This window comes from Megascapheus bottae, chromosome 5, assembly GCF_031878675.1.
Source record: "Megascapheus bottae isolate mThoBot1 chromosome 5, mThoBot2.hap1, whole genome shotgun sequence".
NCBI lineage: Eukaryota > Metazoa > Chordata > Mammalia > Rodentia > Geomyidae > Megascapheus > Megascapheus bottae.
In genome coordinates this window covers 84,060,389-84,129,421 of record NC_143513.1, presented here as the reverse complement: position 1 = coordinate 84,129,421, position 69,033 = coordinate 84,060,389, and the positions used below count along the sequence as shown (strand labels likewise).

At 56.8% G+C, this 69,033-nt stretch overlaps 1 protein-coding gene and 1 long non-coding RNA gene across 5 annotated transcripts; one reads left to right on the top strand and one right to left on the bottom strand.

Annotated features, from left to right (window-relative positions):
* Positions 1 to 10,003: 10,003 nt before the first annotated feature.
* Insig1 (insulin induced gene 1) lies at positions 10,004 to 16,582 on the bottom strand. Of its 2 annotated transcripts, XM_090333596.1 has the most exons (6): positions 16,481 to 16,582; positions 15,878 to 16,267; positions 13,458 to 13,582; positions 12,389 to 12,555; positions 11,777 to 11,876; positions 10,004 to 11,504 (listed from the first exon to the last, which is right to left on the bottom strand). In XM_090333596.1, exons 2-6 carry the CDS (start codon positions 16,239 to 16,241, stop codon positions 11,475 to 11,477), a joined length of 786 nt encoding a protein of 261 aa, XP_090189722.1. In that variant the 5' UTR covers positions 16,242 to 16,267; positions 16,481 to 16,582; the 3' UTR covers positions 10,004 to 11,474. The 2 variants fall into 2 exon arrangements, with proteins under 2 accessions (XP_090189722.1, XP_090189723.1); XM_090333597.1 differs by lacking the exon at positions 16,481 to 16,582 and having other exon boundaries at positions 15,910 to 15,966.
* Positions 16,583 to 17,626: 1,044 nt separating this feature from the next.
* Positions 17,627 to 33,063, top strand: LOC150063835 (uncharacterized). 3 transcript variants are annotated; one of them, XR_016535463.1, is made up of 3 exons: positions 17,627 to 17,934; positions 19,784 to 20,011; positions 32,806 to 33,063. It is a non-coding gene; the product is annotated as an uncharacterized LOC150063835 (long non-coding RNA). The 3 variants fall into 3 exon arrangements; XR_016535461.1 differs by having other exon boundaries at positions 19,780 to 20,011; XR_016535462.1 differs by lacking the exon at positions 32,806 to 33,063 and adding an exon at positions 20,334 to 20,577 and having other exon boundaries at positions 19,780 to 20,011.
* The last annotated feature ends 35,970 nt before the right edge of the window (positions 33,064 to 69,033 follow it).

Here is a 69,033-nt window from a genome sequence, read left to right as displayed (position 1 = left end):
GGAGCAGGTGGGACACAGAGGGCTTCCAGGGCCCTGCCTTGCTGGTCTGTGTGGCCTCTGTCCCGCCCTCCTGACTCTGCAGCTCCTCTCCAGCCAGCACTGACTTCCTGGAGCAGGAGGAGCCCGAATGCTTGCCATTCACTTCATCCAGATTTGTGACATGAACGTTTGGAAAGGGCTCTGCGTGGCTGCGGGGGGCGGGCAGCCGCGGAGGGAGGGCGGCCACGGAGGGCGGGCAGCCGTGGACAGGACAGGCCTTTGAAGTGGAGAGCCGCACTCCTGGGCACTTTGCAGGCAGCCAATGGATTTTCCTTCACAGAAAATGAAGCTGTTTTGGAGTGGGGCTGGAGCGGGGTTAGATGGACAGATGCCAAGGGCGCTGGCCTGCCACGTGGCCTTGGACATCTGAAGTGAAGTTCCCTCACTGGGGAACTCAGCCTGTGCCTGGGCAGAAGGAGTGGGGGGTGCAAGGCCCAGGCCTGCCCAGGGGCTCTTGACTGCACGGGCACCGTGGCTCCAAGCGTGGCTGGGTAGCCACCATTTCACCTGGTCCACCCACCCGGGCCAAGTCCACCAGCCCAGAAGACTTCTGTCCACAAGTGCCCAGCTCTGCATGCTCCCTCGTGTCCCAAACTACCATGCCCAGGGTCCTAAAAGAGCACAGGCTGGGACACCTGGCTTCCATCCCGGGTGGGCTCGTGGCACGGGTGCCTGAGAGGACCTGTCCCCAAAGCCCCAGCTTCGTCCAGGCGGGCTGCCCGGCCTCCTGGAACTCCCATGCCTGGAGAAGCGCCCAGGCCTCTCCTTCCCTTGTGTTTCTCTCTTGCTCCTGCAGCGCCTGCACAGCGTCCTGGATGCCGATTTCCAGTGTTAGGAACCCTAATGATGTGTTTGGCGCCTGTCCTAACCACCAGCTGGCTTACTGACGGCACAGTGGTGAGGTCTCGCAGTGTGCACGTGTGTGCACGTGTGTGTGCGTGTGTGTGTGCGTGCGTGCGTGTGTGTGGTACATTGTGTGTGCGCGTGCGTGCGTGTGTGTGTGCGCATGTGCACCAGTCGGCACAGTGGTGAGGTCTCGCAGTGTGTGCGTGTGTGCGTGCGCGTGTGTGTGTGCGTGTGTGTGGTGTGCGTGTGTGTGGTGTGTGTGGTGTGGTGTGTGTGCGCGTGTGTTGTGCGTGGTGTGTGCGCGTGTGCATGCGTGTGTGCGCGCACGCGTGTGTGTGTGCGTGCGTGTGTGTGTGTGCGTGTGGGTGTGTGTGCGTGTGTGTGCGTGTGCGTGCGTGTGCGTGGGTGTGTGTGCGTGCGTGTGTGCGTGGGTGTGTGTGCGTGTGCGTGGGTGTGTGTGCGTGTGTGTGTGCGTGCGTGTGTGTGTGCGTGTGTGCGTGCGTGGGTGTGTGTGCGTGGTGTGTGTGCGTGTGTGCGTGCGCACCAGTCCAGGGCTCAGTGCCTGAGCACTGCCCTGGCTTTTTTCTTTACCTTTTTGCTCAGGGGTGGTGCTCTACCCCTTGAGCCACGGCTCCACCTCTGACTTTTGGAGATCGGTCTCACAGACGCCCCTGCCTGGGCTGAGTGAACCACCACCCTCAGCTCTCCACGTCCTGAGCTGCTGGCATTGCAGGCGTGAGCCACCAGCGCCAGGCTCCCGTGCAGTGTTTCAAGCCACGTCCTGGTGGACAGATGGACAGATGGACTGACGCGGTGCCCGACTTTGGACGTGGGCTGCGGTGGCGCCTGCAGCCTCCCTCTCTCCCACAGCCTGTTTCCTGTCCGTGCGGGAAGGAGGTGGCCTGGCGAGACGTGTGTCCGCAGCGGCTGCTCTGCAGCAGTGGCGAATGTCACCACTTGGCAGAGTTGGCACCCGAGTGCAGAGACCGCAGGGTTCTTCTCTCGCCGCCCACGACACGACCTTGCCCGCCATCTGCCCGCCGCCGGCGGCTGTGCCTGTGCTCGCTCGGAGTGGGCCATGCTGGAGCTCGGTGACCTTGAGAGAGGGACGCTCGCAGGAACGTGTTTGACATCTTCCTGCCAGGCCCCCCGGGGGGAGGGAGGCCCTGCCCACGCCAGGACGGCCAGGCCCGACGTCAGGAGAAGCCCGCCTGTCCTGTGTGTCCTTCCCCACCGCAAGTGAGTCCGGGGTGTGGAGTGGGAGGGACCAGGGCGCCTGCCCGCGGCCTCTCTGCACCCACCCGGCCTCCCCTTCCTCCCCTTCTTCCTGTCAGAAGGTAACAATTCTGGCAGAAACATTCCCAGCATGGCGCTTTTCTTTGTGTCTCTCAGGGCGTGTCCCAGCCATCCAGGTGGCCTTTGGAAGCAGGGAGGCGTCGTTGTCCTCTCTCTGGGGTCCGAGTCCCCTCTGGGCACAGTGACACACCCCAGATACCACCAGAAAATCTGCTTAGCCTGGCCCGGCCGGTGCTTCCCAAATGATTTTTGTGGCATCTCTAGATGCTGCTGCCACAGCTGCAAGGCGAGAGGTTCTGGCTGGACGGCACCCAGCGACACCCTCCCCTGGCAGAAAAGAGCAGGGCTGCACCTCATCCCAGCATCTCCTGCTCCTCTTTCCTCTCTTTGAAATTGCCTTTTGTGGCTAGGATGTGGACACTTGTTTATACTAGTGTGTAAACGACTAACCAGCCGAGGCTGCTTACACTGGGTATGAGCAGGAGGCGTCGTGCCCACCAGTCACACCCCAGAGTTTGTCTTTGAGTGTTTGCTGGCAGTCACTGGCGTGGACTCCAGTCACAGAATTTCAAACAGCAGGAACTGGGTAGAAGAAGTTGCCTATCTACTGAAGCTCTAACTGGTATTCACTAAACACTAGCATGAGGTGAAGCCAGGCCTGGCACAGACCGACAAGGCCGGGACCCAGGCAGGAAGGTGGCGAGGGTGCCTTTGGCATTAACACAGATGACTCGAGGCTGGGCAAGCATGAGGAGGAGGGAGAGAGAAAATTCCAGATGTTGGGCCTGATGTGGGTCCTCTGGATTCTGCTGGCCAGAAAGGGACGGTCGCCATCCCCTGGGGTCACACCACTGGAGGGCGATGTTGGCGGGGGGGGGGGGGACTTTCTGATTGCCTAAAAACTCAAATGCAAATGTAGAGGCACCGTGGAGGAGGAAGGGGAAGGAGGGGGAAGGAGAGGGGAGGGGGAAGGAAGGGGAGGAGTGAGGAGGAAGAGGAGGAGGAGCAGCCCCTGGTATACAGCTGGAGCACTGAGGGATCTCTGTGGTCTCCCTCCCCTCCCCTCTGCTCCCTCCTCTCCCCTCCCCTCCCCTCCACCTCTCTGAAGCAGGCTAGTGCTGCAGGGCTGGAAGTCCTGAGTGCCCATGTCCTTCCTAGGTCAGGTTCGGTGTTGTGACCCAGAAGGGCCAGGAGAGGGTCGGGGCCCCGCCTCCGTGTGCCTGGGGTCTCCCCACCCCAGCCACGCTGCGCCCCTTGTCTCGGCGGGGAGCCGGGGGAGCACGTGGAGTGTGCTCTGGAGACAGCTGAGGTTGTGGGCTGGGCTTTGGAGCTGGGGCCGTGAGAAGGCCACTGCTCTTGCCCTGTCACTCACGTCCCAGCTCCACGTCTGGGTGTCTGGTGGTAAGCTGGCCACAGGCATCCCATGGACTTTCCCGCCTGGGCTGGCTTTGAACCCTGCTCCCCAGATCTCCGCCTCCTTGGTAGCTAGGATGGCAGGCCCCGTCTTTTACTTGAAGGAGCCAGAGGCCACCCTGCGTGGTGGAGGCTCACCCCGGGCCGGCTGGACAGAGCAGCTCCTGAGGCCTCGGTGCTGGTCCTGGCAGGGATTCCGTGTGGGCACACGTCAGGGGGCTGGGAGGCTGGGGGAGGGGTGCACGCTGCGTTCTTTGTGGGGGGGGGCAGGGGAAAGTAGAAATTTACCCAGGAGCTGGCACCACGCGGAACTGCACTGCTTAGCAGAGGAGACAGGAAACCCAGTCTTCTGATGGGCACGCAGGAGCCACAGCACACGGGACCAGCCTGAGACTGGGGAGGGACGGGGAGAGGCCCCGGCTTCCCCGGGCCTCTACTGCAAACACAGAATTCAGAAGGCCAGGGGACATGCCCCCCACCAGCTGGCGTGAGCTCTGAGCTGGGACCTGCCCTCCTCCCTTCCTTACCTCCGGGGTGTGATACAGAAGACAGGCTGATTAGAAACCGAGCGAGCGCCACTCAGAGAAGTAGAGCTTGCCTCTTGACTTCAACGGGACTTGGAGAGTTTCCACTCCAAACTCTGTGCCCAGCAATCCTTTTATTAGACAGAGTTTTGCGTTTTGGTTTACCCAATGCTTATAGTTTCCTAAAAGTCACTTGAAATCGGGTTCTGGAAACATCAGGTTGAGCTGGTTCTGACAGTGGCAGGTTTTCTGTATCAGACGGAGCCATCTGTTCAGACAGGGGAGCAGGTTATCTGACCAGAGCAGGGGGTGCTCTGCACGGGGCCCAGTGATTCTGGTTCACAACTCACAGCAGTCTGTCCAATCTAGAGGGGACCAGAGAACAAAAACCGAGACGAGGGTCCCCCAAAGGCAGGCAGTCTGATGCATGGGGGTAGGCGTGGTTACCAATAACAACTAAGACATGGCCATAAATGTGAAATTAGTGAAGGAAAAGAGACACAGCTCCCAACAGCAGAAAAAAGAAGAGTTTGCACAAGAGAAGAAAGTGATTGTGTACAGAGTCCATCTTTACAGAAGGGGGCCGGGGTGGTTAGCCCCTGCCTGGCCTGCTCCCCCGCCTCCCTCCCCAGAACCACAAAGAAGCTTGCACCGTGATACCAGAAACCAGATGAGGACCTAATACTCCGAGAAGGATGGGGAGAATGGGGGAGGCGGGAGAATTATGGGAGAATCATCACAGTAAAGGGAATTATGGGAGAATCGTCTCAGTGCCACAGCAGGGTCAGTAAGCACAGCAGTTGAAGCACGGTGTGCACGAATACAAGGAAGATTCTAGAAGCAATAGATGAAAGATTTACGTGTAAGCGGCTGTTTCTGGAGCGATCCACATGGAGTGCCTGGAGAAGGGGTGGAGCGTTCCCTTAGAACCGCGTGGAACCATGTGACTTTAAATCGACAAGTCCTTTAGATAAAATCACACAAACGCAGGACCACCGCAGTCTGCGACCATCCTCTACAAGCTGGGCCAGAAGCCAAACCTTGGCGCAGTGGGTTGGGTTCCACATCCAGCACCGAGGGCTGGGAGGGGGACAGGTTAGCTTGGGCCCGTGTACCGGGCACCATCACCCACCCCGGCTGTGCTGGGGTGTGTGCTGCTGTCCCTGCACCCTGCCTGCCAGACGTGGTCATCACAACGGTCTCCAGAGACTGCCAGGACACCCAGGGACAAGGGGTTTGCAGTGCGCGTCCCTCGGCTGGCAAGCCCCTGAGGGAGGCACCAGCAGCCTAATGCCAGCCAGGCCCAGACCGCAGGGCAGGGGCCACGCCAGCAGAGCTAGCAGGGAGGGTGTGGTGGAGGGGCCGGCCCAGGGACCACAGACCCGCCTCGGCAGGCACGCTCTCTGCCCCCCCCCCCCCCCCCCGTCCTGGTGATGCCTTGCAATACCCCACAGAGCAGGACTGCACCGGGTGTTTCCACAGCTGCTTGGCTCAGCTCTGGCCCTGTCTCACTTTTCCTAGGCTACAGAGGGCCGCAGAGCAGCGGCCTGCGGGACCAGCGACAGATCAAGACAGGAAGAACTGTTGTCACCCACACAGGCTTGGCACAGGCGCCCAGGTTCACGCAGAACGACGCCCACCCTCTCTGTGGCCCACTGATCCTTTCCGTCACACAGCCCCCTGCATCACCGGCTCCTCCTGGCAGAGCTGGCAGCACATAGCACCGGCTGTAATTTACCTGGGTCTCAAGGGTACACCTTCCTGCACCCCACCCGGGGCCAGCACAGGAAGGGGAAGTGGGGAGCTGACAGGACACCCCTACTGCACAGGATTGAGGGGAGAGCCTGCTCTGCAGCATGTCTGGCCCTGGGAGGCAGCCATGCCCACCCACCCAGCGCCTGGTGTTTACGTGGAGACCAGCTCCCTCCCGGCACCCCTTTTCTGTGGGGACCACATCATCTCACGGGGCTCCAGGCCTTGATTGCTGCGGCAGAGGTCCGCTTTGCCAAGAGTCCTGGGTAGAGGGAAGCTCCCGGAGGGAGGCCCTCAGGGGGAGCCCAGGGAGGCTGGGCTGGCTTTCTGCCAGGCATCCGGCAGCTCCTGCTCTGCACTGGAGAAGTGGTGGTTTACCTTCTGGCACGTATGTGGCACCTGGAGGCCGCTGCCCTCTAGTGCACTGACTGACCTCGAGCACACGGCAAACCTGGTGCCCGCACTTGAAAGAGTGGATCGCCTGCAGTGTGGATTTAACATCAAAAGTCCTTCCCATGGCACAGGGGTGACCAGAGGTGGGAGGGGAGCTTAGATGGGCAAGGAGGGTGCAGGCGGCCACCAGGGGGCGTCCGCGGCCTGTCCTGAAAATCATAGCCGTTGTGGGACAGGGGATGTGCAGGCCCCAGCTCCTCTGCTTGCTGGGGTTCAGTGGAGGGTGGGGGTGTGCAGGCCCCAGCTCCTCTGCTTATGGGGTTCACTGGGGGTGGGTGGGTGTTCAGTCCTCAGCTCCTCTGCTTACTGGGGTTCACTGGAGGGTGGGGGTGTGCAGGCCTTCCCCTTGAAATAATATAAAAGAACAAATTTTCCTGAAAAAACAAAATAAAAGGTCCGCTCCTGGGCCTGGAAGGTGGCCTAGTGGTAGAGTGCTTACCCACCATCCAGGAAACCTGGGCTCCATTTCCCCATACACATACATAGAAAGAGCCAGAAGTGGCGCTGTGGCTCAAGAGGTAGAGCGCTAGTCTCAGGAAAGTTCAGGGGCAGTGCTCAGGCCCCGAATTCAAGACCCAGGACTGGCAAAAAAGAAGACAGGCCCAGACCCCGGCCATCACACTGTGGCCTCAGAGCACAGGCTCTGCTCCAGCCTGTGGGGCCCACTCTGGAGGTCTAGCCATGTGTGTCTGCAGCACAGAGGAGCATAGGACAGGGGTGGGGGGCGCGTGGAGGCAGGGGCAGGTCCCGCCCCCAGGGGGGGTGGCTAATGTCCCTGGGACAGCGCTGGGCATTGTCACCAGGGTGGAGCCCCTGGAGCCAGCAGCAGAGGGCACAGGGCTGCCAGCCTCCTCTGGAGCACTCCAGCTGGAGTCAGGGGGCCCACGAAGCCTGCCAGGTTCTGCCTCCGGGGTTCCCAGAGCCCTGGGGGCAGCTGCAGAAATTGACAGCTGTCTTGTAGGATGGGTGCTGCACCCTGCCCAGCGGGGCATTGTGATCAGAGCCATCCTGTCTACACCTTTTCCTCGTTGGTGAAGGAGATCTACGCTGGCTCCCCTGCCCCTGCATCCTGTGATCTGAGCGGGGACAACCCGTCCTCTCTCCTCAGCCCTGGTTCCCTACACACACACACACCTGCCGCCGAGGGCCAGGAGCTGCAGCGTGCAGAAGCTCGGGGCTCAGGCAGGGAAGTGCACCTAGGTCTCTGTTAGCAGGACTCTTTCTGTCTTGCTTTGCCAGGAGCCTGTGCAGGGCTGTGTAATCTCCGGTGGCAGAGCAGGGGTGCTCAGGGACCCCCCCACCTCAGTGCGGGGACCCCTCCCAGCCACTGGTTTTGCTGCCACTCTCAGGGGACACCTTCTAGGAGTCCATGGGTGTGGCATGTGTGGCAGGGATGCCTCCCCCACAGCAAGTGTGTGACATGACCCTGCCAGACGGCCTGGGACCTGGGACTGGGTCACACTCTGGGCCAGCAAGTACCAGGGCTGTGTTCTTCCTACTTGAAGGCGGGGCTTCTTGCCTCTCATGCAGGGGCAACCTGCCATCCCAAAGCCCAGAAACTGCACCCTCCCCCACCCAGGAAAGTGCTGCCTCTGGTCCTGAGGGGGGATGGAGATCAAGGCCAGGGCAGAGGAGGTGGTGTGGACATGCCTGGGGGGGGGGTCTATACATGTGTGTGCAAGTGTGCAGGCATGCATGCATGCGCAGATATGTGCAGGTATGTGCACATGTGTACACGTGGGGGTGTGCTGGTACATGTGGATGTGTGTGCGCATGTGCGTGTGCGCATGTGCAGATGTGGGTGGGTATGCAAGTGTGTGCACATGTGTGGGTGTGTGTATCCGAGCACCCCTGTGCACCCCCAGTTTCTCCAGCTTGAGGCACCCATTGCCTTTTGAGAGCAGAATAGGCACATGTGAAGGATGCAGCTCAGGCAGGAGCACTCTCTGCTCTGATCCCAGGGCCCAGTGGGGGACGGACAGGGTTTGCCTACACGGCCCAACCTGGCCTCCACCCTGAGTCTTCCCGCTCTGCCTCCTGACTATCAGGGACTATAGGCATGCGTCACCATCCCCCCATCACGTTCTGGTGACCATGATCAACCGAGCCTGGAGTTAGCATACATGGCCCTGTCTCAGTACCTTCCTTCTCTCCAGAAAAAGCGGGGGGAAGAAGGGAAACTAGCTACCAGCGCGCATCTTTTGCTGGGGGTCCCAGCAGGGGTTTGGATAAATGTTAAGAGATTCCAGTGAGTCTTAAGATGTGGACAGAAAAGCCAGTGCAGTTGGGTCCCCGGACTTGGAAGAGGTCAGGCTCGGGCACTTTCTTGTTTTCTGTGGGGCAGCCCTCCTCAGAGGGGAGCGCAGGACCGCCAGCTGCTTTCTCACAGGCCTCTGGTCTGGCTGGATTTTAGTCATTCAGACTGTCCAGTGCTAAGGTTTCACCTGCTACACGGCTACTTTGTTACACAATGATTCTGAAACTAAGGAAGGAAATCTTTGCTCCAGTTGCCTATTAAACTGATGGAGTAGAAAAGCAAGTGTAGATTAAAAGTAGTGCAAGTGTGGTTCTGGGGCTTGAACTTGTGGTCTGGGTGCTGTCTCTTAGGTTAGTGTTCTACCACTCGAGGGCAGTTTTGTTTGGGCTTTTTTGGCAATGGGGCTTGACCTCTGGTTCTGGGCACTGTCCCTGAGCTCTTTAGCTCAAGGCTGGCGCTCTACCATTTTGAGCCACAGCGCTACTTCCACTTTTCTGGTGGTTCATTGGAGATCAGCCTCTCACCGGCTTTTGTGCCTGGGCTGACTTCGAACCATGATCCTCAGATCTCAGCCTCCTTAGTAGCTAGGCTGACAGGTGTGATTCACCCGTGCCCGGCTCTACCCGTCGACTCACAGCTCTTCTGCCTTTTTGGTGGTTAGTGATGAGTCTCAGACTTCCTGCGCTGGGGACTTCAAACCATGATTCTCAGATCTCAGCTTCCAAGGAGACAGGACACAGGCGTCAGTCACTGGCACCCAACGTCACAGGAAATGCCCATAACCCCCGCCATTTAACGATGACGCTGAACCCAGTGGAGTCTCCAGACCTGTGCAGACTTGGGGGCTTTGCAGCGGAATTCAGCCCTTTCCCTCCCTGCCATCCCAGCCCCTGCAGGGCAGAGTCCCACACCCCAGGGACGGGAGGGCAGGGAAAGGAGGCAGTAGGCCAGCGTTCCATGCATTCCCTCCAAAAGATGGCGCAATCCTGTCAGCCCGCCTGGCTCCAGGGCACCTCAGGGGTGGACCCCTTCCTCCCAGGAGACCATGCTGGTCCTGCTGCAGGAGCGCCCGGACTCAACACTGTGTCTGGGGCATGCTGGCTTGAACTTGTGTCACACCTCCTGGGCTCAGTGGTGGAAGGGTATGAGGCTCACGGAGCTGGCTCAGCAGGGCCTGGCTTCTGGAACCCCAAAGACAGGCACCAGGCCACGGAGGGGGCTCTATGGCCTGCCAACGTCCTGCTCTCCTGGCCGAGACCAGGCTCAGCACCAGCACAGCTGGCTCCAACTGCAGAACTAGGCTCAGAAATCTTCCGTGAAGGGTGGAAACTCTTAAAAACATTTTCCTCTAACAAATGCAAGCACCTACACCAAGGATACTAATACTTCTTTGTTTTTAAAGAAAAACTCACAAATACAACACTTGGTTTTGAACCTTTAATAAAAGTAAAAAATGCAAAAAGAACACAATGTTGAAAACTTTTGTGAATGTGAATCTCACTAGATGTTCAGAGCTGGGATAGTGCAAACTTTGTCTAAGTGATTTTACAGTTTTATAAATTTAAATCACTTTGGTTCAAAGTATCTGCTATGAACTACTGGCAAAAAAAACTTCTTCAGATTCACCTTTTTTTGGCTACATTATTTCTAACAGACATACTTCCAGTTTAAGAGAAAAAAATACTTATTGTTTGTACACAACCACGTGCATTTTTGAGGTTCACTGGCTGCCTTTCTCTGGTGACTTCGGATACCACTGAAAAATATTTTGTTTCAGAAAATTTCTAAGGGGTCACACTGAGGCTCAGAGGATCTATTCTTCTTAAATAAAATTCCTCTTAGAAACAACAACAACAACAACTAGCTTCAAAAACCTCAAGGCTATTCCAAGGTATCTTCTCAAAACAAAGTAAGCAAAACCCCAGCAGGGTTTTGTGGGGAGGGAAAGCACCCACCCTCCTGTGGCCCTGCCCTCCCATCCAGTCACCGCCACAGAATTAAAAACAATGCCAAGTACAAAAAAGGTAAACTGGTAAGTAAAAATGACTAAGCCCACACAACAAGTCCACAGAGGACCTGGGCTCAGTGGAGACCCAGAGGAGGGAGCTCCGCCCGCACAGCTCTGGAATGAACATCTCACACCCTTAAAAAAAATAAATATTTAAGAGAATACAAGGCTCAGATTGGTTTCCATATACATTGCACTTGAAGTTTAAGACCCAATACTTGCAAATTAGGTCCAACATGGTCTATGCCATGAAACGAATACATTGTGCTCTCACCAGCACGGAGCGGAGACCAGTGTGTGGAGAGGTGATGGGGGTCAGATCGCAGGTCCCTGGGCTGGGGCCTCCGCCCTCCACCCACGGCAGTGGAGGAGGAGGAGGAGCCAGGGGCATGGCGCCCCAAGGCTACACACACAGCAGACACGGCTCACACGTCCATGTCCCCACCAAGTGCAGCATTACCACTGTCCCGGAGACTGTGTGCAGGGGGCGGCGCCTGCGCGTGCACCATCAAACAGGTGGCACCGCGCCTCCGCCCGCTGCCTCTCCCCTTCACACAACCCTAGGTCGAGATCTTCCGTTCCACGCGTTTCTCCAGTCTCTGTGAAGCACCGTCACCCTGTCTCCTTTGGGCACTGACATAAAACGGCGGGTTGGTAACTGAGTTCGAGTTCGAGGCTTTGAAATATGGCAACTTGTTTTGAATAACATGAATGAAATGGAATCCTCAGGGAAGCTGCCCCACCCGACTCCACGCGGACAGTGTGGGGCAGGCGGTCAAGGTGAGACTTCCAGGCCAGGCGCTCTCATCTCTGCCTTGCTATGCAAGACGAGGTGGACGTCTTCCCAGAGTCATCTGCAGTCAGCCCCGCGTGGACTCCAGGCCTCTCAGTCGCTGTGCGGCTTCTCAGGAAGCCCCTACATGGACAGAGAGAAAGGCGAGTGAGCCCCAGTGCCCAGGCCTCCCTCACTCCCCGCGTCTGAGGCTGGCACCACCCCGGCGGAAGGCGCCACACGAGCCTGGCCGGGGCGCTCGAGGATGACGGGTGACGCACTCACAAGCCGAGACCCGAGGCAAGTGGAGCCGCAGGCGGGGGCCCAAGTCCGAGGCTGCTCAAGCTGAACCAGGCGCTCCCGACACCAGCTCTGCTGCCCACTCCGCCACCCGACGCCAGCCCCAGAGCACTCACCATGGCCAGCTGCCGCCCTATGTTGCCCACCGTCACGCCACCTGAGAAGAATATACACGGGAGCCAAGAGCGAATGTAGAGGAAGTCTGGCGAGGTGTACCTGGAGAGGAAGCAAAGCCGGGGCAGTGGTTACCTGGACCTGGGCAGCAGGGTGGGGGCGCTTCCCAGCAGAAAGGGATGGGAGCCCCGCGCGTGCTGGCCCCGCCCCTCCTCCTCACGAAAGGTGGGCAGTGCATTCGTCCGTGTATTATTCTGTGCGCCAGTCCTAGGGCTCTAATTCAGGGTCTGGCACCATTCCCTTCGCTTTTTCCACTCAAGGTTAGCCCTCGGTCCCTGAGCCACAGCTCCGATTCTGGCTTTTTTCATGCTTAGAGGCAAGAGTCTCACAGACTTCCCTACTCGGGCTGGCTTTGAACTGCAATCCTTAGATCTCCGCCTCCTGAATAGTGGGGATGAGAGAGGCCTGAGCCACCACACCCAGCCATACCAGAAGCGCAGCAGGGCCTTGGGGTTCTCGGGCCTCAGCCTACCTCCGTCACTCTACGGACCGTTACATAAAGTAGGAGGACGTCTAAATGGCCGGGTGTTTCACAGACGCGGGGCCGCACTTACTGGTAGACGCCATTGTACACGAGGAACTGGGTGATGAGCGTGGCGAGGACGGCGATGGTGACCCCCAGGCCGAGGCCGCTCCGGGAGCGGTCGAATGTCCACCACAGGCCCAGGGACAGGGCTGCCAAGGTCAAGGACAGCTGAACATTATTAGCAAAGTCCAGTTTCTGATCAGGCAATAGTTAAGGAAACTTTTTATAAGACGGGAGACATTAAGCCCACAAATCGACCCAGGTGTTTATTATACAGCAAATTATCTACTGGCCAAACAGCTACTGATGAAAACAGCGAGGGACCACACGGTTTTGCCACGTCCCTCCTTTCTTCTTAGTGATCTGAAACAAACAGGACCCCTTCCACACCTGCAGCCCACCACCTGTCAGAAGACACCTGGCCAGGAAGACCCTGAACAGCCAGTAGTGGGGCCAGTGGGCCAGTGTGTATGGTGTGTGTGTATGGGGGGAGTCTTCCCATGAAAGTACCCAGCCCGCCACTTGCTCTAAGGAACCCTGTCTATGGGCTGGATGTATGAGCTTGCCGGGCTCCATTTCTTAGTATCACATACACAGATAAGCCAGAAGTGGTGCTGTGGCTCAAGTGGTAGAGTGCTAACCTTGAGCAAAAAGAAGCTCAGGGCGGTGCCAGGCCAAGTTCAAGCCCCAGGACTAGCAAAACACAACAAAGCAGCGTCTTGGGCAGGGTGGATCCACCCACCGATGCTGAGGCTGAGGGCCTCCCATGCCAGGCCCGTGGACTGATGGGCAAACACCTCCTGGTAAGACCGTGCCCATAGCCATACTTCTCCCAGTCTCATGGTCAAAGGAACCACAAGTGTCCAAGCTGGAAGGACAGAAGGAAGAGGTCTGGGTGAATTTCCACAATCAGATCCAAGTGCCAAAGGCAACGGCTTCAACTGCTTCCACTGGGGAGACCTTACCCCTTAGCTCCTGCCCTGTGCAAACGGGACGGAACGCACACAGGCCACGCCACAGGCAAAGCGTTCCGTGGCAACACGCTTCGCCACGAGCCCTGACCAGGTGCCCGGCCGCGGCTGGCGGGGGAAGGATACGGCACTGGCGTGGTTAATGCCCACGAAGACCGCGATGCAGCGCATGACGCTGGCCCACTCCCTCTTGAACTTGTGGGGCTCACCGAGGTGACGGTCCATACAGGGATAGAGCAAGCCGACCACCGCTGCCAAGAGGAAGAGGAGCATTAACACACAGCCCACGGTATCTCATCTCGTACTTCTGCTCCTGTGAGTATCCCAATCCCCATACAAGTCTGAAAAGTTTGAAAAAAAGTGAGTTAAAGGGCCGGGAGTTTGGCCTAGTGGTTAAAGTGCCTGCCTAGCATGCACAAAGACCCGGGTTCGATTCCTTGGTGCCACATATATAGAAAAAGCTGGAAGTGGTGCTGAGGCTCAAGTGGTAGAGCTCTAGCCTTGAGAAAGTCCAAGGACAGTGCTCAGGCCCTGAGCTCAAGCCCAGGACTGGCAAAAAAAAAAAAGATTTATTGTGGATCAGATGGAATGCTTTGAGAATCACTGGCTTGCTTCGTGAACTATAAAAAGTGAGTTAACTATGTACATAAGCCATTTAATTACCCATGGCGAACAGACTTAAAAATCCTAACACTTCACACGCCTGGGTGCCTTCAAGTATGACTGAACAATACCTTTTCCCCTGAACTGGGCACCTTATGCTTGCTAGGCAGACGCTCTACCACTTGAACCAACTCAAGCCCCTTTCTACAGTATTTTTGAAGTAGGGTCTTCACCTGATGCCCAGGTTAGCCTGCTGTCTCCTACCTCTTTTCCCTAGCTACTGAGAATGAATGGCAAGCAAGGGGCGCTATGCCTCACTGCTGGTTGGGATGGAGTATCACAACTTTCTGACCACCATGGCTCCACCGTCTACTTTCACCAAGTATGATTCCTTTTCACAATGGGAAGATGGAGTCCTACAGTTCTGCCACTGGTTCTGCCACCCAGCAGAGGTCAAGCTTAGGTTGGCTAAACTTGAGCTGGTGGTCCTGGACTGGAAGTGCAGAGAAGCTGTTTTACAGGACTCTACTAGCAGGTACTGTAGGAGAGCCCATGTGTGCGGCATGTGTGTGTAGGGGGGAGGGGGATCCAGGACAGGGCTTTTCCTGTGGCCACACCCACCAAGGGTGGGAAAGGAAGGGAAAACTGGGCCATGGGCCCAGGCTGCCCTTGGCGGACGTGACTCCTCACGTTTGTCTCCTCACGTGGAAAGGAAGGGTTACATAACTAGAGGACACTGGGGGAGAGCCTTGTGGTCCACAAGTTAGGATGCCTTCACAGAATCCTGAAAGCCATTTGTCCAACGGGAAGGCATACATTCCAGAAGTGAAAAGTGAAGGCCAGAGTGAGCCCACACAGGCAGACCGGACACGGTGGGGAAGGCCATAGGATCTGGACAGCTAGGCCTTCCATTCACTTTGCCTGCAGGAAGGAACCGGAGATGCAGACCGGACACCCCATTCAGCTAAGACTGTGAGAATCACTTCAGACACTCGTGAAACTCCCTTACGTAGTTCATTTTGAAGATCAGGCTTGGGGCTCAAAGAAAGAACTACTATGTTCCGTGAAAGCTGAACTTCTCGAATCTGGTTCTACTTTTCCAGAGAATTTAAGGCTGCCACTCAGTGGCAGGGCACTTGCCTACCGTGCACAAGGCCCTGGCTCTGCCTGGCAAGCAAGGCAGAAAACAACAACATCAACAGCAACAACAAAGCCTTCCGCTTTTGTATCATCATACTCCTAAAGTTTTTAGAGAAAAAAGTTAGGATCCAGTCTGACATCAGAGTGGACACCTGCTCACTGCTTCACAGGCTGGTATCACCCCTGGAGGGCACAGTCCACCCGAGGCCCCTCCCCACGCCCTTCCAGGTGAACCCTGGGCTGGGGAGGGATGTGGACGCCTGCCTACGGCCTCTAGGTAGTAGTGGGCACCAGTGCACCGCACACTGCACTGGACGGCTGTGCCCTACCGCCTAAGTCTGGAAAGTGGAGTCACAGCGCAGTCCTGTAAGGAGACCAGCCAGCACTGCCCGGGCTTGCACACAGTGTGCCCACGGCGAGAACAAGCCCGAGTGAGTCTTCTGCGGTCACCGGGGCTCCCCTGCCAGTCTGGGGGTTCACAGGCTCAGAGGCTTTCTCCCCGGCCCGCAGAGCCGGGCCACTGACTGCAAGCATTGAGTGACCTGGGTGGCCGCGGGTCACCCGGTAGTTTCTGTCCAACAGGTGACATGATGGCCGAGACATCCGTCCCCACTGTGCGGTGTGGCTGGGCCCGGGTGTCTCCCCGGGGAGGAGGGGGAGGAGGAGGGCGCGGGGAGGCCGCCCCGGACCCCTCCTGACCACACGTGAGTTTGTTTTCCTCCTCCGCCGCGGGCCAATGGCCTGGCGGCGCTGCCCTCACCCGTTCCCGGCGCGACCAATCCCGAGGCGGGCAGCGCACTCACCCGCGGCCGTGCCGCAGCACGGGGGCACCCACCAGGCGGAGGAGAAGACGGTGGCCATCACCTCGTCCGGGAACAGCGTGACGTTCCTCTGGATCTGCAGCAGGTTCAGCACCAGGGCCAGGACCACCCCGACCAGGAAGAGCACCAGGCTGCGCCGCACCAGGTGGTGGTGCCAGGGCCCGGCGGGCGGCGCGGCGGCGGCGGCGGCGGGCGTCCCGGGGCCCGGCTCGGGCGCCCCGGGGGCCGGCGGGCGGCGGGCCGCGGCGCTCATGCCTCCCGGGCGGGCGGCGGGCGGCGGGCGGCGGAGGGGCCCGGCGGCGCCGGCGCTGGGACGGCTCCACAGGTGGTCGTGCAGCCTGGGCATCCGTGCCCGCCGCGTGCAGGGCGCTCCTGCGGGACAGCGCGGGGCGAGTTGGCGCCCGGACGGGACAAAGGCCCAGAGCCCGCCGGGCCCCGCGCCCCCCGCCGGGCGCCGCGCCCCCCGCGTCCCCCGCCGCCCGGAGCCCGCAGGGCCCCGCGCGCCCCGCCGGACCCCGCGCCCCCCGCCGCCCGGAGCCCGCCGGGCCCCGCGCCCCCCGCCGCCCGCCCGGTCCCGCCGCATACCTGCCAAAGGGCGTCAGCCCGCGGCCAGCGGCGCGGGAGGCGGCGGCGGCGGAGCGGGAAGGAGGAGGAGGAGCAGGAGGAGCGGGAGGAGCCCGGGGACGGCCCAAGCGCGGCCGCAGCGGCGGGCCGGCGCGCGGCTTATATAGCGGGACGCGGCCTCGCGTCACGTGACCCCGCCCGGCCTACCCGCCGCCCGCGCACGCCGCCCGGGGGCGTGGCCTGGCCTGGCCCCGCCCCGCACGCGCGCCGCTCCACTCCGGGTCGGGTGAGGCGGCCGCGGCCAATCGGAGGCGGGCGGCCCATATGACGTGAGCACACGCCACCGCGGCCCTCGGCCCGCACGCGCACCCGGGCGGACGCGCGCGGCCGGCGGCGCTCGCGGCCCTGGTCCCCGCCGGGCTGGGTGGGGGCCCGGCTTCGGCGCCCGCTTCCGGCCACCCCGGCCTCCGGCGGCCCCCGCGGCCTTCCCTCGCTGCCGGCGGGCGGAGGTTCCCGGCGGGGGGCTGGGAGACCGAGGGTTCCCTCCCGCCGCGCCTGGTGTCGGCCGGCCCGGGACCCGCGCCCGCCGCCCTCCGCCCCGCGCCCGCCGCCCCGCGCCCCGCGCCCTCCGCCCCGCGCCCCGCGCCCGCCGCCCTCCGCCCCGCGCCCGCCTCAGGCGCCGTCACTGAGCAGGGGTGATTTCCGGGATCACCGGGCTCCCGGCCCCCCCCCCCCCGCCCGTGGACGCCCGCCGAGGTCGTCCGCGCGCGGAGCGGCTCCGGGCGGCCGGTGCGCGCGGTGAGCGCAGGTCCCCGACCTCGGCCGCGGCCCCAGCCGCCGTCTCCGCAGACCGCTGTGCTGCCGTGGGAGCCGGGTCCCCGCCTGTGTCCTCCTCGCCCCGCGATCCCCCCGCCCGGGCTGGCTTCGACGCCCGGATCCCGGCCTGCGGGGAGAGCTGGGGCTGCAGGTGTCCAGCGCAGGTCGAGGCGCCTCATAATAGCAAAACCACACAACACTGACAAGTCCTGAGGCGGTGGCAGGCCTCGAGCCAGTGTGCGCACCGCCCCCCACACAGCTGCCGCTAGCCTCATGAGTGGAGGACCGTCGCTGACCCATTGTGGAGCCCATTTAGGAATCGAGGAGCTCAGCTGCCCGGTGGTGAGAATGTTCAGGTCTCGGCCCGCAGCGGATGGGTCAGGTTCACCTGCACAGCCAGGCGCCACGACTGCTCCTTCAGCCTGGAGCATCCAACATGCTTAGCTTTCGTGTCTGCTTCTTGTCTGACCGAGCAGCCTCGGCGCTGTCAGTCGTCACAGTCCTTGTGTTGAGACACATAGCTTGCAATCACACTTTAGGACTTCTTTCTGTCTCCGGTGGAGACAGGCCAGTTGCGCTGTGGAAAGAGTCCTGGTGCCCAGGGCTCACAACTGTCATCCTAGCTATTCAGGAGGCTGAGATGGATCATCAGGACTGAGGTGGGCAGGAAAAGTACATGAGGCACTTATCTTGAATTAACCACCAGGGAGGTGCAGCTGCGGCTCAGAGTGCTGACCTTGAGCTAAACAGATAAGGAACCCTGAGTTCAAACCACAGTATGCATGTGTGTAGGCACACACACGTCTTTGCTACCTTTTTGCCTGCCCAGATCAAGGTAGCTAAACCACTCACTGCCTCCCCTGCCTGGAGTCTGGGGACCTAAGCGGTGGTGTCTCCAGGGCTGTAAAACCCTGGTGGCTACTCCTCTGGGAGCTGGTTCTGTGGGGTCCCCTCCAGGCTGTCCAAGGTCTTAATCTTAGAGAGTGAGGGTCTTTGGAGGTAACCAATGGGAGAGGCAGAATTTACTCTCCCTTGGAGATCTATCAGAAATCCTATTCCAGGCACATGGGTTGTGGAGGGTGGCACACTTCAGGGAAGCCAGGTCGTGATGATGCTCATTAGGTCTCAGCCTGGTGGTGCTTCTGACAGGAAAGGCTTCAGTTCCGCGAATCAGGCAGGTGACAGGCAGGTGCTATTGCACCACCTCTGGCTCCTTGTTCACTGCAGAGCAGTTGGAGCACAGGATGCCTTTGGGCTTCAGATGCCCTGGGGTGAACCATGCACTTCCTGCCATGCTGGTAATAATCCTTTATAGTCCTACATAGGCTGGCATGTATAAATAGAGAGGGTGACTAAACATATTTGTTATTGTCAACATAAAAGTATCATGGGTCTGTAGCAATTCACAATTAAAAAAAGAATCATCTGGGAAGCAGTGCCGTGGCTCAAGGAGTAGGGCAGTAGCCTTGAACTGGATTGCTCAGGCACAGCGCCCAGACCCAGAGTTCAAGCCCCATGACCAAAAGCAACAACAACAAAAACCATCTGTAATCCCATCACCTAGAGATAGCCACTTGACTTTTTTTTATATTCCCAGATGTTTTCTTATGTATAAATGTATGTAGTTCCTCTGTGTGTGGGGCGGGGGGGGGGGGGGGGGGGCGCTGACTCCAGGAGCTGTGCTTCCAGTTGTTTTGATTTTTTGTTTGAGATAAGAATCTTGATAACGTAGCCAAGGCTTGTCTGGAACTTGAAATCCTCCAGTTTTGTCCCTTGTCTCTTGATCAGCTGAAGGTATTGGTGGCAGGTTCCACCACACCTTGTTGTAGTTGGCTTTCCTTTTCTGGTGATGCTGGGGTTTGAGCTCAGGGTCTTGAGCCTGCTAGGCAGGCATACTACCCTCCGCCTACACATGGACCCTAGTTTTAGGAAGTTACTGATGTTACCTCATGGGTGACTTCTTAAAAATGGGGTGCTCAGGCTACTGCAAAACACCTGTCTAGCAACAGGAGTCTGGCCAAAAACAAAACAAAAATAGGGTCAGCCTTCACATGTAGTGGAACCAGTTCTTAAGTGGCCAGGAGTGCTTTTAGAGTGAACCAGTGCCAGGTGACACCACTTACTGAACCCTAAACTATATATGGTGCAACTGTCGATTCAAGTGCACAACGCAATGGTTTTCACTGTATTCCCAGAGGGGTGAGACCACCACAGCCCTCCTCACCCTTCTCCCACCACCCCAGCCATGCCCACTGATCTCTCTGCAAGTTTTCTCTCTGGTTGTCCACAGGAGTAGAATCCTACATGTAGTCAGCTGAGCCTGGCTCTTAGCAGAATCTGTTCAAGATTCATCCACGTTACATCAGTGTTTATGGCTGAATAATATTTCAACGTGTGGATCTAGCCTTATTATATCATATGCATTCCTTCTCCTGTTGGTGTGTGGATGTTATGAATCATATGACGATAAACTTGCACAAGTTGTGTGTATATATTTCTCCTAGATAGACTGTTCCTACAGAAACTGCATGGAATTGTTTGAGGGGTTCTTGGAGTCTTTCCCCAAGCAGACACACCATTCTACCTCTCCACCATCAGCGATGAAGGGTTCTAACTCTCCTGCTTCATCAGCACTGCTTGCAGATGTGACCTCATTATTTTCGCACAGTCACTTTTAACAGCAGTGTTGAATCATCTGATTTGCCTTGCTCGAGGCGTTGTGATATCATCTCATAGGTGAGTGCACCAGGGAAACAGATGAGTTAATGGAAGGTGTGCTGCCCGAGCCAGCACAGCAATGCCAGGACATATAGAAGTGTGAGAGACCCAGAATGCGCTGGCAGGACAGTCCTTTGTGCATAGCTGTGGCTCTGGCCTTCTACCTGTAACTGTCTCCAGTTACCACTGCCACGGTCACCACTACCCTTCCATGGTCCCTCACCCTGTTGGGCAACACTACCCCATGCCAGCAGGGCACATGTGGGCAGGCGTGGGAGGAGCAAGGAGACCAGAGCTGCTTCTGTGGGTCGGAAGCAGCCTGTCCCGTATCCGTCTCCAGAAAGGAGCACAGAAGAGTGAAGATGCCAGCCCTGAGCTGCAAGCCATGGGTGCCCCAGTCCAGCGACACTGCACGTGGTGGCACCATGGCAGTGGAGATGGCCAAGGCTGAGTGCAGGAGAGAAAGCAGCATGCATGGGCAGCTGTGTGGGAAAGGAGCAGAAGATGCCCCAGGAGCAGGGGGTGGACCATGAAGACTGTGTTCTCCAACTCCAGGAAGCTCTCTGCTGGAAAGGAGCAGTCAGCCATGGCGTGTGAGTCCAAGTCTTATTGGGGACAAGGGGTTGGGAGATGTTAGTGAGTGTGGAGGAGAGACAGTTGAGGAGACACGTGGACCAAGCCAGTGGTGTTGGATTGTCATGAGGAGGCAGCGGATAAGGAGGAGAATGATAAGCAGGAAACTTGGCCTTATTTTCAATGTGGAAGAAACATGAATAAATTTAGATGCATATGGAAAATTCCAGAAAGATTTAGGATGGAGGCCAGAGGGACCAGTCAAAGCCTGAGTGGTTGGCTGTGGTCAGCAGGTCTCCACTGATTTTGAACAGGGGATCCATGAGTCCTGAGGGCAGAGCAGGTGGAGGATGTGTCAGTGGATCTCTGCAGATGTGTCCTGAGGGCAGAGCTGGTGGAGGATATGTCAGGGGATCTCTGCAGATGAGGCTGAGGGCAGAGCTGGTGGAGGATGTGTCAGTGGATCTCCACAGATGAGGCTGAGGGCAGAGCTGGTAGAGGATGTGTCAGTGGATCTCTACAGATGAGGCTGAGGGCAGAGCTGGTGGATGATGTGTCAGTGGATCTGTGCAGATGAGGCTGAGGGCAGAGCTGGTAGAGGATGTGTCAGTGGATCTCTGCAGATGAGGCTGAGGGCAGAGCTGGTGGAGGATGTGTCAGTGGATCTGTGCAGATGAGGCTGAGGGCAGATCTGGTGGAGGATGTGTCAGTGGATCTGTGCAGATGAGGCTGAGGGCAGGGCTGGTGGAGGATGTGTCAGTGGATCTCTTCAGATGAGGCTGAGGGCAGAGCTGGTGGAGGATGTGTCAGTGGATCTGTGCAGATGAGGCTGAGGGCAGAGCTGGTAGAGGATGTGTCAGTGGATCTCTTCAGATGAGGCTGAGGGCAGAGCTGGTGGAGGATGTGTCAGTGGATCTGTGCAGATGAGGCTGAGGGCAGGGCTGGTGGAGGATGTGTCAGTGGATCTCTTCAGATGAGGCTGAGGGCAGAGCTGGTGGAGGATGTGTCAGTGGATCTGTGCAGATGAGGCTGAGGGCAGAGCTGGTAGAGGATGTGTCAGTGGATCTGTGCAGATGAGGCTGAGGGCAGAGCTGGTGGAGGATGTGTCAGTGGATCTGTGCAGATGAGGCTGAGGGCAGAGCTGGTGGAGGATGTGTCAGTGGATCTCTTCAGATGAGGCTGAGGGCAGAGCTGGTGGAGGATGTGTCAGTGGATCTGTGCAGATGAGGCTGAGGGCAGAGCTGGTAGAGGATGTGTCAGTGGATCTCTGCAGATGAGGCTGAGGGCAGAGCTGGTGGAGGATGTGTCAGTGGATCTGTGCAGATGAGGCTGAGGGCAGAGCTGGTAGAGGATGTGTCAGTGGATCTCTGCAGATGAGGCTGAGGGCAGAGCTGGTGGAGGATGTGTCAGTGGATCTGTGCAGATGAGGCTGAGGGCAGAGCTGGTGGAGGATGTGTCAGTGGATCTCTGCAGATGAGGCTGAGGGCAGAGCTGGTGGAGGATGTGTCAGTGGATCTGTGCAGATGAGGCTGAGGGCAGAGCTGGTGGAGGATGTGTCAGTGGATCTCTGCAGATGAGTTCTGAGGGCAGAGCTGGTGGAGGATGTGTCAGTGGATCTCTACAGATGAGTCCTGAGGGCAGAGGTGGTGGAGGATGTGTCAGGGGATCTGTGCAGATGAGGCTGAGGGCAGAGCTGGTGGAGGATGTGTCAGGGGATCTCTACAGATGAGTCCGGAGGGCAGAGCTGGTGGAGGATGTGTCAGTGGATCTGTGCAGATGAGGCTGAGGGCAGAGCTGGTGGAGGATGTGTCAGTGGATCTGTGCAGATGAGGCTGAGGGCAGAGCTGGTGGAGGATGTGTTAGTGGATCTGTGCAGATGAGGCTGAGGGCAGAGCTGGTGGAGGATATGTCAGTGGATCTTTGCAGATGAGTCTGAGGGCAGAGCTGGTGGAGGATGTGTCAGGGGATCTCTACAGATGAGGCTGAGGGCAGAGCTGATGGAGGATGTGTCAGTGGATCTCTGCAGATGAGTCTGAGGGCAGAGCTGGTGGAGGATGTGTCAGGGGATCTCTACAGATGAGGCTGAGGGCAGAGCTGGTGGAGGATGTGTCAGTGGATCTGTGCAGATGAGGCTGAGGGCAGAGCTGGTGGAGGATGTGTTAGTGGATCTCTACAGATGAGTTCTGAGGGCAGAGCTGGTGGAGGATGTGTCAGTGGATCTTTGCAGATGTGTCCTGAGGGCAGAGCTGGTGGAGGATGTGTCAGGGGATCTGTGCAGATGAAGCTGAGGGCAGAGCTGGTGGAAGATGTGTCAGTGGATCTTTGCAGATGTGTCCTGAGGGCAGAGCTGGTGGAGGATGTGTCAGGGGATCTCTACAGATGAGGCTGAGGGCAGAGCTGTTGGAGGATGTGTCAGTGGATCTCTACAGATGAGGCTGAGGGCAGAGCTGGTGGAGGATGTGTCAGTGGATCTCTACAGATGAGGCTGAGGGTAGAGCTGATGGAGGATGTGTCAGTGGATCTCTGCAGATGAGTCTGAGGGCAGAGCTGGTGGAGGATGTGTCAGGGGATCTCTACAGATGAGGCTGAGGGCAGACCTGAGGTAGGATTTGTCAGGGGATCTCTACAGATGAGGCTGAGGGCAGAGCTGATGGAGGATGTGTCAGTGGATCTCTGCAGATGAGGCTGTGGGCAGAGCTGGTGGAGAATGTGTCACGGGATCTGTGCAGATGAGGCTGTGGGCAGAGCTGGTGGAGGATGTGGCAGTGGATCTGTGCAGATGAGGCTGAGGGCAGAGCTGGTGGAGGATGTGTCAGTGGATCTCTGCAGATGAGGCTGTGGGCAGAGCTGGTGGAGGATGTGTCAGTGGATCTGTGCAGATGAGGCTGAGGGCAGAGCTGGTGGAGGATGTGTCACGGGATCTGTGCAGATGAGGCTGTGGGCAGAGCTGGTGGAGGATGTGGCAGTGGATCTGTGCAGATGAGGCTGAGGGCAGAGCTGGTGGAGGATGTGTCACGGGATCTGTGCAGATGAGGCTGAGGGCAGAGCTAGTGGAGTATGTGTCAGGGGATCTCTACAGATGAGTCCAGAGGGCAGAGCTGGTGGAGAATGTGTCAGTGGATCTGTGCAGGTGAGGCTGAGGGTAGAGCTGGTGGAGGATGTGTCAGTGGATCTGTGCAGATGAGGCTGAGGGCAGAGCTGGTGGAGGATGTGTCAGTGGATCTCTACAGATGAGGCTGAAGGCAGAGCTGGTGGAGGATGTGTCAGTGGATCACTACAGATGAGGCTGAGGGCAGAGCTGGTGGAGGATATGTCAGTGGATCTCTGTAGATGAGGCTGAGGGCAGAGCTGATGGAGGATATGTCAGTGGATCTCTACAGATGAGGCTAAGGGCGGAGCTGGCGGAGGATGTGTCAGTGGATCTCTACAGATGAGGCTGAGGGTGGAGCTGGTGGAGGATGTGGCAGTGGATCTCTACAGATGAGGCTGAGGGCGGAGCTGGTGGAGAATATGTCAGTGGATCTCTGCAGATGAGTCCTGAGGGCAGAGCTGGTGGAGGATGTGTCAGTGGATCTCTGCAGATGGGGCTGTCTGTCTCCCTGCCTGGTGCTCAGGGTTGTATGGCTTTCTTTTGTACCTCTCTTTATGACAACAGGGGTGGTAATGAAATCTTCTGGAATTGAGATGAAATTTGAATAGGGTGGAATGATTCAGGCCTCGGGGAACTGGGTGACAATCCAGGCCTCCAGCCAGGGGCTGCAGAGGGAGGAGGGGTGGAGTGGCTCTCCTTGGCTGAGGGACATGATGGACAGTTACACTGGGCAGACACTGGACAGTGGCTCCAGAGGGCAGAGATTCCTATTTTGTCTGTGGTCAACAAACCAAAGTTATCGTTTTCTACAATACAGTTCATTGTTTTATTTGCTATTGCAGAATTGAGCAGCACTTAATTAAATGGTGTAAGTGGTCTGACAGAGCTGAGGAAGCCGACTCAGAGAAGAAGAAGTAGGTTGACACTTCAGACCTACTTTGTAGGGAAGGCAGATGGCAGCAGGGCCATGGCAAGGAACAGATGGGTTAAGATGCAGCTGCATCCATGGGCTTTGGAGGGGTCAGCTGAGAAGCGATCACTGAGGTTAGTTTGGGAAACTTGGCTGCTGTTCCCAACCTTTTGGATGACAGGCGAGGATTTCGTTTCTGTTTGTGACGTGGACATTAGCAGAGCAGGGCCTAGCTCTACTGATCCCCAGCTGGCTGTTGGAGCAGGTGCAGGCATCTAGGCAGAGACCCCAGCCCCAACCCCCCATGCTGTGTTGGACACTGGTCTCCCTGAATAACGTGTCTGTGACACTGGGTAGGCAGGCTGGGGCGGAGGCAGGGGTGGAAGCGTTCATATTCCATGGAACAGGCAATTCAAATGTGGCAAAGTCCACTGATTGGCCCTAGGACGGGAGCTGGGGTTCTGGAGGTCAAGGTTTAGAGGGTAGGGTGACGGGGTGTGTGTGGTCTGATGTGGCGCGTGTCTCAGGGCCCATGTCCCATGGGGATGACAGTGAGGAGGGTGGTGGGTGGAGGTGGTAAGGAGGGAGGCGGGGAGGCACTACCCTAAAACTCACGTCACTTCTGTAATTGCTTAATGTCATCTTGTTTGCCAAGAGTATCGCTCTAATGACCTGGCTTACTCCAGGGGAGGGTCGTGTTTGTCCAGTCAAAAGCTGCGCAGTAGGAGTGACGCAGACAGTCCCCAGCAGGATGGGGCCAGCCCTGGAGGGGAGGAGTCTTCCACCGGGGACCTCGGGGACTGCCAGAGGCCGCTGGGAGCCACGGCGTAGGCCTGTGAGCTGGGGTCCTGTAGAACAGGAGGATGAATGATTGGTGGAGAGCTGAATGCAGAGAGGCAGAGGCGCCTGCTGCGCCCTGGACTCAGCATGCCTCGCTGCGCACTGTCCCTGCCAGTACCCCTAAGAGAACATTGCCAGCCATCTCCAGGTCAGGGAGGGAGCTGCCCTCTCTAGCTTCTCCCTTCCCTCCTCCTCCTCCCCCCACTGCTTTCACCAGACAGGCCCCCCTCACATCTGGGCCCACAGATCCTAGGGGAGGAGGACTCTGAGCCTCCCACAGTGGAGGTGACAGTGAGGTGACACACAGTGGCTCAGAGCAGCACACAGCACTTCCCATTATGGACGTCAGAGTGGGAACTGGTCTCCCAGAGTCCCGTGTTGTCAGAGCCCGAGGCGTTCCCTGCGCTCTAGGTTTCAGGGCCTCCTAGGGCCTCCTCATGGCTCAGGCCTCTGTCTTTGCCACCTCATTTTCTTCTCTGATTCCTTCTCTTGCCTTCCCCTCATGTCTAAGGTTCCCTGTGGCTATGTCAACTCACCTGAGGGTTTATGTCCCCCTGAGATTTTTAAGTGGAATTCCCTAGGTGACAGCATCATGCCCCAAGGTGGCCGGGCCTTTGGGGGCAGTGAGTCCCATGAGTGAGGTCATGCCCTAACTAGAGACCTGGAACATCCCTCCTCCCTTCTCCTGCCCAAATAGCACTGCCTCACCAAAGCTGCAGTGCCTTGATCTTGAACTTCCAGCGAAGTTCAAATTTCTGTTCTTTACAGACGGTCCAGTTTCTTGTATTTGGGCACCAGATGGACCAAAGGCCCCAGGATAATTCCATCTCAAGACCGCGGATCGAGCCAGGTGCCAGTGGCTCAAACCTATAGTCCTAGCCACTCAGGGACTGAGGTGCAAGGCTTAGCCTAGGCAGAAAAGTCCATGAACTCTGTCTCTAAAATAACCAGCAAAAGTTGGGCTGGAGGCATGATTCAAGTACCAAGACCCCAGCTGAGCAAGCAAGCCAAGTAAAACAAGTTCAAACCCCTCCACCTCCCATTCACAAGGTCCCCATGCCGTTCCAGGTCACATATACAGAGCCCCGGTGAGCATGCGGAAATTTAGGGGGTGCTGTGGCTGTAGCAGCTGTGACAGCACTAATTCCTACAGATACCCCACTGAGAACTGTGGGAACCCAGAAGGAGGATCATTAGAAGAGGCACCTCCCGTGGACTGAGGGGCCTCAGCTGTGTCCAGAGAGATGCGTCCTGCTCACCCCACTTCTAGGGTTTGGGGGGCCCTCCATGGCCTTGTGAGGGGCATACCACTCTGTCAGGACAGGCTGCTTCGGCTGGCTTGTTTGTTCCCTGAGAGGTACTGCCTGCTCCTGGTCGTGGCTGAGGCTAACGTTTCGTACTTTGCCCTGAGATGAAGGGGCCTCTGTGTTTCTAGGGTTACTTTCCGTGTCCTCGGAAAGTGCCTGGACTTTGATAACTGGAGATTACAGGACTGGGGACGCCTTCACGGGCGCTCCGTGCCCAGGTCGGATGCCCCTGGCTGCACACGGAGAGGCGGTGGCTCTCCTCACCAGATGCAGTCCATGGCCCTTGCACATGGCACCTGGGGCAGCGTGTCACTCACGATTGAGAGGCGCAGCTGCCCTCACGGCGTCGCTGAGCACTTTCTAGAAGCCTCTGTGTCCTGGGGGTGTCGATGGGGATTCTGGCACTGTCCCGCAGCCTGGATGACCACGGTGGGCCCTTGGCTTGTGCAGAGTTCCCGTATCAGCCAGGCAGATGGGGGCATCGTGTGAGGGCTGTGGACCACGGGGGTGGCCACATCCTTATCCGACCCAGGGTACAGGGTACTGGGTCCTGGATGCCTGGGACCCGAGGCTGTGGAGAGTGGGACAGCCCAGGGCGGTGTGCTGGTCCCGGAGATGGTGAGGCTGAGGATGGCGGCTGGGAGATCTTCCTAAGACAGAAGCTTTCATGACTTCCTCTGTTGTTTTTAAATCCTTGCTGGTTCCTGGCAGCCCAGGCAGCCCCTGGGCTCTCCAGTCTCCGATGTCTGGAAGGAGGGCAGGGAGGAGGCTTGTTCCCCAGCCAAGCTTGGGGTTGGGCAGGAGGAGAAAGGGCCTGACTGACCCTCAGGGACGGAGGGGATGATGGGGCCGGGAGGCAGGCCAGTTGCTGTGGCCTCAGCTTCCTCAGGAAGGCAGGAGCGCAGGCTTCCTGCCGCCATCTGGATGGAGGGAGGTTCCCTCAGGGTCGTGGTCAACCTGGATAAGACCAGGCAGGGTTGGGCCACAAGGGCACTGACAGGAAGGGGCATCTGTGGCCGGCCGGGGCGGGGGGGGGACGTGAGAGGGGGGAAAGGGGCGGTACAAGTGGATCTAAACCACAGCAGCTTCACCCTAACATGGATTAAAGGTAGACATCAAGATCAGCAAAAGGCCAGCGATCTCCCCCCTCCCCCTCCCTCCCTCCCCATCCCCCTCTCCCTCCCCCACTCCTCCCTCCCCTACCCATTCCCTCCCCCTCCCCCTCTCCCTGTCTCCTTCTCCCTGTCTCCTTCTCCCTGTCTCCCTCTCCCTGTTCCTTCTCCCTCTCTTTCTCCATCTCCCCCTCTCCCTCTTCCTCTCTCCCTCCCCTCTCCCTCCCCTTCTCCCTCCCCTTCCCCCTCTCCCTCCCCCTCCCCCTCTCCCTCTTCCTCTCTCCCCCCTCTCCCTCTCCCTCTTCCTCTCTCCCTCTCTTCCTCTCCCTGTCCCCTCTTCCCTCTCCCTCTCCCTCTCCCCCTCCCCCCCCCACACCAGTCTCACACCTATAATCCTAGCTACTCAGGAGGTGGAGATCTTGTCATAGCCCATTGTGACAGAGACCATTGGAAATGGAGAACCAAGGTTTTGGGAAGTAGGAGCCCCGGAGCGGTCCCTGCTGCCAGATGCCAGGACCCCATTAACAAGGGTTTGTGTTTAGTACCAGAGGGACTGAAGATAGGTGCAAAGGCTAGGGTTACCCTGGCCTTGTATGTAGGAAGTATGAGATTTCCTTATCTTGGGAACTAGAGCTAAACAGTAAACAGCGGACCTTGTGCATAAACCTTTGTCTACCCCCAGGCAGTTTAGTCAACGAGGCCTCACCCAGGATGGAAATCTGAATTCCCAGTCAGCGGCAGTCATGTTGGGAGGAGGCCTTTTCTCAATCCTTTCTGGTCTCACAGCTCGACTTTTGGGGCTCTCACAAGATCTGAGGATAGCGATTTGAAGCCAGCCCAGGCAGACAGATCCCCAAGGCTCATCTCCTATAAACTGGCAAAAAAAAAAAAAAAAGCAAAGAGCCAGAAGGTAGCATGCCAAAACCTTGAGTGGAAGAGCTTAGAGGGAATGTGAGGCTGTGCGTTCAGGTCCCGGGACCAGCACACAAAAGGCGGGGAATGCAAATGAAACAGTACCACACGCAGTAGGATTGTAGACATCCAACCAAGGGGTGTGGAGAAGCTGGCAGCTGGCCCCACGGGCCAGGGGCAAGCAGTGCCGCAGCTGAAGGAACTGCGGCGTTCCTCCACGCTTCAACCATTGCTGCCTCGTGATCCGCTTCCCGATCCCAGCACAGACCCCAGAGAACCGAAGGCAGGATCTGGAAGAGGCACGCGGCGTGTCTTGCACAATTGCTGCAGGGTGGCCGGATGAAGGGCTGAGCACAGGGCACAGGGACTGGGGGGGATGGCCGTGTAGCTTTGCACCCAGGATGCAACATGGTGGGCCTTGAGCAGACTCACGGGACACTCAGGACCCACACTGCCAGATCTTCTGGACCAGCAAGGTCCCTGCACTGCCACCTCCACAGGCAGGAAGCAGAGCTGTGCTGCATGGGGCTTGAGGCTCACTGTTGACAGGGACAAGGGATGAGGAAGTCCCAGATGGAGTGACGGTGGCCCTGCCACGCGCAGCGTGTTTGTGCCACCCAAGTGCACGCTGCTTAATGGTGAACGTGGCCACACGTTTTACTATGCTGAAAATCAATGAGAAGATGAAGAAAGAGGCCTTGGACCTGGTTCTGTGAGCCTCTGAGCCTGGATTTTGCAACACCCTGGGGTTGGGGTGTGAGTATCAGGAAGGGCTGGAGAAATGCTCTGGCCCAAAGCTCTTTGGTGAGGCTGAGTCCATCCCCAGGGTCTCTATACTGGAAAGGAAGCAAACCTCCCCTCCCTTCCACACTCAGCTTGCTGAAGGTAGGCAGGACTGCATGCAGTCCTTCTGGTGACTGTCCCCTCTGCCCCTGGGCCCTCCTGGAAGGTCCCCAGCTCCCCAGTAGGGGAGCCAGGAGAATGCATTGGCAGGCTGGGGTGGGGGTGGGGAAAGGAGAAGTAGGGTTGCCATCCTGCGTGCTCAGGCCTGCTCTGTGCAATGTCAGCATCCCTGGCTTTTTAGGCCTCAGGAAGCAGGGTGGCCCCTGCTCCCCACAGCTGGCTCTGGTCTCCACCTCTCTCTTTATACAATCCAGGACAATTCTGTGTCCTGCTGGGGCCTGGGGACCAGCCATCTTCTCTTGTCCTTGTCCCAGTGAGAAGCTTCCAGAAAGAGCCTGGACAGCCTCTGCTCCAGTTCTCAGAGACAGCTCTGAAGCTGGGGTCCCCCGGGGGCTGAGACGCTGGTGTTTCTGTGAAGTACTGGATCTGTGGGGACAGAGTGTGTGAGCAGCTCTGGCACCCCGTACTGGTGGCTCCTCAGGAGACTGGACACACAGCATGGAACCATCTAGTAATACTGGGATATGATGGTGTGTGTATTTATATTTGTCTTGTAATTGTGCTGTGGCCAGCATGGTGACGTCACTAGAATCAGATTAGTAGAAGTAAGGGTGTGAGGTGGGGCTATCACCCTTTCCCTGTCCCCCTCCTCCCTGCCCTGCCCACTTTTGGACTTGCTGACAGTGCCCTGGCTCTGGGCTCTGCATCCTGGCGGTCATCTCTTCCCATCTCTGTCTCCCTCTGTCCTTCACTGAACTCGGCCCGGGCCTGCCCCTGAGTTTTCAGCTCAAGGCTAACACTCTACCACTTTGAGCCATAGCATCACTTCTGGTTTCCTGGTGGTGAATTGGAAATAAGAGTTGACAGGGACTTTTTCTGTCCAGGCTGGCTTCAAACCACGATCCTCAGATCTCAGCCTCCTGAGTAGTTAGGATGACAACCTAAAAAGAGGAAAGGCTCCCTTTGAGTCCCCATGTCAGGTTCAGTCATGGTGGCTGGTGTCCTCGCTGTTAGCCTTGTGATAAGGCAGAGCACCTCAGCGGGGCACAGAAATGCCCCCCATCACAGCATAAATGCCCTGGCATTTCACAATGCTTTTTGGCCGGGCGAGGTGGCTCACACCTGTAATCCTATCTACTCAGAAGGCTGAGATCTGAGGATCAAGGTTCAAAGCCAGCCTGGACTCAAAAGGGCCTGAGACTCTTATCTCCAGTTAACCTCTAGAAAATGGGAAGTGGGGCTTGGCTCAAGGGTAGGGCGGTAGCCTTGAGCTGAAGAGCTCAGGGACAGCGGCCAGGCCGAGTTCAAGACCCATGACCCACAAAACACAAACAAACCAACTATCTTTTTAAGGGGCATAAATGATTCCTGTCAAAGAAGGAAAGTAAAAAAATAGAACTAGAAGCAAAAATATAAAAATCATTTAAAATCTGCAAATTCAGGAATGGTCCTGGTTAGCGTTTGTTTTGGTATGTGCATCACCATGTTCTTTTCTTTCTTTCTTTTTGCCAGTCCTGGGCCTTGGACTTAGGGCCTGGGCACTGTCTTTGGACTTTCTCAAGGCTAGAGCTCTACCACTTGAGCCTCAGCACCACTTCCGGCTTTTTTCTATGTATGTGGTACCAAGGAATTGAACCTGGTTCTTCGTGCATGTGAGGCAAGCACTCTGCCACTAGGCCAAACTCCCGGCCCCACCATGTTTGTTCTTTTGTATGTCCAGTTATCCATGTAAATTTGTGCATATCTTTTTACAAGCAAGACCATCCTTTCACATGTACTTCGGGCCTCCTCGCTGGACCCCAGGCCAGCATCCTCTGGGACAAGAAAACTTCCAGCATTCCTGCTGGTGGCATAAGTGAGTGTGTCACAGGTTTTGTGGCCGGCCTTGTGTCACTGCCACTGTGTCACACATTCAGACCCCCAGCGTCACAATGACTTGTGTACACCTTCCTTTTCCTTTACCCCAAGTTCCAGCACTGACTCTGGAGAAAGTGACTGAGAGCGCTCAGCTAAGTGTGAGACCCCCTCTCCCCCCCTCCCCCTTCTCTCCCCCCTCCCCCCTCTCCCCCTTCTCTCCCCCTTCTCTCCCCTTTCCTCCCTCTCCCTTGTCCCATGCTGAAGGGCACGGGTTCTTGTTCCGCTTTCATTTGCAGTTCCTTCCTGTTGCTGTGCTTTTTTGTGAATCAGTGCTGAGTTTTCTAAAACCACTGAAGCTGGGTCTGGGTTGGGGGGCTGGGCGGTAGAGGGCTTGCTAGCATGGACAGGCCCCTCGCTCTGTCCCCGCGGGGAGGGACCACATAAGCTGTGCTGCTGCCACATATAGTTTGCTTTTGCTATGCATTAGATTTTGCGGGAGAGCCTTTTAAGCAAGGCACTGGAAGTATGTATGTATGTATGTCTGCATTTGCACCAAGTGAAACCCTAGAAATTATAATTTGGACATCATGAAACTGGAGTTCTAGCCCCCAGGCCCAGACTCCTGGGTTCCAAACGCCAGGTCCAGATAGAGACATGGTGAAGATTGGTTACACAGCTCCCAGGTGGCACAGGAAGACAACACTTCATCCAAACCCTGGCATCCTTAGGGTCCAGACTTGGGCTATAGATTTAAATAAACAAAGAATGAGGCCTGGGGGCCGGGAGCGTGGCCTAGTGGTAGAGTGCTCGCCTAGCATGCACGGAGCCCTGGGTTCAATTCCTCGGTGCCATATACACAGAAAAGGCTGGAAGTGGTGCTGTGACTCAAGTGGCAGGGCGCTAGCCTTGAGCAAAAAGTGTTCAAGGACAGTGCCCAGGCCTTGAGTTCAAGCCCCAGGACTGGCAAAAAGAAGGAGAAGGAGGAGGGGAAGGGGGAGGAGGAAGAAAGGCGTGTGAAGAGCGGTCCCAGGTGGGGTGTGCTGCTTCTCCTGTGGTCAGCAGAGGCCTGGCTGCTGGCCTGCTCAGTACAGGACTGGACATTGATGCCGGGCATTGATGGGTGCCAGGATGGCTGCAAGTGACTACATGGCTCAGGGCGGATGGCACCACACAGGAGGCTGGCATCCCCAGCTTTTACTCTGCTTTTCTTGAATCCCTAGGCCCAGGAGCAGAGTCAGAGCTCTTCAGCACAGGCAGCTTCTGCCGGTCTGCTGGGATTCTAATCAGCATTGCACTTATTCTCACAGGTCGCTGAGGCAGCAGGGGAGTTTAAATGAATGTCAAGGCACCGAAACAGAAGCAGGAAGGAAAACTGCGAGATCGGAGCAGCACGTGCTCCTCTTAGACGGCAGGTCACAGGAGCAGGAGGTGGTGGCCATTCACCAGCTGCTGTCTGTAGATGCGCAGATGCTGCAAGCTCTTTGACTAGGTGGAGAGACACCCAAAGGCTGCCTGGCTGCCCCCGCCTGTGGTGACTGTGGGCCCCTTGTCTCTATGTTGCAGAAAAACATGACTTCTTATTTGTTTATACTTTGGTGCCAGTAATGGGGCTTGAACTCAGGGCCTCACAGTCTCTTGGCTGTTTTTTCAAGGCTGGTGCTCTACCACTTGAGCCACAGCTCCTCTTCTGGCTTTTGACTGGTTAATGGGAGTGGAGAGTCTTACATATTTACCTGCCTGGGCTGGCTTTGAATGACAGCCCTCAGATCTCAGCCTCCCCGTAGCCGCGATTACAGGCGGGAGCCGCTCAGCCCGGCTTGCTTGAGTCTTCTTTCCCCCCAAGTTGCTGCCCTGTGAGGAAACAGATGTTTCCTTTTCCTGGTTCTCTATTTTCTTAAGTCTTGTTTTATCAAACTGAATTCCTGCTAGACTTCTACCTGTGAGTCTCCTCCTCCTGTGAGCTCTCTTGTGGTGGACCTCGAGTTTGTGGGAACTGATGGGAACTGGGAAGCTGGGGGGCTCTCGCCCTGGCCACCCCCCAGTAACATTCCAGACCCCACAAGGAGACCAGCAGTGGGGCTTCCTCCCTCTGCTGAGGGCTCACAGGGGAGCACTCACAGGGGAGGCTCACAGGGGAGCACTCACAGGGGAGCATTCACAGGGGAGGCTCATAGGAGAGCCCTCACAGGGGAGGCTCACAGGGGAGCACTCACAGGGGAGCACTCACAGGGGAGGCTCACAGGGGAGGACTCAGGAGAGCACTCACAGGGGAGGACTCAGGAGAGCACTCACAGGGGAGGACTCAGGAGAGCACTCACAGGGGAGGACTCAGGAGCGCACTCACAGGGGAGGACTCAGGGGAGGACTCACAGGGGAGGACTCAGGGGAGGACTCACAGGGGAGGACTCAGGAGAGCACTCACAGGGGAGGCTCACAGGGGAGGACTCAGGAGAGCACTCACAGGGGAGGCTCACAGGGGAGCACTCACAGGGGAGCACTCACAGGGGAGGCTCACAGGGGAGGACTCAGGAGAGCACTCAAAGGGGAGGCTCACAGAGGAGCACTCACAGGGGAGCACACACGGGGGAGGACTCACTGGGGAGCACTCACGGGGAGGTGGCTGGAGCCTGCTCTAGGAACTCTGAGGAATGCACTCTTGCCTTCCTTTCCCAGTTTCCTGGGAAGGCTTCTGCATCTGTAAGAGATCTTAAATGGTGTCTAGAGACACCAGTGTCCCCTTCCTCCCCCAGAGTGTGGTCAAGTCCCCCAGCCCCCTGCACCCCGAGGCAGGGAGCAGTCTGTGAGGAGCCGGCCAGTTTCTGACACGGGCTGACCCTGATGGCGCTCTTGGGCTGGGTGGTGGTGGTAGAAGATGTCCTATTGGACATCCCTCCCCCGCCCCGTGGCTTGATGCCAGCGGTTATCGGCATCCACAGAGTCCCTGCGCAGGTACGCAGGCGGCGGGGAAGTCGCTCAGTCCAGGCAGTTCAGTGACGCTAGCATTGTGTGAGGACAGGAAGACAGCTCTGCCGCTCTCATTCCCTGCCAAGGGACTTAGTGATGCAGGATGCTGGGAAAGTTCTCCAGCTCTGGAAGCCTGGCCGGGCTTTCCCGAGGCTGAAGGCTGGGAAGACTCAGGCCTCCCGCGCTCCAGAATCTGCACTTCTGCAGCCTCCTGCCACCAGACCCACTGCTACCTTCACAGACTTGTGCTCTGCCGGAGGCTCCCCGCGGGTGTGCGGAGCTGGGTGGAGGCGGGGTGGGGTTGGGCTGGCTCTGTGGTGGAGTCCTGGTTCTACCTACACCCTCCATATTCGATGCAGAAAAAAAACAATTGCTGTACAAATAGGTTTATAATGGAATACAAGAATAATAGCTGAGCCATTAGTAGCCAATTTCTATAGTAAATGTAAGGTAGTGTGGCAGGCACAAGATGAAAACAGAGGGGATGTGAGAAATGGAGAAATGTGAGGCAGGTGCCTGGGTCAGGTCAGGTCACCTTCCTGGGTGAGGAGGTGATCAAACGAGTCCAGTGGACTTGGGGGCAGAGAGCCCCTCTAATTTTCACATGGGGCTGAGCTGCCCAGAGATTCCCACACCCTCAGATGCCTGGAGTAAAAGCTGAGACAATGCTGTCTTTGCAAGAGACAGACATTCCTGTTTCACCTGGCATAGCAGCTCAGCTCACCTCGCCTGTCCTCTCCCAGTTTCTACTCCCCTCCCCTTCCCCCTCTTCTCTCCCCTTTTTAGCCCCTCCCCTCCCCTCCCTTCCCCTCCCCTTCCCTTCCCTTCCTTTCCCTTCCCCTCCTCTCCCCTCCCCTTCCCTTTGCTTTTCTTTCCTTTCTGGCTGTGCTGTGGTTTCACCTCAGGCAGAGCCCTTAGCTTGCTGGACAGGTGCTACACTGCTGAAACCCCCTGCCAGCCCTTTGTGCCCTGGTTATTCTGAGGTAGGGTCTCGCTTCCTGCCTGTGTGGGCACCAGCACCATAATCTGTCTATTTTAGACTTTCCTTATCACTGGATGACAGCCTCGTGCCACTGTGAGAGGTGGGCGACACTGCCCCAACTGAGGTAGAGAAGAGACCTCGAGGACTTTTCCAAAAGTCCAGGCCTCAGTTTCCTGAGTAGCTGGAGTGACAGGCTTGAGCCCAGCACCCAGTCGCCTTCTAGGTAAAATTTAAAACCTAAGCCATATCCCCAGCATCTTGCTAATGATTCAAAGACATGGGCTCCCTAGTTTGGGAGATTAGGGTTTTGTTTGGGGGGGGCTGCAAAAATGTGAAATCCATCCATGGCCTTAGACACACTCTTCTGCTCCAGCGCCTCTCCCGCTGCACATGGCAGTCAGGGCTAGAGTCACACAGCTGGATTTGGGTCACTGAGTCCAGAGGCCAGAAAGTTCTTGGTCTCACGAGATAGACACGGAGGCACATGGCCTCAGGGCCTGGAGGAGGTCATTTCCCACGAATCCGGGGAGCCGTGGGTCCGCAAGGCCCCACGTGGGTCCGCAGCTTGGGCCGGCTCCCCGGCCAGCACCCACCGCTCTCAGCCCCGGGTCTGGACCTGCACGGAGCCCCCCTGCGCAGGGTGTGGACGCCCTGCCTCAGCTCCCCTCACCTCGCTCCCACCGAGGGGATCCTCTCAGCAGCCAAACTATCAGCCACACCAGTTTCCCAGACATCTGGAGCCGAGGGTTGCTGAAAGCCCGAGACCCAGAGAAGGGCTTTCTGCATGTTCGGATTTCTGGCTGTCAGTGCCTCACGACAGTGAGCCTAACTACTCAGGAGGCTGAGACCTGAGGACTGTGGTCTGAAGTCATGCCAGGGAATTAACCATCTCCATTGAACCACCCAAAAGCTAGAAGTAGAGCGGTGGCTCAAGTGGCAGAGGGCCAGCCTTGAGCAAAAAAGCTAAAGGACAGTGCCCAGGAGCTGAGTTCAAGCCTCAGCACAGGGGCTTGAAAAATGAACTAAGCAGACAGCAATGGCATCTTAGGAGGTTGATGTGTGCGTAGAGACAATGGGAGGCTGGCCTGAGGAGAGGGGGAAGCCGAGCTGTGGAGAGGCCACGTGATTGCAGTTATGCCAGGGCATCCATGGTAGCCACGCCATGACAGTGTGAACCCAGGATGTGCCAGAGACCACTAAAGAAAACGGGAGGAGACAGCCCAGGGTGGAGACCGCCGCGCTTGGGGCCGGGTGAAAGCAAAGCTGACACACAGTGTCCCTGGCTGGCACACAGATGCCCCGCAGTGCCTAAGTCTTCTAACCCACCACAGGAAAGAATTTTGAACCATAAAAAGATGTGAAATTCGGCCGTACGTGGGGTCTAGTGGTAGAGTGCTAGCATGTGAAGCCCTGGGTTCGAGTCCTCGGTACCATATATACAGAAAAACCTGGAAGTAGTACTGTGGCTCAAGTGGTAGAACTCTAGCCTTGAGGAAGCCCAAGGACAGTGCTCAGGCCCTGAGTTCAAGCCCCAGGACTGGGGGAAAAAAATGTGAAATTCAGGTCATGGTGAAATGTTAGAGGCAGGACTTTTAAGAACACCCGAAGCCTTCTCTTCAAGTACCCAAGTGAGTGCGTGATGAATGGGTTAATGGGTGGGTAAGGGTGCTCTCTCGAGGAGAAAAGCCCATTTTCTTAGTGTTCTCTGTGTGTGTCTCTGTGTCTCTCTCTGCCTCTCCGTCTCCCTCTCTCCACCCCCTCTCTGTGTGTCTCTGTGTCTCTCTCTGCCTCTCTGTCTCCCTCTCTCCACCCCCTCTCTCTTTCTCTGTGCACTGGGGTTTGAACTCAGGGGTCACCTTGCGAGGTAGCTCTCACCCATTGGAACCATACCTCCAGCACTCTTGACTTGGCTGTCTCTGACATGGGGTCTTGCCTTGTGCCTGGCCTACCTGAACTGAGAGCCTCTGTTCCCACCTCTTGGCATAGCTGGCGTCACCAGCATGGTGAACAGCTTACTCTGGTGCCTTGTGGACTTGTTGTCTAGGCTGGTCTTGAACCACCAACCTCCTCACCCCAACCTCATAAAGAGCTAGGCTTACAGGAGTGCCTGAGCCCTCCGGCCAGCTTCCTGTCTCTTGACACACGATGTTCTGAATGCCCTTGGGACTTAGCCAGGGTGAAGGATGTCACCACATTTGCCTCCTCAGCCTTGGCCCAGAATCATGAGCCAAAGTAAACCTCCTTTCACTGTAACTTGCCCAATCTGTAACATTGTCATTAGCAATGGAAGAGGGGTTAGGAAATGCAGCTTTAAAAGGCAACAGACAAGTAAAACAGCAGACTTGAAAGCCCACCAGCCCCAAGGAAGAAAGGGAGGTAAAAACAGGTGTACACACAGACAGAGCAGCAAAGCCAAGCACCAGCAGAAGCCAAAGAGCCCAGGGGCAAGCTTCGAACAACAATCTTGTCGTTACACTAAGTGTGGTGAGTTAAACCTTCGACAGAAGGCCAAGAGATTCAGAGCAGATACCAGTGCAGGATCCAACACCACTACCTTTGCAAGAGAGGTACATTCAGATCCGGTGCAAGGAAAACAAACTCAGGTTAGCTGAGCTCTATGAATCACAGACAAAAGACGCTTGAAGACATAAAGAGGGATATCCTGTGACAAGCCGGGAGCACATTTAGCAAATAGATGAGAACAGTCCTGTGTACCGGCTCCGTGTAACAGAGCCCGCCAACAGCAAGGCCGGGGTTGGCAGGAGGAGAGACGTCCACAGCACAGCGCCAGGCTGGCAGAGACCTCAGCACAGACGATTGTTCAGAAACAAGAGGAAGCCCTTTCTTCCACCGTGCCCAGGGACCATGACTAACTTCAAGCTCGCCAAGGGCAGGCGTCACGGCGTGTGAGTCAGAGGCTCCATTTTGGCCGCTCACCCTAGCACTTGAATAAGTCATAAACTCCTTTGAACTTCAGTTTGTGTAAACATCAGTAGACAGTTTTATTTTACCATGTGAGATGGTGTTTATGAGAGTTCCTGGCGAACTCTGGGAGTATTTAAACACCTGTGACAGATGTGGTAACCCAGCACTCTGGACCAGGAGGTGGGAAGGGTTTATGGATTGTGGCCCCAGACCCCGGCAGCTGGAACAAAAGGAATTTGCCCTGTGGCTTAAGTGGTGGAAAATCCACCCAGCAAGCACAAGGTGCCACAAAGCTGTCCCATGAGCCCCTGGGGAAAACGGTGTGGGACATTAACTATGGTTGAATAACGTATTTAGAGAACTGGACAGGTTGGGGCCAGGAGTTTGGCCTAGTGGTAGAGTGCTTGCCTAATATGCACGAAGACCCGGGTTCGAGAACTGGACAGGTGTGGCTCTCACCTGTAATCCTAGCTATTCAGGAGGCTAAGATCTAAGGATTGTGGTTCAAAGCCAGCCTGGGTCTGAAGACTTATCTTCAGTTAACCACACACGCACACACACACACACACCCTAAAATCTGTGCAAATGCGAGTGTAGGGGACCTTTACCAGCCTTGAGCCAGTGGCTTTCTGTCCAGCCCATAAGGGTTCTGCCTGCTGAGCAAAGGTGGCAGCATGTGGGGACAGCTGGGGGTCCTGGGTCAGATGTGGGTGCCCCCTCACCCCAGCTCTGCTGGCCCCGGATCCTCGTGGAAGCCCGTCTTGGCGGTACACTGCAGAGCTTCACCTGTCCCGCTCTCCCTCTGCTCCTGGCTGTGGCAGTGTGGGTTTGTGTTGGCCATTCGTGGTCTGCTGAGTTCCTTCTGGAATGGAGCTGGGTGCCCGGCAGCACAGAGGCGGAGGCTGCCCTCCTGACTGGGCGGAAGGGGGCCTCGCCCGGGAGTCGCCTCTTGTTCTGTGCCTGTCAGAAGCATGTCACCTCTTCCCATGGTGACACGGACCCCCGCCATTGTCGCTCAGTGTGATCTCACTTCCTGTGAGGCAGAGCCATTGCTGTCACCTCCCGTGGGGACATTTTCCCTGCCCTGGCCTGCAAGCTGACCCTCTGAGTCTGTGCTGCTGGAACAGGCCGTGCTGCACCCTCGCCTGGTCTTAGACACCCCTGCCTGGTGTGCAGGGAAGCCTGCTCCCGTGGGAGACCACACCGAGGGCGTCCATGGCACGCACATCCTGGGCTGTGGACACATTGTGGACACGCTATGGGGGGGAGGGGGTCGGCAGCCTCAGTTGCTCTCACTCCTGGACTGCCAGGTCTTCGTGGGCATCTGGGTCATCAGTGGGGTCCCTGTGATGATGCCTGGAAGAAAGAGGGGCTCAGGGGGCTGGGATGGACCTCCAGGATCAGCATTTGTCCAGCGTGTGCAAGACTCTGGGTTCAGTCACCAGAAAGAGGGGGGAAGCGAGGGAGGGACAAAGGGAGGGAGGGGAACAGGCAGGCAGGCACCTACTTGAGCTGGGAGTGAGGCTCGCGTGGCAGAAAACCTGCTAGGTAGTGACACCTGGATGGGCCCAGAGTGTGGCCTAGTGGTAGAGTGCTTGCCTAGCATGCACCAAGACCCGGGTTCGATTCCTCGGTACCACCTACATAGAACAAAGCCGGAAGTGGTGCTGAGGCTCAAGTGGTAGAGCTCTAACCTTGAGAAAGTCCAAGGACAGTGCTCAGGCCCTGAGCTCAAGCCCAGGACTGGAAAAAAAAAGAAAAGGTAGTGAGACCCAGAGCCCAAACTTCCAGTACCACCAAAGAAACGTAGGAAGATGATGGAGAAGAGGAGAAGGAGGAGGAGGAGGAGGAGGAGGAGGAGGAGGAGGAGGAGGAAGCACGAAGCTTTTTGGAGCACTGCTCACTGCACCAGGAGGTGTGTGGACTTAGACATTGCTTGGTGTTGATGTCAGGCAGAACCACCTGGATCTCAGGGAGGGGGAGGGAGCAGGCCGCTGCCCCTCCCCGGAGCTTGCGGTGCGTTCACAGGCAGGGCTGGGGTCAGTGACCTGTGGTGGTGGACTGCCAAGGCCGGGCCGGTTTCAACATCCCAGCTATTGACACTAGAAAGACATGGACACAGTCCTAACCCCAGTTGAGAAAAACAAAATGCTGTGTTCCAGCTGTGCTGTTAGCACAGAGTCAGCTTCTCCGTGGCTCAGCTTTTCAGCAGGTCACTTGCTGCTGTCCCATATTTCCCAAACTTAAAGCTTGCTGTCACTTAGAGGAAGGAGGCAACGTCTCATTGCTGCATTCGACCTTTTCTCTTTGGGAGGGTAAGAAATGAAGTTTCATACAATCTCTGGCTTTTTTTTTTTTTTTTTGCCAGTCCTGGGGCTTGAACATAGGACCTGGGCACTGTCCTTGAGCTTTCTCAAGGTGAGTGCTCTACCACGTCTGGCTTTTACTGTGAATATGGTACAGAGGAATCAAACCCAGGATTCATGCATGCTAGGCAAGCACTCTACCACTAAGCCACACTCCTGGCCCTCACTCTCTGGCTTTTTAGATTTTTATATCATTCAGTCAATATAAAGTCTCTCCCAGGAATTAATTATTTAAGAAAGAGTGAGGGCCGGGAGTTTGGCCTAGTGGTAGAGTGCTCGCCTAGCATGCACAAAGACCCGGGTTCTGTTCCTCAGTACCACATACATTGAAAAGCTTGGAAGCGGTGCTATGGCTCCAATGGTAGAGTGCTAGCCTTGAAGAATAAAGCACAAAGACAGTGCTTAGGCCCTGAGTTCAAGCCCTAGGACTGGCAAGAAAAAAAAAAAGAAAGGAAAGGAAAAAGAAAAAGAACTAGATTGATACAGATATTTACATTTAAAATGAATCTAGGAAACCTTTTAATTCAATCAAATACTGCATTGGTGCCCACTGTGAAAATGACTCAAACATCTTCAGATCTTCCAGCTCTTAAGGCATAGTCTCCCCCTCTCCTCCCCTCCTCTCTCTCTCCCTCCTGCTCTCTCTGTCCTTTTCTTTCCCCTCCCAATTTATTTTATTGAGACAATCTGACTACATAGCCCAGGCTGGCCTCGAATTCTCAAACTTCCTGCTTCACCCTCTAGAGTGCGGGGATTACAGTTGTGCATCTCCATACCTGACCATACTAGTTTCTTAATTTGCCTGATTCCGATCTCTGTCCTTGAAGGGCGTGTAGCCTTTGCTGTGGTGCACTCCCTTCTCAAATCCCTCTGTCTTCCCTGAACCCCTCCTGGCCAGCACTCCAGAGAGCAGGCGCACTCCATGCCCACCCTTCTCCTGTCCCTCTCCCCACTTGTGAGAAGAGCATGGCAGGTTTCGTGAGGGCCAGGTCTGTATGTGTCACCACTTGAGAGCCCAGATGTCCCCTGATCCGGGCCCTCTGTCCAGACCTGCCTCAGCGCCTCCAGGGTGGGGCTGGCCTGAGCAGAGGACGGCTGAGGGACTGTGCAGTGAGCCCCTGGGACATCCTCCCTACCGGAACCACTCGGCCCGTGTCTGCCTGCCTCTGGCTGCTGACGAGAGGATCTGGGTAAATTCAGGCTGTCTTTCCTGGAGATGCACTGATATACCACCTCAAGAAAAAGAAAAGAAAAGGTAACAATCACTCCATGTAAATCAAGCGTTTTTAATGCCTACAAATGCTGCAGCATTACTTTTGTAAACGCAAAGTTGAAGCAGACGTTTGTGAAAGTGAGGTGGGTGTGTTCAGGCTGGGTTCACCCCAGCTTTATACTGGTCAGATGACGTCTGGTGGGGCCAGTCTAACAGGAGGGAGCAGGAGGACCAGTGCTGCCTGCCTATCTCTGCCCCGGCAGTGGGACCGTGGTGGGTGGCGCTGGTCCCGCCAGCCCAGCAGGGCCTGCCGAGTGCTGGCTGTGCAGTCTGGGCGGCTCAGCAGAGGGTGGAGGGCCTTTCCTGAGCACGTGACTGGACGGCTGCTGGTCACAGGACCTCAGTCAGCCGGCTCCTCCAGCCTCACACCGCCCAGTGACCCAGCCATGCTGCGGCTCGCGGCCTCTTGGCAGCCATTCCTGGATCCCTTTCCAGCCCGCGCTGTTTGTTATTCTCTGCCTCCAGTTGGTCAATTTCCTAGGAGACCTTTTGCACAATTTAGGGTATTTTCCCTCCACAGACTTGCTCTTGTCTTCTTTCCTCGGGCCAGCTGCTTTTTAAAAGGCTCTTCAGTGTCGCCTGGGCACTAAGGGAGAGCTCCCATCCTGTGGCACAGCCACGGCTCCAGGTCTCCCCTCTGCCAAGGAAAGCACGGGTGCCATGCACAAGGCGGGCAGCTCGTGCACCCATTAACCCAGGGGTGGATCTTTTTACTCAAGGACACCTGCCATCTCTGCCTTGCCAGGCACCACAGATCACACCAGTGAATCCTGCCTTGTATTTTCTGCTTCTAGAACTGGGGGTGGTTTTGGGGGACCTCAACTTGCTCCGTGGGGTCTCTGGAACATGGTTAGGAATGGCAGTTTGGGCAAATGCTCTCCAAATACTTTTCTTTTGCGCTTGAGGCAGCTGGGTGTGTGTGTGTGTGTGTGCGCGTGTGTGTGTGTGTGTGCGCATCCGTGCGTGTATGGAAGGCTGGCACCATGCAATTGAGTTTTAATAGTCGCAGTACTCTTTTCCTCTTGGGTTCTGTTGTGTTGAATGATAAAAAAAAACATGTCAGCTAAACAGCGAAGCTCAGAGCAGGTGTTTCGGATGCGTCCATCCATCCAGGAGCCCGGAGCAAATCACATCTCCTTTGCTCTCCCTCCTCCCTTGTTCCCACACCAGCCTCAGCCAGCCGCGAGCTTCCGTTTGCACCTCGCATCTGGGTCTTCTGCGCCCTCCCACCCAGACAGAACCTGCTCTTCTTTCTGGGGTTCATTCTTTCCAGAGTGTGCTAATTGTTCAGGGGGGTTTCCCCGTGGTGGTTCACAAGGCCAGGACTGAGCCAGACCACCCACCCCACTTCCTTTCCCTTCCCCATCTTCAGGGCTCTGGCGCCGTGTGGCTGGGCTCAGTCATTCAGAGGCTGGGAACCAACGGGTGAGGGACAGAGCCCAGTCGTGCTCAATGCCCAATTTCCTTTCTTCCTTCTTCCTCTCTCTGCCTTTCTGTTCCTTTCTCTGTCTAGTGCTCTGTGGCTCAAATCCAGGATCTGTCCTCTGGCCTGCCACGGCGGCCTTCCCCCGCGCCTCCACTTGTCAGTGCAGGTGGTGAGGAGGCTGAGTTCTTCTACCTGGCTCCAGAATGGCTCTAGAACTCCTCCCCTACGTTCCTCAGCTGCCTTCCGACCTGGCTCTCTCTTCCCCACACAAAGAGTGGGTTCAACAGCCACGTGAGTCATAAGTGAGGAACTGAGAGCCCGTGTCCCGTCTCCCCAGGGAGTAATGAGCGCATCAACTTGCATGCTAGAAATGCAAATCTTCACTTAGGACACCACACTGCCAGCACAGCTGGGCCCCTGGCCTGGGGTTTCTGTGCCCATGGCCTCTGGGCCTTTGCTATTGGAGCTGTGAGCCTGGCACCCACTAAGAATCACTTACCTCTTCCGACAAGTTGCTTGCAGGCTTTTGCCACACTGAGCCAGCGTCTCTGCTTGGGCCACAGACACAAACTCCCCCAGGCTGCAGCTCAAGTAACAGAAGGGACTGCTGCAGACTGCTGGAAACGAGCCCATGGCCCGGGCCCCCGCAGCAGGGGCGGGTACCGGGATGGCCCTGCTCCCCAGGGCAGAGAACCCATCACAGGCCCCACTCCGGCCCAATTATTCCCCAGAGATCCTGAAAGTTTACCTCCACCCCTGCCCCTTCTGCCTCCTCACACGGGTCCTCACAGAGCTCAGAGGAGAAACTACAGCCACCACTGCAGAAGCCATAGGATGCACCTGAATTCAGTGCTCTCTCCACTATCCAGCACCACGATCCAGCGGTCATCAGAAATCACTGATCCCTGGTATGTCTGTTTCTTCTCTGCTTTGGGGCTGCAAAACATCAGGCCAGGGGCAAGAAGGAGACAGGTGCCTGCCCACTTCCTTCTGCTGGTTCCAGGCTCCCTCCTCCTCCAGCACACATTACCTGGTCACCAAGACACTGCCACAGTGTCACAGGTGAGCCACAAGGGCTGTGCAAGCATCGCTGCAAACTACCACCAAGACTGGCTCTGAAGTAGGAGGAGGTGCTGTGCACGGTAGGGCTCCTGCAAGCAGCTGGGATAGGCCTGGTGGGGCCTCGAAGCAGCACTGAGTGGGTTAGGCAAGAGGAGCAGGGCACCTGGACAAGGCTGGGAGGGCCAGGACAACGAGACCATGTGGTGCGGGGCAGGGGGGGGGAGAAGAGGGGGGTGCAGGCCTGTGCCTGGGGTTGAGATGCCTGGATGCCCTGTTGAAGGACCTCAGCCTGGAGGAGACCAGAGAGTGGACCACAGGGAAGCCCAGCCACCCTCAGCCCTGGGCCAGCGGACAGTGCAGGGTGTAGATCGCAGCCAGAAAGAAGGGGAGACCCTGGCGGCCTTCACCCCATAACCCCTTCCTCCACCCGGCCTGGTGTGGTGGTCTGCAGCCACCCGTGGTCTGCCCAGACATGGTAGTGAAGTGAAACTAGGCAGGCCGGCAGGATGTCAGCCCCACGCTTGAACCACTTGATTGAAAGCCTCAAGCTTAGCCGGGCATGGTGGCTCATGCCTGTAATCCCAGCTACTCAGGAGGCTGAGGTCTGAGGATCAAGGTTCAAAGCCATCCTGGACACTAAAACCTGTGATACTCTTCTCTCCAATTAACCACTAGAAAATGGGAAGTGGTGCTGTGGCTCAAGGGGTAGGGTGGTAGCGTTGAGCTGAAGAGCCCAGGGATAACGCCCAGGCCCAGAGTTCAAGTTCCTCAACTGACCAGAAAAAGAAAAAGAACTGTGAAGCAATGCACCTTCTATCCGGTGAATATAATGTAATCCTTCTATTAATTACAATAAAAATATATTAAAAAGAAAGAAAAGCCTCAGGCTTCCCACTCTCCCCAGCAGCTAGGGGAAAACGAACAAATAAGAAACAGGGAAAAAGAACAGATCTTTCCTATGACCTTGGCTTCTTACCCAGATAGTTAGGCAGTTAGGTTACCCTGGGAACTGAGTAAACATATCTTGGCGAGGAGAGACTCTGAAGAAAAGCATTCATGTAGAAAGAAAAAAAAAAAGTTTGCAAAGACCAATTCTTATCTCAAGGATAAAGCTGAGACTTCAGTGAAAAAGCTAAGGGAGATTCCCTGTCTTGAACCCCGAGTTCAAGACCCAGTACCAGCACAGGTGCACACGTATGCACGCGCGCACACACACACACACACACACACACACACACACACACACACGGTAAAGATAATCCCTTAAGATGGGAGCTGACTCGCAACTGTAATCCTGGCTACTCGGGAAGCTGAGATCTAAGGACCGCAGTGGCTCACACTGTAACTGAGGATTGCAGTTCAAAGCCAAACTGGGCACCAAAGTCCGTGAAACTCTTGTCTCCAATTAACCACCGAAAAGCCAGAAGTAGAGCTATGGGTCAAGTGGTAGAGTGCCAGTCTTGCATAAAAAAGCTAAAGGACAGCACCCTGGCCCTAAGTTCAAGTCTGGGGGTAGGTGGGTGGGGGCCCCCATCTTGAAGGGAGTACTGGTCAGAACTCAGCCTTGGTTCAAAGCACTACTCATTCCCAGAAGCACATTAACCTCTGAAATGTTGGGGCCTGATTGATAAGAGGGTATAACAATTAAAGAAAAAAAAAAGCCTCAATCTGGCCAGTCACGGGCACCCAGCTCAAATCCCTTACTGCTACAATGTCATAAGCTCAGGGCCCAAGGGCTGGGGTGAAGCCTCCTCTCTTAACATCTCATTTAAAATGTCGTGGTGAATGTAGTTCTGGGCCGCCCTGGTCACAGTTAAGGGCTCAGGAGCCACACACAGGCTTATAGGCATAGCCACTCTCATTGTGGCCCCAGCGGTCAGTTCTGCCCTCTCTCTGCTGGGCCAGCTTCAGCCTGGTGCTCCTGAAAGAAACCCCGCCTTGCAGGGTTGCTGGGCCCGCTCTGTGCCCAGCACTGTGTCTGGTATCCAGCATGTGGCGATGGCTCCCTGAGCAGCTTCTCGCATCCACCAGGGTCTGTGCTACACAGCTGGGGCCATTCAGGCCACTTCCAGCTCTTCCCTGTCTGCTGCCCGGATGTCTGGCCAGAAATAGCTGGGGCTGGAAGCTGAAGGAAAGCATGGCTCTGGGCTGACAAGGTGGCACCACTGTGAGGCCAGCACAGGGAGCCAGGCAGGAGGAGGATGGAGCCCTGCCAGGAGGCCAGCAGCAGCCTGCAGGTCGGGAGCTCTGGGTTCTGTCCAGGGGCGGCAGAGAGAGGGCTGTGAATTCCTTGAGCTGGTTTTCTCGGGATCTTCTGCAATGCCCCTGGGTTTGCCTCAAGTACTGGTTCCTCCGCATGTCCTGCTTCAAGCATTTCAGATCCTGTTTGGGGGAAACACCGTGTGGCTGTCGCCTCATTTATTTGTCTGATTCTCTTCACTCAGCGGGGCGCATTTGTGGGCGGTGACTTCGTTTGTCTCTGTCTGGGCTCATTCCTCATTCCAGAGTCATCACGCCTGTGAGCCACGACTAAGGAAGGAAAAGGGGATTCTTCCGCTCTCCTGAGCTGGCTGTGGTGCCTGGATGAAAGTTCTCCCTTGCCAAAACCGTCTGTGAGATTGGTTGTTGTCTGCCGGCCGGCCGGCCTGCGCGTTCCCGGGTAGGGCACAGCAGACGGGGCCGCCCACGGGGCTCCTCGGTGATCGATCGTGTGGTGAGCACGTGTGCACACGAGCAGCGCGTTCCCGGGGAAGGATTGCACAAGTCTGACCTTCCCACCGTGGGCTGCCAGGACCCGGCCGGCCTCCACGCCCCCTGAGTGCCCCAGAACTCCCTGGCACCCAGACAGCCTGGACCTCATCTTCCTCTCCCAGGTGCCCCTTCCTCAGCCTCTCTCAGCTTGATCTCAGCCCAATCCTTCAGCACCCCAGCTGCTTTCATTCCTGGGAGGAAGCAGCAGAAACAATGCACTGGGGACCGGAGCTAGCCGGCTCCTGTCCGTAAGCTGTACCTTCTGGGATGTTCTAAGTCACACCACCACCGTCTTGCTGATCAGGAGACTTGATCAAAGGTGAGAACTCACCCAACAGTGGCCGGCTTCCTGCAACAACTCCCCTCCTTCTGCAATGCCGGTGCCTTCCAGTCACTGATTCAAAAACCAATGTGACCCCACCCGCAAGTCGAAGTGGGTGCTTGACCGCACCGGCCGTAGGAATGGGGTTGGGGAGAGGGCCAGGCTGTGGGCGGGAGGGACCCCCGTGGGAAATGTGTACTGAGAAGATCAGAAGGGCAGGTCCTGCTGCTTCTGCAAGACTCGAGGGTCTGGGGAGGAGAGCCATCACGTTGGAAGCTGGGCTGCAGGAGAGAAAGGCAGTGCAGGAAGGGGGGTAGCTGTGTCTCACACGTTAGAACCCTCAACACCTGAGGCAGGCCGGCACTGGTGGTTCAGACCTGAAACCCTAGCTACTCGGGGGGCCGAGGTCTGCGCGTTGCCGTTTAAAGCCAATGGGACAGACACATGGCAGAAGAGGAAGCTGCAAGCGGAAGCCCAAGTAGAACATCCGTCTGGAGTGGAAAAAGCTAAGCAAAAGCATGGGCTGCACGTTCGAGCTGGAGCATGCGCACACACCCCTTTTATTTACTAATCTTGACCTGGAGGTCCTTGAATATTTTCTACCTGCTTGATAAAATTCTTGCAAGCGCACCATGCATAAGAATGGGCAATGGGCGCAGGGGTCACCTGCTGTGCACCCCATTCTTCACGAAGGTCCCTCCGGTACTGGCAACGCTTTCAGGCACTAGAGCCAAGTCTTCTGCTTCTTCCCTCTGCTGTCTTCATGACCCCAAAGCGCAGCAGGTGAGGCTGAGGCTGGCGAGCTGGGCTCAGCAGGGCAGGGATGGCAGCAGGGCGGCAAAGGAGCTTCCTTGCTGTCTCTAGTTTTGCTCTGCACAGCAAGCAGTTTGACCATGATGGAAGGAAGGGGAGGGGAGGGGAGGGAGGAAGCCAGAAATGGTGCCGTGGCTCAAGTGGTAGAGCTCTAGCCTTGAGGAAAGTCCAAGGACAGTGCTCAGGCCCTGAGTTCAAGACCCAGGACTGACCAAAAAAAAAAAAAAAGCGCCAGGATTAGAGCTGTAGTTCAAGTGGTGGAGTGCCAGCCTAGAGTGAAAAAGCTAAGTGACAGTACCCTGGCCCTGAGTCCAAGCCCTGATACCAACACACACACACACACACACACACACACACACTCTCTATGTGATTAAAACTGAAGACACCAAAGGTTGTGGAGCTGGGGCTTTTGCCCAGGGTCCACTGAAGCCTTGTCAAGTTGCTGGTTGTGTGTGCTGGAGCTAGACTGGACGTGCCTGGGGCCGAGGGGTGAGGGTTAAGGGGTAAGGGAAGGGGATGACGACCCTCACCACACAAAACATCCTCTGGGTGCAAGACCAGGGGCCGGGATCCCAGCCGTGGCACCAGCAGGCCTTCTGGACCTTCATGTTCAAGTTCTTGGAGAGGCAGCCCCCGTGGGTGGCCCTGCCAAGGCCATAGGTTTGTCATTGCCTAGAGTCAGTTGGTGCTGTGTGGGGGCTGGGCCGAAGGGGGAGCTCTCTGCACGGCGCAGCCCGGGTCTTCCTTCATCTCCCTCTTGAGCCCCACGCAGCCTGGGAGACCACTTGCAGATAGCTTTAGACTGTGAGCTCTCATTCTTTTATTCTTGTCTTTTATTGTTTGTGGGAGTGCTGAGCTTTGCCCTTGCCAGGCAGGCATTTGACCATTCAAGCCCCAGCTCTAGTCCACCCCTGCTGGAGAGTGAGTTTTTCGGATAGTTTTTGTCTTGGATTAGCCTTGTATTGAGAACCTCCTACTTGCACCGCCCTGTCACTGGGGCCACAAGCTCACACTACCATGCCTGGAGGTGGGGAACACTTCCCAGCCCCTGGTTTGCCTTGAGCCGGGTTCCTTCTGAGCTTCCTGCCTTGGGAATAGCTGAGGTGACGGGCATGTGTTACCCCTTTCTCTCTCAGCTCTCAGCCCTGTCTGCAGGAAGAGTGTGCCCCTCCCTCCCAGGAGGTCTTTTCCATCCAGTTTGACTGCCAACCTGTTGCCCAAGTGTTCAGGCAAACACCTGCAAAGCATCTTTGATTCTCGGGTTTCTCTTGCCCTATCCGGACCTGTCTTGACATTCCAGGTCACAGGACATGTGTCACCTGTGTCCCCCTCCTGTTCCTGTAGCTCAGCTTCCTCCTCTGGAAACACGGAGGGAGGCAGGGGTGCACTCCCAGCTCCAGCAGCCCACCACACGGTGCTTGCTCTTCCCTGGGTGGGTCTGGAACCTTCCCTCCCCTCCCCACTCCAGAGTGGCCCTCTCCCCTGGCAAGTTTTGGCTCAAATGTCACCTCCTCAAGTTCCTCCTGCTTGCTTTCTTGTTCTTTCACATTGCTAATTACCACCCACCATTGTACTGGGTTATTTAACTTTTAATCCTGTTTTATAATGGCCTGCTTCCTTGGAATGAAAACCCGTGAGAGCCAGGGCTTAGCCTGACCACTGGTGGTAGTCCACCCAGCGGAGACCCAAGGGCAGAGGCGGAAGAATACTCACCTCTGAGAGGTCCATTGTTCTTGGCACACACTAAGTGCTCACTAAATGCTTGCTGCAAACAAAATGACTATGACATACCATTACTTGCTTGTGACCCTTCCCTTGAGGATCCCAAAGGACCACTCCTCTCGCCCTTTAAGTTTGTCTCTATTTCCTTCTAAGCTACCACCTTCTGTTTACAAACTGCTGTGCTTTCTTAAAGCTCGCTACCCAGATTGGCTTTTAAGTTTAAGGTGTGTTATCAGACCTCTGAAAATGCCTCAGTAAATGCCTTATAAGTCACAGAATAAAAAATCCACACTTTAAAGGATTGCCTGGGGTTGACTGCAGCGTTGGGGTAAGAGCCAGGGTGGACCTCGCCAGGACAGGTGGCCAGACCTGAGCGGCCAGCACCGCAGTGGAGCTGTCCTGGGTGTTGGGGGTGTGGAGAGAGGACAAGCTTTGAAGGGGAGATGAGTTCAGGCTTGATTTTGGTTTTGAGATTGTGGTAAAATGTACTTTCTTAACCGCTTTTTAAAAGTGCGTGCCATTTTTCATCCTTTTGTATGTGTGCTGTAACCAAACAAAAACGTACTTGAACTGAGGGCTTGAGGGCTAGCCTTTCTTTTTTTTGCCAGTCCTGGGGCTTGAACTGAGGGCCTGAGCACTGTCCTTGAGCTTTCTCAAGGCTGGCGTTCTACCATTTGAGTCACAGCTCCACTTCTGACTTTTTCTGTGTATGTGGTACTGAGGAATCAAACCCTGGTCTTCGTGTATGCTAGGCAAGCACTCTTCCATTAGGCCACTCCCGGCCCTGTCCCTTGGTTTTGTCCCTCCAAACTGGCACTCTCTTGCTTGAGTCACAGCTTTACCTCTGGGTTTTTGCTGGTTAGCCTGGTATTTAGAACAGGGGGTTCACAATATAAGCGTCTACATTACCTATTTCTGGGATTTTTCCACGTGGTGTTTTGGATTGTGGTCAGCTAAATGATTCGGCATAATGCCACCATAAAGGCGGGCACTATGCCCTGGGCTCCTCAGAAGGAGCTTGTCTGGGGCTGCACTGGGGACTGGCTCGCGTCCCCGAGCGTGTCTTGGGGACTCTGCAGGGTGGCCAACGGCAGACAGATCACGCCATGGCGTTGGCAGATGCCTCAAACTGGCTACTTACTTGCTGATGGCAGATAAGGTAGTAATTTAAAAAAAACCAGTGAGGTGTACTTTGACCCTGAGAGAATCATCCCGTTGCACAACTCACGCACAGGGAAGTGACCTAGTTCAAGAAAAGAAGGCCAAAGCGCAGCCATGAGTCCTGCGGTTCTAACCCTGCAGGCCTGCTCATCATGGCTGTGCCACAGGGCCCCGCAGTGCGCAGCCCACATCTCCAAGGATCCTCGGAGCTTCTCCCCGTGCTCTGCCTCGCGGGGCCTCACCCCTCCGCCCCTCCACCCCTCTGCCGCCCACCTCCATCACTCATCTCCTCGCTTCAACAATAGCCCAAATCACCCGGAATGGCCGGGCGCCACATAGGGAAAGAGCAGGGTGGCTCCCAAGAGGAGGGCTGAGGCCACAGAGCAGGGCAGAGCCCGTGCTCTGACACGGGCCTGCACCAAGAGGCTGGAAGGAGCGGAGCCCCTGTCAGTCAAGAGCCAGAAGGAGCAAACCCGGGAAGAGCAAACACTTGCAGCTAGCTCAGCACTTGCCCAGAATGCCTGCAGGAGCCCTGGGCCAGGCCTACGCAGACCCAACCCTTACTCAGAGGTGAACGGCCTAGAACTTTCCTTCTCACTCTTTGCTAAACCAACCTTGTCTTCCTGCCTCTTAATGAAGAACCCATTCCTGGACCGTGACACAAACCATGGGGCCCAGGGGCTGGGAGGAGGCAGAGGAGTGGGGAGAGACGCAGTGCCGCCGGGCGTCTGCTGGAGGGGGTGGGGGGGTCCCACGGGAGCCCAGAGAGGATGCTGCAGGAGGCAGCCCAGCGATGGGGGGGCGGGGGGAGGGGGGGCAGGAGGGCGGGTGCGCATGGGACAGACGGAACCGTGTGTTCCAACATCTCTGTCACTCTCCCTTGCTGTGTGCCAGCACCTGGCGGTAGGATTCAGGCTTGTTGTGATTTGGTGTTCTTCGGTGCGGGGACAGTGAGGGGCCTGGCCTGCGCAGGTGGCCCTGTCCACCACAGTGATGTGGCAGGGGTGTTTGCCCACGAGAGAAGGCTCTTCTCACGGAGAGGCTCTCTGCTACCCATGGAGGAAAGCTGACAGCGGTGGAAATGCGAACTGCCTGGAATAAGTGAGTACACCATTCCACGTGAGTGGAAACACCTTTCCTCGAGCCTGAGGCTTGTTCCGCATCTTTGGTGATCCTTTGGGTGTGATTTCTTTAGGGATCATGATCACCACTAATTAGGCTTTCGGGGTGTGCAGTGGTCTTGCATTATGGCTGAACCCACACTTCTCCAACAGGTAAGAGGGCCAGCACTGTGTGAGAAAGAAGCCTACACCCGAACCGAACCAGGCTAACGATGGGTTGCCGAGTCACCAAAGCCCAGAGACATCCGGCTCTGGCCTTCCCAGACCTCGCGTACGAGTGGGGCGTGCCCTGCAATTAGGCCCAGTGCGCTGCCGCCCCGTCCAGAGACGCACAGTCATACATGCAGAGCAGTCTTGTAAACTGTTTTGGTTTCTGGTCTGTGCCTCCAGGCCAGAAACCTGCTCTGCCAGCCTGCTGAGCTGCGTCCCTGCCAATGGCTGTGCTTTCCTTGGTCATGGAAAGTATATGATGTACAGTGTTAGCCAGCAGTCAACACCAAGCAGAGTGACAGGTCTGGGTCAGCTCCTGCAGAAGCCGGGGCAGCTGTCTAAGTGACTGCAGTCAGTACACGGCCCCATGTTCTCAAGTTGGAGGCGAGAGTCTCGCCAGCTTGCCTGCCTGCCTGGCTTCAGAAGCAGGTTGATCCTCAGATCTCAGCCTCGTGAACGTGTGGGCTGGAGCTGTGCACGGCTGGCCTGCCGCCACTTGTGAGTGAGCACTGGCTGCCGCTGTCATCTCTGCATCTGGTGACACGTCAGGGTGGTGTGCGGTTGCAAGGCTCAGAAAGTCTGGGTGTAAGAAATAGCTTGGGTCAGAGGGCACCAGAGGCCTTATTTTGGGGGGCGGGGGGTATTCCCTTTAATTTTTTTTCTTTTCTCAAAATAGTTGTACAAAGGAGTCACCATCCAACAAAGCAGTTCACGAATGCCATACATCTTGATGGATGCCGCCCCTTTCCACGTTCTCACCCTCCCTCCTCTACACACCCCTGCCTCGCTCTTCTTCATTTTGTAGGGTACACAATGGGTTCTTATTTGTTCTCCTTCTTCCCCTCTTTATTTGTCTACCCATGTCCCCCTGGCCCCACCCCACTCACTTCAAGCCCTCACTTCCCAGGCCTTTGTTTTGCTGAACTTGGCCTCTGCCCTTCTAAGGCATGATACGACTAGAGTTCTGCATTGAGTTCCTCACGGGACTGTCTAGTCCATCCCTGGGGTCACACAGCTGAAATTATGCTCACTCCTTGCTCAGAGTACCTCCACTTTTAGGATCTGGGCAATGCAGACACAATTACTTCAAGCTGACTTCCTTACTTCCAAAGACAGGACATCTACCAAGCAAAGGCCCCAGGGACCCGATGAGGGCCCAGTGCCTGCCCTCAGATCCCCTGGAGTGGCCAGGTGAGTTCAGGGGAGGCTCCGGAGGCTGGTGGCTGTGGGCGGGGCCTGAGTTTGGGTCCCACCCCTAACCCAGTGGGCTGACTGCTACCTTAGGCCTCCCTGGGGTACTGGGGTAAGCCACTTACTCAATAGTCAGGTGGAAAAAGCAATGCAGTCCAAGCTGCTGTCAGGACAGAGCCTCATAACACACTACCAAAAGCACCTCACCTCTCCCACTAAGAATTTTTTTGCCAACTCCAGGCACACAATCAGTATTTACCTCCTATTGTGCTGGCGGCCAGTGCATGTGCACACACACACACACACACACACACACACACGCACACACACACGCGCACACACACACGACCTCACGCACACGCGCATACACACGACCTCAGCAGAAAGCGTCCTGAGGACGTAGGGCCAGGCCACTAATGCACAAGGACGGGTCAGGATGAGGCTGGATGTGGCCAGAAGTGCTCCTCCATCTTTCCCCCTCGCCTTGGTCTGAAGCGTGAGTTTCCCTTTCCAGTGGTTTTCTCTTCTCTTCTCGCTGTGTTTCAATGGCCCAAAGCAATGCTGAGCCGGTAACTTCTGTTTTTGTCTATCCCAAACTTGAACTCAAAGCGTTGAGCTCTTGTTTTTATTGTTGTTGTTCAAGACTGGAGCTCTTCGAGTGAACCACGCCTTCACTTCTGGCTTTTGGTGGGTTGATTAGAGGTAAGAGTCTCAGAGGCTTTTCTACCTAGGCTGGCTTCTTCAAGCTGCGATCCTCAGATCTCAGCCTCCAGAGTAACTAGGGTTACAGGCTCCTCCCTCCCTGTCTTCAGCCTGCACTTTGCAGCTGTGGACATCGAGGCGATCAACCCAGCTTGAGCCAGCCCTGTCCTCTGCTGGCCGCGCGGGAATCTTCCAGAGCCGGCCACCTCTGACTCCTGTAGCTCCTCTCCTCTCATTCCCTGACCTCCTCCTGGCTCCCTCTTCCAGGTGGAAGGGTTAACTGATGGGTGAAGCAGGATAATCTCCTCCACCCAAGGGCCATCGATGGACAGCTTTGCAGTCTCAGCCCCATGTGTGGGGCCTGGCTCGTGTCCAGGCTGGGGAAGAGTTCGGACAAGGACACCTCTGTGGGCACCCAGGACACCCAGTCTCTGGTGACGGGGTGTGGGTCATTTGGGGTCTGCTTGTCTCCTCTGAAGAAGGTTCCAGGAGATTCCAGCCATCTCTGACTTGGCACCACACACACTCCTGAAACTTGGACTGAAGTCAGCGAAGGACCAGTTTAAGTCCAGTGAGGTTGGACAACTTGCCTTGTGGCGTCAATGACAAAGGCGGGATGTGGTCACAGGGAGAGAATTAGCTGCCCTTAGCGGGGCAGAAGGGGTCAAGGAAGCCCCCGCCCGCAGAGCATCCTTCCTTCACCTTGTAGACTCGAGTCTCTTCAGGTTCTAGCGCACAGTCCTCATCAGCAGAGCTATCACAGCTCTACTATAATTCGGGCTCGGAAGCTCTGAGGCACGGGGGGGGTGGAGAAGGGGGGGATTCACTTTTACTTTGCTGATTCATGAGCCCAGGTGTGGGCAAGGTAGACTGTGCTGTGGTACCCTGACTCGGCGCTGGTCCCCACACCCATCCCAGAGCAGGGACACCAGAGCTGCCTCTCTCCACCACCAGTCTCCCTGCCTTGCTGGGCTCCCCTGGGCAAACCCTGATGCAGACATGCGTCAGAAGGGGGATAAGCTGGTCTCTGCAGGCCAGGAGTTTTCTCAGGAGTCAGCATCCTCACCCTTTCGCCTGACACCCTGGTGGCCCGCCCTGCGGAGGCCAGCTCTGCTCCCAACTCCCTGACCTGTGCCAAGGGCCCAGCCCCTTGCAGCCAGTCCCTCAAACCCAGTTTCCACACAAGATGCTCCCAGGAGCCCGGAAGTTGGGTGTAGACACAGAGGCCCAGTATGTCGTGGGTACGCCCTGCCTGGCCCCACTGAGACCAGACACTGCCCAGAACCACCCCTGCCCTTCCCAGCTCTGGGCCAGAGCCCTGCTGAGCGAGTGCAGCCAGAGCAAATGACCCAGTCACACCCAGATCCCATCTGCTTTCTCCTCCTCTGCACCCCCAGGCCATGTCTGGTGACCCGCTGGTCTCCAGAAGAATCTGGTAAGCTCAGCTCAGCCAGCATTTCTGGTACCTCCGGTGGCTCCTCTTTCCACCCCCTGCCTCATGGCCAGTCTCTGTGAGTCTCTTTTGCCTGTGTTGTGCTTGGGCTCCAGCGCAGGGCTAGGTGGGTGCTGTGGGCCCTGTCCCTGCGGTGTGCCCAGAATGAAGTCCTGCTCCCCTGGGCTTCACAAGTAATGACAAGATGAGGGCCGCTCCACTCTCACCCGCTCCCTGCCCCTCCAGACAGCGTGCCACCCAGCCGCCTCTGCGGTACTGCTGCCCCTGCACACACTCAGACACACGCGTGCACTCATCCACTCACACACATGCTCACGCACACAACACTCACACACGTATATGCACCCACACACGCACATTGACACCACGTCTACGGCCTCACTCACAGTCACACATATATATGAACCCATTCACACGCACAAATAGATGCACACCTACGCTCACACTCACACGTGCACACATTTTCCTCTGAGCTGCTCCCTAATGGAAACCTGCCAGTGACCATGCCAACTCACCATGATTTGTGATCACACCCAGCGGGCTAGAAGTAAACTGGTGCCCACCCTCCCTCCATGCACCCTTCCCCTTCCTCCTCAGCCCTGCCCAGGCCCTGTCAGCCCTCTCCTCTCGCCCTGTGTGGGAATCTGTGTACATTAGGTGCTGAGCAGCTGCTCTTTCTGGAAAGCAGGGGCTCCTGGCTCAGGTCTGTACATGTCCTGGGGTGACCTAAGGGCATGGCATCTCTGCCTCACTCCCCACGGGTGTCCTTCCTCTCAGTCTCTCCCCTGTAACCGCTTGGCACTCAGAAGGAGGGGCTGTGGCAAGCAGCTGGACGCAGAGCTGCCCTCCAGATAGGACTTGGCCAGACTGCCTCTCACTCACGCCAGGCCATGCACGCAGTAGCCAGCAGCTTCTCCACACCTCCCGAGCCGCCTAGCCCACCCTCTTCCAACAGCCACAGCCCCGCCCAGCTCCGCTCCTGTAGGACAGGAGGACAAGCTCATCTTGACTCTGCCCCCAGGGCCTGGGACACAGAATCCGTCTTCCTTCTCTGACCATGATAGCCTGTCGCTATTTGGCATGGTGGGAGAGGCTGGATCCGACACAGAGCCCATGGCCTTGAGCCTGTGACCTAGAACTCCAGTTACACACTGAGAGCAGACACAAAAACAGGTGTTACTAGACGACTCCCTGTGGAGACAACGGAGGAGCCCAGAGCAGTGCTCACGCCCGGAATCCTAGCTCCTCAGGAAGCTGAGATCTGAGCATCATGGTTCAAAGCCCACCGGGGCAGAAAAGTATGAGAAACACTTACCTCCAACGAACCACCAAAGCTTTGCAAGCAAAGGTGTTGCTCAAGTGGCCAAGCACCAGTCTGGGGAAGCCTGAAGAAGAGGCCTGAGGGGCCGGGCAATGATGGACAGAGCTAGCTGGCCACGGGAAGGCCTCCTGGTGAGCTGAGGGGAAGCCGTTCACAGGACAGGGGACTTCTCCAGCACCTGCAGCTGGAAGGGATGGGAAGGGGAGGGGAGGGGTGGGGGGAGGGGAAGAGGAGGAAGAGGGGAGGGAGGGGAGGGGAAGGGGAAGTTAGCATCCTTCTATTTAAGCAAGAGCAGGCTACAATCAAACCAATGGGTGGACCTTAGAGCACGCAGGGTCCTTAAAAATATTACTAGAAAAGCAGAAAGGTCTTCTCTCCCAGAGTTGGGACCGAATAATGAGATTTATGAAATATTCAGGAATTGCTTTTTCAATCCATTGTTCCTGTACGTGGCTCAGAATGCAAGGTTTCTCCAGAGGCTAGAGCCAGGGGTCTCCCACCCCTTCCCCGCAGCGTCTGGAAGTGGTTAGGGTCCTCACAACATTTTCCAGGCCGTGTTTATTCACGGCCATGCCCCTTCCTCGGGTTCATTTCTGCAAGCCCTTCCAGGTCTTTAAAGAATATGTAAAAATCGGTGAGGAGGCTCTGAGCTTTGATCCCACGGCTTAATTGCCTTTACTAATCACATGCGATCAAGAGGCTAAAAATAGCCTTCGGGGGTGGTGAGTGAGTCCCCTTGATGCGGGCTTTGGAGGGCACCAAGCATGAGCCTCTGATAGGTTCCTAGTGGCAGCCCTGAAATCATCGCTCTAATTAAATAAACCAGCCTAAGCGAGGAGAGCCGAGGCGGGCAGCCACGCCTTCAGATGATTTTTACACACGCAAGCAGACGCAGACGGAGCAGGATCGGGCTTCCCGGACGCCGGCAAAGTGCTCTCCTCAGTGCCCTGCCCAGCGAATGCACTCTCTTCCTGTCTGTCCTTACTCTCCCCTCTCTGCATCTGTGCGTCCCTCTCTCTCTCTGCATCTGTCCATCCACTCCAGTCTAGTCGTCTGGGTCCGCCTCTGTAGCCTCCCATTCCAGTGTCCTTTTTATTGAAAAGCTCTCGTGGACAGGTTTGGGTTTTTGTTGTCGCTTTACCACAGTTGGAAGCTTTCTCTTTATCATCAGCCCGAGTCCTTCACAAGCTGGCTGGAGCGTCACCTCTGCAGGAGGCTGTCCACCATGGCTGCAGGTGGGCCTGGGGGCTGGGATGGAAGCGCACACAGGGTCTGGGGCTATTTCCATCCCTGAGGCAACCTCACACCAAGGCATGAGGCAGATGGGCATGAGGGGTCATGCGAGCCCCCATGACACCGCCCCCAACCCGTGGGGTCTCCAGCACCCTACATCCTGCCACCTGCATTCTCCAGCTGCACAGAGCCCCGAGGGCCTTCCTTACAGCAGCACGAGATGCCCCGACGGGGCCTGCTGGCTGTGTCCACCAGCCGTGAGGAAGACGAGCCCGTGGATGTGGACTTGGACCAGCGGAGCCTGCGAGGCGGCCCCCACAGCCAGGCGGCCAGGCCGGCCTAGCCCCCAGCCTCTGCCATAGTGGGGCTCCTTTCCTGTTAGACGGATGCTGCAGAGCAGCCCAGCTGGCTGTGTGGGGCCATGAGACCGAGCAGGGTGACCAGACACTAAAACCCACCCGGAGAAGAGCGCCTGGGCCAGGGCATGGCGGAGTCACAGCTGTGTTAACAGACCGGCTGGTCAGAACCTGAACCCAGCACCTCTGCCCTTCCTCCCCTGCCCCACGGGGGGCCTCACACCACCTCCCCCTGCTGGTCTGCTGCTACCGTCGTCCCTCCCACAAAGAGCTGTCGTGAGTGCTTGTGTAAAGAAGGAACAGGAAATGCTAAGACCAGCGTCCTGGGGAGGGCGGGGGGGGGGGGCGGGCCTGTGTGCTCCCCTCAGCTGTTGGGGAGCAGGTGGCCCAGAATGCAGCCCTGAACCCTGGAGGATGGGCAAGGGCCACTCCTCAACCCCAGGGAACCCCCATTCTTCCCAGGTTAGAGCTTGAACTCAGGACCTGGGGCTGAGCTGTAGCTCAGAGTGGTAGAGCACTAAGCTTGAGCAGCATGAGTTCAAGCCCCATGGCTACCACCGCCACCAACAAAATTACACAGCAAACTTTCTAGGTGTGCTCAGTGCTGGTGGCTCCCGCCTGCCACCCCAGCTGCTCAGGAGGCTGAGATCCGAGGATTGAGGTTCACAGTCAGCCCGGGTACAAAGGTCCGTGAGACTCTTCTCCAATTAACCACAGAAAACCGGAAGTGGCGCTGTGGCTCACGTGGTAGAGAGCTTGCCTTGAGCCGAAGAGCTCGGGACAGCGCCCAGGCCCCACGACCAACCAAAAAAAGAGAAAACTTGCTGGGAGTGTGGCCTCATGCTAGAGTGCTTGCTTAGCATGCACAAAGGCCCGGGTTCGATTCCTCAGTACCACATACATAGAAAACGGCCAGAAAGAGTGGTGAGGCTCAAGTGGTAGAGCTCTTGCCTTGAGAAAGTCCAAGGACAGTGCTCAGGTCCTGAGCTCAAGCCAAGGACTGGCCAAAAAGAGAGAGAGAGAGAGAGAGAGAGAGAGAGAGAGAGAGAGAGAGAGAGAGAGAGAGAGAGAGAGAACTTCCTGGCATGAACCAACCCCTTTTTGCTTGAAGCAAATCTCAGAGGAAAATTAGAATTGGATAGCTTTGCTGGGCAGCGTGGCTCATGGCTGGAATCCTAGCTAGTCAGAATTCTGCAATCTGAGAACAGAGATTTGAATTTGAAGCCAGCCAGCTCAGGCAAATAACTCCGCAATGCTAGAAGTAGAGACACGGCGGGAGCGATTAGAGCATCAATCACGAGCAAGGAAAAAGGCTGAGAAAGCACATGAGGCCCTGAGTCTAAACCTCAGTATCAGGAAAAAAAAATGTTATTTTTTTTTAAAGAATCGGATGGTTCATGCCTGTAATCCTAGCTGCTCGTGGGATGAAATCTGAGACAGCTTAGGCGGGAAAGACTGTAAGACTCGTATCTCCCTCCACTGACCACCAGAAAGCCGTCAGAGCCGTGGCTCATGTGGCAGAGCACAGCCTGGAGCCTGCACGGCTCTTGCATGGGGGTGGGGGACTGTGCGCCCACCATGCTTTGCCTTCAGCAGAACTGCGTGAAGATGGGGGCAACGGCTACCGCAGACCCTGCCACCGACTCCTGTGGGAGAAGCCACTTCCCTCAACGGCCCGTGGGGTGTGGAAGGCGGGCAGAGAGTCACCCAGGCCACCCAGGCCCGAGGCCGCCTGGGCCCCCTCCCCGTCTGGGTGGCACGGGCATGGGGGAGGGGTGGTGCGGCTGGCTTGTTCCCGGAATGCCAAGGGCTCCCGTCCCTCGATGCACAGACCCAGTAGCCCCTCCTTGAACACTCCAGACTCCCCCAACCCATGTCCCCCCTCACTCTGAACACAGTCACCCAGAAGCCCCACGGCTGGCTGAAGGGCAGGGAGCCCCTGTGCCCCACAGTCCAGACTCAGCCAACACCTGCCAAACTGAGCGTCCAAAGAGAGGCAGCTGACCTCACCCACCCCACACTAACCCCCCTCCCTACCCCACCCCACTACTGGGCTCCCCTTTCTCAGTTCACAAATATGTCTCCATAATCTCCAACACAAAAACTCATACAACAGACAGAACAATCACGAGGATTTTAAATGTTCTCTCTGTCTTGGTAAGTGACCTCTGTGGGAAGCTTCTCGCTGGGAATTCTGAGCATGGTAAGTAGAGACAGGCAATGTTTGGGGCGGCGGTCCCTCAGTAATTTCCAGGAGTGTGCAAAGGGCCTGAGGCAGGAAAGGGCTGGGACCCAGGTCTGCACAGAAAACTAACATGCTGTGTCTCCCATCACCACCACCTGACCTCCATTTCTGTTTTCCAGGCACTGTTAAAACCCTTCACAAATATTGACTCACTTGATCCGCAGCTAATCCTATGATCCTGGTGCAATTGCGATCTGTGTTTACCAGGGAGATCAGAGAGGCTGGGATACTGGTGTGTGGTCACCCAGCATGGAAGTCGTAGAGTGAGAGTCCAGCCCCTCACCCGAGGACAGCCAGGACAGCTCCACTCTCTCCCGTCCACACACCCAGTCCACCTGCTTTCCCTCGGGGAGGAACCGTCCTCAGAGATCTGAGATGGCCCCACCCCTGGGGCAGTCACTGCCTGTCAGCAAGTCCAGGACCACATCCCACCCTTCCTGTTGGAGCCATTCCCCTGTCCCGGTGGTGGTGGTGTGACCTCTTCCAGCTGGTCCGTGTTCCCATGTCACATCCTCAGTCTCCCTGCTCTGCCCCCTCCTCCTCCCTGTTCTGCCCCCCTCCTCCTCCCTGCTCTGTCCTCCTCCTCCCTGCTCTGCCCCCTCCTCCCTGCTCTGCCCCCCTCCTCCTCCTTGCTCTGCCCCCCTCACTTGTCCCAGTCTTGCCTCTGCACCCTTCCTCGCTCCTCCAGGCCTCAGTGCTTGCTTTGTCTCTGACAGGAGCAGATTCGTCACAGAGCCAGGCGCGTGCCAGCCCCTCTGCACACATCCCACCCCAAGGCAGGACCGGGCGCCATCCCCGAGCTCCATAGCTCAAGGCCGCCTCTCCACCCCTTGAAGCACAGCACCACTCCTGGACTTTTGATGGCTTATTGGAGATAAGAGTCTCACAGACGCTTCTGCCGGGGCTGGCTTTGAACCTTGATCCTCAGATCTCAGCCCCCTGAGTAGCGAGGATGACAGGCGTGGGCCACCAGCTCCAGGCTAGAAACCGACCTGCACTTCGATGTGCACAGAACAGACCAGGGACGGAAATCATTCTCATGGGGAGTCACTGCACTGAGGACGTAGGCTCGCACCCAGGACCCGGACCGTCTTCCTGACCGCTGTGCAGCCCAGAGCAACGTCCTAAACCTGAGGCCTCCAGTCACCTCTGGGGAGGGGGAGGGAGGGCCCTGCCTGCTGGGCACAGGGGCTCTGGCAGGAGGCCAGGGTGCCAGGCAAATCCAGCCGGGGGCATGGCTGCAGGGAGGGCTGGAGCCCGTGCTGACGTGGGGGAAGGACGAGCTCAGGCAGGGCAGGGCAAGGCAGGGGGTTTCCAGAAGTCTGGGCCTGGAGGTGAAGCCCACAGGCCACAGGCAAAGGGGCTGGGAGAGCAGAGTTCCCCAGGCCCTCTAGAGCATTCATCCCCAGGGTGCAGGACCTGAACCCTGCCCTTGATTGCCCCCCACGGAGGGGGCATCTGGGCCCCCGTGCCATGCAGCCCAGGAAACTCCACAGCCCAGAGACAGGGCAGAGACAGGTGAAGGAAAGCTGAGGAGGACCACGGAAAGGTGGAGAAGGTACAGGCCTGCGTCCCTCACTGCCCCAGCGCTGGCATGGCCCAAATTGAAAGGAGGAGGAGGAAGCCCGGGGGGAGCCAGCAGGCCCAGGGCAGAGGGTCAGTCCACCCCGTCCTGTGGGACCTAAGAGGAGGGCTAGTCACCCCAGGACTGCTGAATAAATGGGTGAGGCTGCCTTCCTGAAACCGTCAGCTCCCGTGACGACCCATCTCCAGAAAGCTGACGACCCCAGACACAGCGGCAGATTCCTGGGCAGACGGCGCTGTGCGGGCCGTGAGCTTGTCCACACAGTGGTTCTCAAGGCGTCCTTCAGGGGGTTTGTGGTTTGGGAAACGAGGCTCCGTCCTGTGGAAGGCGCTGCCGTGGGGTCCGTCCTGTGACCCAGCCAGGGGAGGAGGTGTGAGGTGATGCCTGGGGCAGAGGCAGCTTCTTCATCACTGAGCCCCAGACGCTGAGCTGGGCCTGTGTTTGCAGGAGCCTGTCCCAGTGCACCCTTGCACCCTATCAGTCCTGGGGCTTGAACTCGGGGCCTGGGCACTGTCCAGCCCTGTCAGTCCTGGGGCTTGAACTCGGGGCCTGGGCACTGTCCCTGAGCTTCTTTTGCTCAAGGCTAGTGATCTACCACATTGAGCCACAGCACCACTTCCATTCGGGGTGGTTAATTGGAGACAATAGTCTTAAGAGGACTTTTCTGCCAGATCTCGGCCTCCTGAGTAGCTTGGATTACAGGTGTGAGCCGCTGTGCCGGGCACCTCCACTGGGCTGGAGTGTGTGTGGGTTTCTGGGAGAGTGTCCTGGAATGTGCCCTCAGAGACTATTGTCCTGGGACTTGGGGAGGATCCTGGGGTCAGGGCAGGTCCCCCAGCCCATCGCCTGAAGACAAAGAACACGGTCTGCGCCTGGCCTGGGAGCGGCCTTCCTCCTTCTTCCTGGCGCTTCCCTGCAGTCATTCAGCCTCCAGATCTGAAGCCCATTCCAGCCTGGAGCTACTGGCCAATAGACACGTGAGGAGAGAGGCTGGGCCTTTGTCCTGCCTCCGCCAGCCTCCCCTGCTTCTTCATCCACCTTGTAGGCTCTCCCCAGGAGCAGCTGTGCCAGCTGTGCCAGTCTGGCCATACAGGAAGTGGGGGGCCGGCCGGCCCAGCGTCAGAGCAGTGAGAGGAGGGCAGCGTGCTGTGTGGGATGCACTGGGAGGCTGGCGGGTGAGGAAATGAGAAGATGAGACCCCTGCATGCAGACAGAAAGCTACGTGACATCGCAGACAGTGTGGAGCTCTCTGTGTGGCCCAGAGCTCAACGCCGGCCTGCTCATGCGCTGTGGGCCTGGTCCATCAGGGCGCGGGCACAGCACATGGTGGTGGTCGATGGCTCTGTGCCCCCAACCAGCCAGAGGGGCTTCGACCTCACGGGGGCCTCCTGGGCTGCTTGAAGGGGAACCAGAGCGCTCAAGTCTCTGTGCTATGTGAGGGCAAAGCCAGGGCCCGGCCAGCACACAGGGCTGGGCCCCTCTGAAGCCCCCTCTCAGGTGTGTGGTAACGAAGGCCTGGTTTCCAGCCCACCAAGCTCCAAGCTCCTCTGGCTCCCAGCACCCCGAACTCCCAGCCCACTTTGATTCTCGGTCCTTTGACTCTCAGTCCCCTGGCTCCCTTAGTCTCCTTCTTCCCCGGCCTGGGTCAGGTCAGGGACCTCCGCCCGAAGGCCACAGTTTCTCCTCTGTGACACAAGCGTGGGCATTCGTGTGGTCCGTGCACGCTGTAGGTAGGTGTTCAGGCAGCGGCGGGCTCCGGGGCTGCCTCCAAGGGTGAATGGCCCTGGGCGCCCTGCCGGCCTGGGGCCCCGCCTCCAGCTGAAATGGGTGATGCCCGATGGTCTCAGGGCCCTCAGGATGACGGATCACACTCATTTGGAGTTTCCATGGTGACGAGGTTGCTATGGGGATGCTGTCGGCGAAAGCTGCCTCGGGTCAGGCCGGCCCAGGGATCCTCCACCTCATACGGTCTGTCTGGGCTCTCCACCTTTGTCATGAGCATGCATGTCTAGTCTGCACCTCGTTCCACTCCACCAGGCTCGAGCGTGTATGTGTCCTCCACATCACACACATGCACATACACACTCACATACACACACGCACACGCCCCACCTCTGTCAGTGCATGTATGCATCCTCCACATCACACACACACACACACACACATACACACACACACACATACACACACGCCCCACCTCTGTCAGTGCATGTATGTATCCATCCTCCACATCACACACACACACACACACGCCCACCTCTGTCACATGCATTTATGTATCCTCCACATCACACTCACTCATACACACACACACCCATATGTGAGTCTTCCCCCCTCTCCCCACCTGTCACGTGCATGCACATCTGTGCAAACCTCTACACACACGCCCCCGTCACGTGCACACTGATCTGTGCCCTCTACGCACACCCCTCTGTTGTGCGCACACATGGCAGTGGAGCATCCCAGGACCTCTCCTGCACGTGCAGGGGGGAACTCAGACCCCCTGCCCCTCAAGATGAGAGTCAGATGGCCTGGGAAGCTGGCAGCAGTGGCCAGTCCATTGAGGCTGCAGGCCTGACATGCCAGGGCCCAGCCATGAGCCTTGTAGGCAGTGGTGTGCCCAGACCTGGTGGGCCAGCCCAGTCCAGCACTGGGGCTCAGGCCTGCGGGGGAACGCTCTGAGAAAGCCGCCCACTGGACGCGCACAGGCCGGGGTCAGCTGGTAAGCTCTCCAAGGCCGAGGGCTGGTGCCAGGCTCTGGTGCCAGCCTTGAAGCACAGCTGCAGTTGAGCCGGGCTGAGCCCTCCTGGCTCTCGGCTTCACCTCTGTTCTTTCAGTCAGTCAGCGGAGTCGTTACTGCCTGCCATATGCCTGGAAGCACTCCGGGCTCCTTTGGGCGCCCACCAGAATCACCCAGCCCAGCCCCATTCTTGCCTCCAATTTCCAGCTCTTCCACAAGCTGCTTCACAGACGCAGGTGCATTCCCGGCACCAGCCCCTTCTGCGGTTCCCACACGGTGAGTCAGTCAGCTTCAGAGGTGTCAGTCCAAGGTGTGCAAGGGAACAGAGCGGCCCGAGAGCAGACACAGACACCCCAGGGGTGTGCTTTCAGGCTCTCCTGGGTGACTCTCAGTCCCACCGCACGATGCTAGCACGTGGAGTTTGAGAGTTGCTTTTCCACACAAGCTGTAGCTCACCTCGGAGGTGCCGGGTGTGAAATGACAGTGCCACCTTCTTGCACTGAGGAGCAGCCAGCAAGCATCAGTCCATTGCAAAACCCAGAACAAACTCAAGCTGCTTGGCCTGTAGCCTAGAGCGACGGATCTTTCCATCAGCACCAGCCACGCCCCAGAGAGAACTGGGCCTTCTCAGGAGACGCGAGATGGAGCCCCGTGCTGTCTTCTGGGTTCACGTGCTGCTCTGGCTTCACTGATATTCGTCCACTTACGTTTGAGACAAGGCCTTGTGGTGTTCGGCACGTGGGTTTCCAGGCCTGCTCCAGGTCTTCTGACCCTCCTACCTCAGCTGCACAAGTGGCTGAGACTACAGCCGTGAGTCCACGCCATGCTGGTCTTGAGGCTTCCACCGCCTCTCTTGATCCCCGGAGTAATGATGTTGTATGTGAAAGAAGGCATAGCACAAAGGTCCGCAGGCCGCAGAGGGACGAGCCCAGGCCACCGGCGCTGGAAGCCTCAGCCCAGAGGCCCGCTTCGTGGAAGCTCAATCTGAGCTGGAGGCCCCTGCTGCTGCAGCTGGAGGCTGTGGAGGGAGTGGGATTTCACAATCAAGTCAAGGTTGGTCTGGTCACCTGATTTCAGGGAAAGGGCTGAGGACCTGGGATGATGGTTGTTAAGTCAAGATGGAGAAGGATATGCTAACAGGCCCTGGCCCCGGCTCCAGGCGACCCTCTGACCCCAGGCCTGACCAGCGGCCTCACCCCCTCCCCACACCGGGCTTTTGCTCCAGACCCTGTTTGTCTCCGGCTGACTTCTGGCGGCCCCGCCTTCTTCTAATCGTTGGAAGGAATGGAACAGGCCAGGCAGGGCGCCAGGTGAGATCGATCAGTCATGCCTGTAATATAAATTGCCAGAGTAAGAGCGTAAGAACAACCAGTGACCGGGGCTCACTCGGGAAACTGAGATCTGGGGCTCAAGGTTCAAAGCCAGCTCAGGCACTCTTTCTCTCCAGTTAGCCACCAGAGAGTGGAAATTGAGTTGTGGCTCAAATGGTACAGCACCAGGCTTACCAGCCTTTAGGGGAAATAGCTAAGCAAGAGAGAAGAGGCCCCAGGTGAAGCCCCAGTACTGGCACAAAGTAGAAGCAAATGAAATTAATTTCAGTAAAGCTTGGCCTACTCCAACGATGTTGAAATAGGGAGGCTGGGTCCGGTCCATGCCAGCTTGGCCACATGGCAGGTGGCAGGGTCTGGCCGCCTGTTTTCCTGGTGGGGAGGTGAAGCCCCAGTTTCCCAGGGGTGGGTGTGCCTGAATCCCCGGAGACAGGAGCGGGATCTGAGTGATAGGCTACTAAACTTGTCAGTCCAATTTCCTGTGACCCTGCTCCCTGACCGGACCCTGTTTTAGGCTGGAACCAGGCCTAAACTCAGGCACCATTACACCATACCACATGGCTCCATGTTCAGGTCCGGTCTCCTGTCCCCTGGCTTTTCTCCAGTCACCATGGCATCCCAATTCAGCTCTCCATTGGAACCGCATTGGTTTGTTTGTGCGGTTTTTTGTCCTTTCTTTGCTCTCTGGCCTTTATGACTCAGTTTCCTAACAGTGTTAAGTGTATTTGCTGGCTGCTGGTCTTTGAGACCATGCAGTTACCAGCATTTTAATAAAGATTCCAAGATTCGACCTCTCTGAATGTGGCTTCTCTGTTTTCTCAGCGTTCAGCCACCTCAGCACACGGCCACTTCCCTAAGAATCTACATCAGAACGTGTAGGTGAGTAATTTGCTTTTGTTTGATTGTTGTACTAAGCTTGGTATTTACAGTTACTGCGCATCTCAATTCTGATGTTAAATTTTCAGCCGGGTAAGTAAACGATAGCCCTACCAGAACAATCGAGGTACTATTAAAGGACAAACAGGTTGGACTGGTTTCCTCCTTGAACTGCCGTCTGCCCCTGAGCCTCCAGTTTATTGGACTCTGCCAGGTGTGAGTGCCACCCAGTGGCCAGGCCTGGTACTGCATGAAGCCAGGTTTGACTTTCTAGGAATTTTATTCTTTTGAAAAACTTATTATGCAGTAGTTGTACAAAGAGGTTACACTTCCATCAATCAGGCGATGAGCACAACGCCTCTTGACCAGCGTCACTCCATGTTCCTTAGTGGGAGGGGAAGGTTGAGCAGAGGAGTTTTGCAGGGTTTCCATACCTGGCCCATCCCTCTCTCCTGATAATCCAACATGGGTGGATAGGAGTCCTCACCCTGCCCCTCTCTGCCCTGGCCCCTGATTAAACCGCAGCCTCTGTGACCTTCGAGCACTCAGAAGGCTGCAGCCTTTCCAGCCCTCCCCTCACCACCAAGTGTGGCAGCCGTGACAGAACACTGTGAGCAGAGCCGGCCACTTCAAAGCTCTGGCATCCCTTTGTCCACAGCCTGGGAGGGCTGGCACTCAGGATACCCGTGTGGGCCAAGCTGGCCTCTCTCCGATGTATGGGGACAGGGGAGGGCCACAGACCATGCCTGTTCCTGGCTGGACATGGGGGAGAGGACGGCATTTCTGTCTCTCTTGAGGTCATTGTCTCCTGGGATGAGGATTCTACCCTGTGAACTCATTTAATTTCACTTCCTCAGAAACACTGTCTATAAATACTGTCACATTGGGGTTTGAACTCCAAACTATGAAATTTGGGGGACAGGTACCCTATTTCTTCCCCTCCCTGGAGCCGCCACTTGCCAGCTGGTCATTTAAAAAATGGATGCGGTAAGCCAGGTGCTCATGCCTGGAACCCTAGCTACTCAGGAGGCAGAGGTCTGAGGAGTGCAGATCTCTGAGGAGTTCAAAGCCAGCCTGAGCAGGAAAGTCTGTGAACCTCTTATCTCCAACTAAGCAGCAAAAATGTTGGAAGTGAAGCTGTGTCTCAAGTGGCAGAGCACTTGGCCTTGAGCATTAAAACTCAGGGCCACACACACAAAAAAGACAAGGTAGCTACAGGGCTACAGTCTTGGGCCACAGCACAGAGACCCCAAGACAGGAGTGGCGGAAGCTAAAGTCTTGCATGCTCAGAAGCATGAATGGGTTAGTGTAGCTGGGGGCTCTGCCAGCTCATAGGAACCAAACCTGGAAGATAAGATGCAGAGGACCCCAGGTCAGTGCTGTCTTTCCTGAGAAACACCTGTCCCC

Excerpts from the sequence above, each read along its gene's own strand:
- Insig1 (XM_090333596.1), bottom strand. The coding sequence starts at position 16,241 with ATGCCCAGGCTGCACGACCACCTGTGGAGCCGTCCCAGCGCCGGCGCC. Across the intron at positions 13,583-15,877 it reads GTGCTGCGGCACGGCCGCGG|CGGTGGTCGGCTTGCTCTAT; the intron begins GTGAGTGCGCTG and ends TCCTCTTGGCAG. Across the intron at positions 11,877-12,388 it reads GTGTACAATGGCGTCTACCA|GTACACCTCGCCAGACTTCC; the intron begins GTAAGTGCGGCC and ends CTTCCTCTCCAG.